The sequence below is a fragment of the Aplidium turbinatum genome, chromosome 11 (assembly GCF_918807975.1).
Source record: "Aplidium turbinatum chromosome 11, kaAplTurb1.1, whole genome shotgun sequence".
NCBI classification, from domain to species: Eukaryota; Metazoa; Chordata; class Ascidiacea; order Aplousobranchia; family Polyclinidae; genus Aplidium; species Aplidium turbinatum.
Window position 1 is genome coordinate 15,090,618 of NC_137482.1, and position 67,403 is coordinate 15,158,020.

General features: G+C 38.1%; 3 protein-coding genes across 4 annotated transcripts in view; 2 read left to right on the forward strand and 1 right to left on the reverse strand.

Moving 5' to 3' along the window:
- The first annotated feature begins 3,662 nt into the window (after window positions 1-3,662).
- Window positions 3,663-23,263, forward strand: LOC145779823 (ADP-ribosylation factor GTPase-activating protein 3-like). Its single transcript, XM_082591474.1, has 13 exons — window positions 3,663-3,898; window positions 9,183-9,301; window positions 10,271-10,481; window positions 10,965-11,154; window positions 11,458-11,580; window positions 12,054-12,473; window positions 12,793-12,919; window positions 13,033-13,183; window positions 13,510-13,715; window positions 14,093-14,204; window positions 18,770-18,846; window positions 18,969-19,107; window positions 20,416-23,263. The coding sequence occupies exons 1-13, from the start codon at window positions 3,830-3,832 to the stop codon at window positions 20,425-20,427; spliced, it is 1,956 nt and encodes a 651-aa protein (XP_082447600.1). The 5' UTR covers window positions 3,663-3,829; the 3' UTR covers window positions 20,428-23,263.
- A 268-nt stretch (window positions 23,264-23,531) lies between these two features.
- On the reverse strand, window positions 23,532-31,828 carry LOC145780243 (uncharacterized). The gene is made up of 6 exons (XM_082591946.1): window positions 31,759-31,828; window positions 31,199-31,380; window positions 30,533-30,665; window positions 24,884-25,029; window positions 24,297-24,464; window positions 23,532-23,646 (listed from the first exon to the last, which is right to left on the reverse strand). The coding sequence occupies exons 1-6, from the start codon at window positions 31,826-31,828 to the stop codon at window positions 23,575-23,577; spliced, it is 771 nt and encodes a 256-aa protein (XP_082448072.1). The 3' UTR covers window positions 23,532-23,574.
- Window positions 31,829-50,388: 18,560 nt separating this feature from the next.
- LOC145779296 (extracellular sulfatase Sulf-1-like) overlaps window positions 50,389-67,403 on the forward strand; it is a 26,175-nt gene continuing 9,160 nt past the window's right edge. Inside the window, exons 1-12 of one of the 2 annotated variants that reach the window (XM_082590839.1) lie at window positions 50,389-50,576; window positions 50,799-50,937; window positions 51,098-51,214; window positions 51,638-51,760; window positions 55,155-55,306; window positions 55,797-55,966; window positions 60,107-60,260; window positions 61,857-62,032; window positions 63,312-63,422; window positions 66,243-66,363; window positions 66,672-66,751; window positions 67,197-67,232. In XM_082590839.1, the coding sequence (XP_082446965.1) occupies window positions 50,553-50,576; window positions 50,799-50,937; window positions 51,098-51,214; window positions 51,638-51,760; window positions 55,155-55,306; window positions 55,797-55,966; window positions 60,107-60,260; window positions 61,857-62,032; window positions 63,312-63,422; window positions 66,243-66,363; window positions 66,672-66,751; window positions 67,197-67,232 (1,403 nt within the window). In that variant the 5' untranslated portion in view covers window positions 50,389-50,552. The remainder of the gene's footprint in view (window positions 50,577-50,798; window positions 50,938-51,097; window positions 51,215-51,637; window positions 51,761-55,154; window positions 55,307-55,796; window positions 55,967-60,106; window positions 60,261-61,856; window positions 62,033-63,311; window positions 63,423-66,242; window positions 66,364-66,671; window positions 66,752-67,196; window positions 67,233-67,403) is intronic. The other variant, XM_082590840.1, reaches the window with a different exon arrangement.

Here is a 67,403-nt window from a genome sequence, read left to right on the forward strand (position 1 = left end):
GGAAAGGTAATTTAAAACTGAATCCTATCCATGTAAAATTTAAGTGGCACGTATTGCGGATTATAGTTTTATTTTAAGATATTTGAAGAGTAGTGTCAATTATGCAAAAATCGTATTATTTTATTTTTTATTATAAATATATCCTCCATCTTTGAAGCGTTCTGCTGGGAGTTCCTTCTAAATGCGCACCTATTGGTGCACATCCCTGGAAAGGTAATTTAACACTGAATCCGATGCATGTAAACTTTAAGTGGCACGTATTGCGGATTATAGTTTTATTCCAAAATGTTTGAGTGGTGTCAATTATGCAAAAATCTTATTATTTTAATGTTTATCGTAAATATATCCTCCATCTTTGAAGCGTTCTGCTGGGAGTTCCTTTTAAATGCGCACCTATTGGTGCACATCCCTGGAAAGGTAATTTAATACTGAATCCGATTCATGTAAAATTTAAGTGGCACGTGTTGCGGATTATAGTTTTATTCCAAGACGTTTGAAGAAGTGTTAATTATGCAAAAATCGTATTATTTTAATTTTTATCGTAAATATATCCTCAAGCATCTTTGAAGCGTTCTGCTGGGAGTTCCTTCCAAATGCGCACCTATTGGTGCACATCCCTGGAAAGGTAATTTAATACTAAATCCGATGCATGTAAAATTTAAGTGGCACGTGTTGCGGATTATAGTTTTATTTTAAGATGTTTGAGTGGTGTCAATTATGCAAAAAACGTCTTATTTTAATGTTTATCATAAATATATCTTCCAGCATCTTTGAAGCGTTCTGCTGGGAGTTCCTTCCAAATGCGCACCTATTGGTGCACATTCCTGGAAAGGTAATTTAATAGTAATTCCGATGCATGTAAAATTTAAGTGGCACGTATTGCGGATTATAGTTTTATTCCAAGATGTTTGAGTGGTGTCAATTATGCAAAAAACGTCTTATTTTAATGTTTATCATAAATATATCTTCCAGCATCTTTGAAGCGTTCTGCTGGGAGTTCCTTCCAAATGCGCACCTATTGGCGCACATCCCTGGAAAGGTAATTTAATACTGAATCCGATGCATGTAAAATTTAAGTGGCACGTATTGCGAATTATAGTTTTATTCCAAGATGTTTGTGTGGTGTCTATTATGCAAAAATCTCATTATTTTAATGTTTATTGTAAATATATCCTCCAGCATCTTTGAAGCGTTCTGCTGGGAGTTCCTTCCAAATGCCCACCTATTGGTGCACATCCCTGGAAAGGTAATTTAATACTGAATCCGATGCATGTAAAATTTAAGTGGCACGTATTGCGGATTATAGTTTTATTCCAAGATGTTTGAGTGGTGTCTATTATGCAAAAATCTTATTATTTTAATGTTTATCGTAACAATATCCTCCAGCATCTTTGAAGCGTTCTGCTGGAAGTTCCTTCTAAATGCGCACCTATTGGTGCACATCCCTGGAAAGGTAATTTAAAACTGAATCCTATGTATGTAAAATTTAAGTGGCACGTATTGCGGATTATAGTTTTATTTTAAGATATTTGAAGAGTAGTGTCAATTATGCAAAAATCGTATTATTTTATTTTTTATTGTAAATATATCTTCCATCTTTGAAGCGTTCTGCTGGGAGTTCCTTCCAAATGCGCACCTATTGGTGCACATCCCTGGAAAGGTAATTTAACACTGAATCCGATGCATGTAAAATTTAAGTGGCACGTGTTGCGGATTATAGTTTTATTCCAAGATGTTTGAGTGGTGTCTATTATGCAAAAATCGTATTATTTTAATGTTTATCGTAAATATATCCTCCATCTTTGAAGCGTTCTGCTGGGAGTTCCTTCCAAATGCGCACCTATTGGTGCACATCCCTGGAAAGGTAATTTAATACTGAATCCGATGCATGTAAAATTTAAGTGGCACGTATTGCGGATTATAGTTTTATTTAAGATTTTTCGAATGTGTGTCTGGTCGCATTTTATGCCTCGCTTTTATTCACGGATAGTTTTTTTAGGCGGAAAGCGGAAAAATGATTCTGCCAGAATGATGGTGGTGTACTATCTTATTAATTCCATTGTACTGCATCTAAATAAACTTTACGCGTTACAAACTGCATGTGACAATTTACCCCAAGGTTTGTGACAACTAACCCGGAGGCGGGGGAAAAAATCTCACCTCAGTGCTCATCCAAAATGTCGAAAATTTTTGATAAAGAATATAGTTGTGTGGAATATTATATGTACTTCAAGTACTCGAAGTGTGACAGTAAACCTTAGTTTGTAAATGTTTATGAAATTCCCACCCAGGGCGTGTAGCGTGAGGGCGTGTAGTTCAATTAGTAAATTTTGTGACTTCTTGCCCCTCCTTCCCCTAGGCCTATAAAACTGTTTCTGAAATACCTGCACATTTCCCGAAATCATGTGAAAGATGTTTAACACAAAACATAATGTCATGTAAAAAAAATAGGCCTAGTTACTTCATTGAATAGAAATGCTCTTATGTAAAGGTAATAAACGGCAAAATGGTTTTAAAAAAAAATCCATCCAATTAAAATTTAGGCATAAGCTACTAAGTCTAAAAAACGAAACAGTCTTGCAGTAGTTTTTTGATTCAAAAGCAAATCTAATCTGCAATTTCCACCCATTGACACTCAGCATGGAAATGTTTTTGTTATATATACTGTATATATAATATGCAACATGTACCATGTTTTTAACTAACAAATTTTAATATTGAGAACATTTAACCGAAACTTATCAGAATTGCAAAATGCATTTCAACGCTGCAAATCAGATAGGTAAAACCCTACATATATTTTTGCTGTTTTTTTTGGTTTTGTAGCCGTGTTACTATTCAGGTACGGTATGGCTTAAACCTTTCAAGGTTTTTCCACCTTTTTCCGTTTATTGACGCGCTAGTAAGCCTACTTCGACGATTGTAGCTAGTATCTTTTTTGTTTTTGTTTCGGACGCGTTAATGCCGAGTAATAAAATGATTGATTGAAACTGATAAGCTTTTCGTCACAGCGGACCATGTGATTGTGTCTAACTATAGATGACTAACTAACTACATTTCATTTCAGTTTGTTTTTATTTCTGACTATCACAACAGCAAAAAACACCGATCTTTGCAACTGATGTAGCTTTTACGAAAGTTAAATCGGTTTATTTTGTTTCAATAGAACGTTACAAATGCATCGAAAGTTGTTGCATTAGAAATCTGGGAGTAAGAAAGCAGTTAGACGGTGCTAATGCATACCAAAAAATGTTTTTATTGCGCTTTAAAAATTGTGTAAGGTAAAATATTTGGACTTTTTTAGTTCACTTAACTGATTTTACCATAATTTTATCAACCTATATGATATTGAGTCAACAGGAAACTTTACTCCTCTTTAAAAAATAAAAACTTATTTGGAAGGTTACCAGATATGATTAACCAAGCGTACGTGGATTTATCGAATATTGATAAAAACTGAACTGAATTACTGAAAGGCGAAAGCTTTTGTTAGGTTTATGGCGAAGATACAGGCAGCAAGGTAGTAAGCCGAAACTTTGGAACGGGAATTCAGATGCTGATTTTATTAGTCTTAGATCTTATGTTTGGGTTTTCTGTCAGTTTATGAATTTCATGTTTGAAGTAATAACTATTTGTTTTTTTTCTCTCTAGCAAACGTTAGATACCGGTAGTACGGTACCATACAGTATTCAGCATCACCAAGATCTGTATTTAAACGACTGTAGTTGTGTCTTTTGTGCATTTCAATACTGGTGTTGTTAGCCTGTGTTTTGGTTGTCAAGGTATTGGTAATTTCATTCTATTGATTGAATTTACACTTCATGTTATTATGACTTGCGCCAATGTAGAAGATATTAAAACAATTTTCAAAAGACTGCGATCTGTCAAAACAAATAAGGTAAGGATTACGGTACCTGAAATGATAAGTATATGTTTAAATACATTCATTATTACTACAATTTTATTGCAGATAAAAAATTGTTGATATATGCCGGTATCGTAACACCTAAAAACAAGCAACCAAGCAATTCAATCAATTAATGATCAAGATAAAGAGCATCCGCTACAATAGCTCAGTTGGTTAGCATGTGACTTTGTGGACGAAGAAGAGTCTTCAAGATCAAACGGTGCTGGTTCGACTCTCGGGGTGTGCGCTTGAGCAACGCACGTTAAGGACTGCTCTCCATGTAGCGGCACCTAATGGATGGAATAATTCCCTGGCAACAAGACTTCAACGATCGGAAAATTCACTCTGTCAATCTTGGTAGCCTGATCTCCTACATCAAAAGCCTAGCTACAAGTACCGGTATGCAAAACTACCAGGAATAACCTATCAAGGCTTTGTCAGTCCAAGGATAAAGATTCAAAAACCAAACCAACCATACATCACTCTTTAATGTAGTTCATACAATCAGCAATTTCCATGAATTAGGCTAGTAGGCTAAATAACTACAGTACACTAAAAGAACTTGACAAAGTGATCCGGATCAAATAGCTATACTATGTGGTAAACATTGCTTACAGTCTCATTGGGCAATGATGGCCATATATCATTTTGAACATTAAAAGTCATCTAGGGAAATTCTCAGGTCAACTTGCTACAGTGGGTTCACCAACCTGCGGACACCGACAGTTTTTCATTAATAGGCTACGGTATATAACTGCTTTTATATTCTTCATGTTTCCATCTGATTTTTTGCAAGTACTCTCAGTGGTACTTCAGTTGCTCACAAAAAAAAGAATTTTGGTCAATAAGCAAGCATTCTAAGAGAATTTACCCAAATTTTTTGACAACGCATACATCTTTTTTTCTTGAAATCAGTTTTTACTCATTTTCGCATACACTAACATTATACAAAATCCTCTTGGCGATGCAACACGAATTTTCGACACGAAACTCTTCATTGCTTCTTATCACTGATTGCCTGAAAATGGAGTTTCTAACTCAGAATTGTTCATTAGAAAATTACCGTAGGTTTTTGTTACGGCTACCTGAAAAAAGGCTGCACACCAGGCTAGGGACACTTCAGTTTGGCTGCCAATATATAGGTTGCGTTTTTGTGTGCTTGGGCCAGGCACTTTATGACAAATGCATCTATCCAGTAATCTTTCGAGGTGATGATGGACCCATATTAGTAGGGGTAGGCTGTACATATGGTTAAAAAAGTTATCATTCTGGATCATTTTGGTGACACCCCTATTTTGAAGTATCTTGTCTCCTGAGCATTTTAAGCCATAATTCAATAAATTTGGAGAAAAACTGAGGCAGTGCCGGCAAAAACAGTGTCCGGAATGCATAAAATCGAAAATGACACTTTTAACGTTTAATAATGCATTTAATACAGTATCTAATGTCGCCATAAGCCAGCAATTGGCTTTACTGTTTACAGTGGTGACATTCAAGATGGTCATTGTTTACAGCAGTGGTTCTCAGAGGGGCGGAATCAGCCCCTGGAGGGGGGGGGGGGGGGCGTTTTGATTTTGCAAGGGGGGGTATGATTACCTCGGCTTAAGGGTAAACGATTTCGTCAAAGAGCTCGTATCTTCGTGGTAGCATTTCCTACCTCATACCTGGTGGAAAAGGGATTCAGCTGTGTTGTTCTGCTACATACCAAACAGGGAAACCCACTTGACATATCCATAAGAAGTGATCTTCGAATGTTTCTCACTGGCTTTACACCGGATGTGAAGAAATTGGCACTTTGTCACCGAGCCCAGGATTCATACTGACTACCAGTAGGCCTATAGGGCTCGCAAATATATATTTGCTTTTTATCAAATATAGTTACTACTTACTAGTCTCAAAAACCCTTTACTACTTACTAGTCTCAAAAACCCTTACAGCCTGTTTCACCCTAAAAGGGTGAAAACAGAAATATAATTATATTTGAATAAGGACCTTCTGATGATCCCCTTTTAGGGTAAAACAGGCTGTAAGGGTTTTAGAGACTGGTAACTAGCCTATATTTGATGTAATTATATCGTTCTGCTTGGCTTTTTGCTTTGCATTGAGCACTTTTTGTAGTATTAATAGTATATTGTTTTATATTCGCTTTCGTAATTAACCGTTTTTGTTGGGGGTAGTAAAATTTTGCCAGTTTATAAAGGGGGCGTTGGGCCAAAAAGGGTTGAGAAACACTGGTTTACAGTCTTGCAAACTCGAAGAGAGTATTAGAGCCGCACTTTCGCCGGCACTCACGTAGTTACTCCGCCAGATTCCAACTAGACTTACGCAAAAGTGATATTTTTTACTTAAATAAACAAATATAGACTCTCGCCAACATCTTTGTTCCTGGATCGTTGTAGATCAGCATCTCTCAGTTCTTGATTAATTATCGTTGTCATATGTAAAATGCAATCAATATGTCTTCTTCTAATGGAATTTCTAGAAGGTCACTCACGGAGTCACACTGTTTAGTTAGAATCAAGGTCAGGTTCAGTTTCGCCTTGTTCTTCCGTGATAATCGGAATTACTTTAAGCAAATTTGGCCCAGTCACTCATCCAGTCCATCCAGTCATCATCATCCAATCTTCCGCATGTGGAGTTTTTGCTCGTATTCCAACATTACATTTAAATTACCATGATCAAAAACTTTGCAAGTATGACTGACGCAAAGCGAATGCAAAGGTATATATATGGTTTGACCCTAGCGTAGCTGCAATGGATTCCTCGATGCCAAGAGTTTTGCTGACATAATCTGTCTTTATTGAAGTATATACCGTAACTTTTTCCCATAGATCAACTGGTGAAACATTTCTATTGCTTGCCAAACACAATCGATGTAACTGCTCCACAATTAATCTTGTGATATTTTCTCTGGTTTCCACTGCAAAAGATAGAGGTCTTAATCGAAATGGTTTACCACCACTGAACTTCATTATTATGGATGTCCGTTCTCCTGTAATTCTTCTTCCTGTGGTACTATCATAATGTATTGTTATTGTTTCTTCATCATGCGCATCCAACATTGCAAGGGCACAATTTTTCTTGCTTTGAATCGCTTGTAAATGTTTTATACCATCAATGACTCGTAGAGAAGGCAACACATGCTTGTAGGATTCATAGTCCGTTGATAGACAAGATGTTTTTGATATAGTTCCATCTGTTGGAGGCACATATCCTGGAACATCATCGACCTTGAGGTAATATGTGTGGTTGTAAAAAGTCATTGAGATGGTTTTGAAAGCTTGCCATGATTGCTTAAATGTGATGCCCGCTTTGCTACATGTGGTTGCAAGTACCGATTTAATATCTGCAGTGAAATTGCAAAATTTGCGTATGGGTGTGTACTTTTCTCAGGACTGCATTTGGCTTTTTGGCCTGAAATCTGGGATTTTTCATAGTGTGCAATCCGAAACACTGTTTTTGTCGGCACTGCCTGGAAAATAACTCAAATAACCCAGTTGAGGTCTTAAAACAATCAGCTGAGCATACTGAATAACTTGAAGGTGTCACCAATTGACTTTGAGATACCCCATATCCCCATATGTATAGCCTACCCCTAATATTAGTTTCAAATTCTTGTCAGTAGGCCTACAAGCCCTACATAACAATCCTCACAAAACCGATATAACAGGTAACGTACTCCATGATGGGAGAAGAAGCACAGCAATTTCTGCCAATATGTAACGCTTTAGTGACGTTTTTGAAAAGCTTTAATGACGTTCTAATTCTGGCAAGACCAATAGTAGAAAATATGTAACCATCTATTTAAAATATAATTTTTATGCGTGTTGATAACATCGGAGTTTGCTTTATTTGTTCGTTTTACGTATTTTTCAAATTTTCTTCTTTTTTTACATGTGCTAGCTGAAGATGCTATTACTATAGCGAAATCGATTCTTAACTTAATAAATTACAGTAAGAGGTTAGATTGTTGTGCAAATGCCAGCATTTGATGAATGCAAATTAGCAGTACCACCTAGCTTCTAACACAAAATCTACACATTGGTTTTCATACAAAAACTCAATCTTCTTCCTTTACAGAAAATATTCTTTTTCTATAGCAAAGTCCAAGACCAAGAGTCCTATCCCTTTACCACCTCTAGTTTTACTTTTTTACCAATAAAAGGATAAAAAGGAAATTCAATAAAATAAGAGAGTGGTCACAAAATTATTGATTTTCTTTCTGGAACTGCTGAAAGGTCTTGCGACCGTGCCACATTTTAAACTGATTGTCCTGCTTTAGTATCATACATGTTGTTATAACGTCCGCGTTTTGTCGTTTCCACCTTTTTCTAGATCTCTGTTATGTTTGGCATATATTGTTTTTTTGATTGTGATGGTCAGAAATAAAAACAAAACTGAACTATTTTTTACTTACCCTCAGACTTTTGCTTTTGCTCAGAGTAGGGTGAAGAAAATGAAAAATGGTGTTAAGTAAACCAAGGAAACCGAACATATCATAGACATAATTAGACTAGGAAATTTCTAATCTTGCAAAAAAATGGCTTTCTAGCATCACCCAGTCAAAAGTTATAGCAATTCTGCTGGTGATTGTACTCACAATCACCCACTGTACTCACAATTGAAAAAGCATCTAAAACATTCTACCATAAGGCGTATAATCAAAAACTGTAGAATGAAATAATAAGGAATTTAGTTGGTGCTCATTTTGACAACATGCAGTACAATTAAAACTGCAACACAAAAGACAACTCTGAAAGGAGAAAAAAAAGAACTATCCTTGAATTTGTATCAAGTTTTCCAAAACAAAGCCTTTTAGCTCTGTCAAACCGAGGTCCTGTAGAATACTGCACAGCAGTCCAGCATGGATGAGATGTCAGTTGACACAGAAAGCACTAAGTTACAAGGCTATCAAACACCGCTTCGTTGTTGGAGGGTCAAGGAAAGAAAATAACAACTTCTTGCTCAAGTGCCTAGTGGACCATAGCCCAAAGGCTGTGGCTACCATAGTACCATATGTGCTTAAATTAGTCTTGCATAAAATAAAGCATAATTATTGTATGTTATTGAGGACATCAGAGTGTTGCTTGAGTTAATACTTAATATATATATATTGGTGATAAATCATCAATTCATCATATATACAGTACCGTAGTCTCAATAACTCATTTTTCTTATATCATACAAAAGCATTAGGCTAAAATTTTATTAATTCTCTTTACATTTGCAATTTACTGGGATAATTGATGCATTTAAAAACAAAATTTGCTTTCAGACTTGTTTTGATTGTGGAGCTAAAAACCCAACCTGGGCGAGCATCACATATGGTGTGTTTGTGTGCATTGACTGCTCTGGGACCCACCGATCTCTTGGAGTCCATCTAACTTTTATAAGGTAAACCCATTTTAGACTATTTCATATTTTCAAAGCATTGTCAACTCATCACTGTAGTTTTTAGAAATTTTGTTGTTGCTGTGTTGTGAGAGTGAAGCTGGATCTTAGCAATCTTGCCATACACTGTGTTTACTTGACCAGTTGGTACAAGATATTGTTATGATCAATTTATAATATAAAATATATTGAGATTCCCCTCAATCAAGTGCACCACACATGTACCAAGAACTGTGTTTACAAGATCATATGCAAAAAATGCAGGGAAAGCTACATAGGCAGCACGCTGCCCACTCCACTCCCGCCTAAAGGAACACCTGAGCTCACATAAAAGTTCGGCCTGTGTTCATCAACAACATTGCCTTAGCCGACTTTGAATTTGCAATTATTGCCAGAGAAAACGATGCGGTAGCCTACAGTTATTCTTCAAACAGGCCATTTTCATAAGTCAACAAAACCCAAAAATCAACAACCGTGCCGAAAAGGAAGAACTACATCACTTAATCTATTAATCAACTGATTCAACAAAATTTCACAGCATTAACGCCTAACAACACAGAAAATCAACAGACAGCAGCCTCAAACAAAAGAACAGCATCAAAGAACGACTCACTGACTTCAACGCCATTTGTCATAGCACATGACTAGGGAAGTGTGTTTCGAAAGCTATTGCAATTCGCTATAGTGCAGCGAACTCGCAGCATCAGGCTAAAACAAGTCGTTCATATCTACATATTGTCAACTAAATTATATAATTACAGTAAAACTAGCATTTATGGACAAGTTATAAACTAACAAAGGTTAGTTTGCTGTAATTTTTTCATTTCTGCTTGCTGCTTTGAGCATTTTTTTGCAATTGCTCCAATTTATCCCTGGAATATATTATCTATAATAATCTGTAGCCTATATGGTCGATCCTTCTGATCCATTCAAAGTTGCATTTCTTTTTATTTGCACAAAATCTACTTCTAGGTCGGTAGAATTAGATCAAAAGTGGACATGGGATCAGTTAAGGTCAATGCAAGTTGGCGGGAATGCGGCCGCACGAGCCTTCTTTCGTTCGCATGGTTGCAACACTTCATCAGATGATCTACAAGCGAAATACAATAGCAGAGCAGCGGTTCTTTACCGTGGAAAAATCAGCAGTCTTACTGCTGAAGCGATGAAGAAATATGACCATTCTGTATGTCGTGTTTGGTTGCAGTTTATCGCTAAAATATTGTATAGTGAATTGCAAAAGCGAAATTACTCTGGTTGTTAACAAATTTTGCTTGCCAGTGTATGAAAACTTAATTTTGTTTTCTTAGTTATTCAATAGTGACAACAAATGAGTAGTGAAAAATAAACGAAGAAAACATCAGCGTTATGTCACTCAAGTAGTCGCATGTCACTCAAACATTTCAACAATCATGAGATATGGTTTACCACTGTGTACTGTAGCGTATTTCGAATCCTTTTTTGCATGAATCTAACTTTACTTTCTTCATACTACGTGTTTGGCTTCATCACATGATCAAGTGCCATGTAATCACATTTTGTGCGCTTGTCTTACAATAATTTGTGTTTATCTTCCATTGTCTATATACCTGACGTCTGCAGACGTTAAATCAATGTAAAGAGAACTGATTTGCTGGCTCGACAGTGACCAATTAATTTTATCACACAGGTCCTCCACATTCCTTCTAAACTTGATTCGAATACAAGCAACACTTCACACTTAACTGCCAAAGAAGAAGATTTCTTTACAAAATTTAGTGGCAGTTCACTTGCAGAGGCGGCCAAGACAACCAACGGTTCTTCATCTTTGAAAACTGTTGCTTCATCTCCAGCTATTCTTTCAATTAGTCAGGATGCAGGTGACACTAGTGGTTAATATGCTGATACAGTTTTCTAGCAAAGCTGATCTGTTTGATTTCTACATCAAAGTATTGTTATGTTTCTAGCTAGTATTTGGTATAATATTATTTCCACATTTCCAAGAGAATAAGCTTGTAATTTTCAGATGTTTGACCAATAGCTAATGGTTTCATTAGAAAACTATACATCTAATTGCTAATAGTAACTATTTGATAAGATAATTTATAACAAAACGCTCTAAAAACAAGACAGGCTTATTTAATGTGCTTGATTAATATTTTTAATAGATTTTATTTACTTAGATGAACCCACAAATGGTTTGTCAACAAGTGAAGACGCCTTCTTTAAATCTTTCACTGGACAAAAGAATAGAACACCAAAAGCATCTCCTAAACCTACTCACAAATCCTCTATGGAAAGTAAAGGTGTGTAGATGCTTTTCTTATAGCATATAACGTAATACTGTAAATATTCTATATGATTCTATTTGAATAAGACCTTCTGATGATCCGTTAGGTGAAACAATTTGTAAAGGCTTCAGATAGTAATAACTACATTTGATTTAATTTGCTCTGCTTTGCCTTTTTGCTTGGCATTGAGCACTTTTTGTAGTATTAATAGTTTTCATTGTTTTAATACTGTAAATATGTATTTCATCAATATATACGTATCTTGTCACTATTCAATTTTGATATGATCTTTTATACTATTTTCTTTTTGATAGTAGTGCAGGTACTAAGGTAGGTTTAATTGCTTCATATTTGTTTTGTTTTTCAATTGTGGACTACGTTTTCATCTACGTCGTAAATCTGAATGTTTTCATACTTTACTCTTACTGCAGTTACTTGCCCTTAGAAACTTTAATTTGTATTCTGTTCTGACGGTGCAATTGTTTTAGGTTTAACGAAAGGACCAAGCATTGAAAATGCATTGTCAAGCTGGGGAAGCGATCCGACCGTGGAACAAAAGTTATCTAAGAAAGAAACAACATCCCAGAAGTCCGGTTCAAAAGAGGATGAGTTTTTCAAACTTTTTTCTTCTGATGCAACGTCAGCAAAAACGAAAAGATCAGCAACGGTTCAAAATGTGAAAAGCGATTTAGTCGCAGAAACCTCCATTGGTTCTAAAGTGTCGGAGGAACCTGTGGAAGAATCGGAAGACTGGCCAGATATGGACGATGATGCTGATGTTGAAGAAACTGAGTCTTCAGTTAAGTCTCCTCCTGCCGAGCCAGCTGCTGTGTTACCATCCCTCACTCCAATGAGTTTGAGCAAATCATCCTCCACCGGCAATAGCATCATCACTAAGAAGAAAAAAGGTGAGAACACGAAACAACGAACATCGTCCGTAGTTTGACTGGTGCATAGCCGGGCGGTGAAAATGTCTGCGGGACGTTCGAAAGGGACGTCGGTTCGACGCCGCTCCAGAGCGCTTTTCTGTGTCTTGGCAAGACAATTAATGAAATACTAAAAATAATGCTACCATCCGACTCGAGGACTACATGTTCCTTCGCCGCTTCCAATTGTGCTGCTTGTGTGATCACAGTGGGGGGCAAAATAAAACTTAGTTAGTCTTTCTTTTTTCTTTCCATTTTTTGTTCGTTTAGTCAATCAACTTTTAAGAGTGTTTTTCCACAGCTTCGTCTGCAAAGAAAGGTGGTTTCGGGGCTCAAAAAGTAAAGACCAACTTTGATACTTTGGAGGCAAGCGCAAAGAAAGCTGAAAGCTTTGCAGTAGCTCAACCTGTAGCAAAGAAAAAAGAGCCGTAAGTCTTCAGTTTTCCTTGAAGAAACCAGTTAAACCAGTTTTTCTGTTCTTAAACAAAGCTGCTTGGTTCATTTCTGCCGTGAGTTAAAACTTTGCTTTTGTTTCTTGCAGACAGTCGTTTTCGCGACTGACCTATGGTGACAACAAACCTCCCAGCAACATGACTGAGAAACAAAAAGAAATTTCTGAGCGGTTAGGAATGGGCAACACCTCAAACCGGGTCAACGTTTCCCATCAAGCGTCCATGCAAACGATTGAACAGGTTTCTATCTTGCTTTGCACCTTGGTATTTCAGTCTTCAAATTTATGTGCAATTCATTCTGACGAATACAACAATGCTTTTGTGTTTCATTTCGCTCAATGTTATATCTTTTGAATAATTTATGGTTGTTCATTTGTGCATAATGTTCATTTGTACTCAGGTGCATTAAAAAAAACGACGCTTAAAATCTGTTTTATCATACATTAATCGTAAATTTTGACTGTACAAGTTTGCTGCTATGCGACTTTTCTGTTTGTCTCAGCACTTTGCAAGCTGCGGTTGTGTAGTACAAACCAGTGAACAACAGATTCCTGTTTGTATTCAAGGACAATCCAAACGACAGGAAGCATAGAAGGGGCGGTGGCCGTAGAAAAAATCGTTATCTTGATGACGATTACAGTGACAGTGATGACGAAGATGACGATTTTGTTATTGTCAACAAAACACCTTCTTACTTGCGTGACCTTGAAGATAACTCGAATAAATTTTCACGAGAAAAGAGTAGAAATCCTCCTTCATATGGTTCATCCAGGTACAGAAGCTTTTCATGATGGACATGTTTCTATTTTATCGTTATCTGAGCGAAGTATACCGAACGTATAAGAAAAGAAGCCGAAGTAAGGTTTGAAACTTATTTTTAAAGGTGTGCGATGACGAAAGCTTTAGGCCTAGGAATAAATTTGAGTAGTTGCCATATATATCTGTTTATTTTCTTGATACGAGGTTTGAAGTGTTGTAGAAATTGATGTTTGGTTAATGGTTAACAAATGGTTTCAAAAATCTATTTTTGATGGACGAAATTCTATCAACGATAACCGTCAAGTTGCTATATTTGGTGTAAGTACATTTTCCGGCAAATCCTTCTAGACGTTGAATCAATATAAAGAAGGAGAAATTGTTTACTTTCAGGCGAGAGCCAGAGACGGCACAACCGGAAACGAGTGACGTCTTCAAAGACAAGTTTAAGAACTCGAAAGCGATTTCATCTGACATGATGTTTGGCAACCAGGAGAATAGTGATGTAAGTTTTTTTTGCCATTTGATTTTGCTGCGATGCAGGCTGGTACATAAATTTTGGCAGGGCGACCTTCATAGCCATCTATGTTGCCGAAAACCATGCCATGAGTTGGAAATAAACTCCCAAATCCATAAACTTTTTAACTAGAAGTCTAGAAGTATATCCCGCTTTTTCAGTGGATTTGTTTGTTTTAGTTCACAGCACCGCACACTGTATCTACCTAAGATGCACTGCAACATAAAATTTATAAGCTTATTATAAACCAAGCATGCACAACGGCCCGCAAAACCTTTTCATGCGGCCCACGAGATATTCCGTGATTTCGCTCATTTTTGCTTTCTTATTAAATTTCATTTTTTGATATTAGTCTTGTATGTAGATTTCTTGTTAATGTTGGGAATTTATACTTCGATGGATTTGTTATTGTTTGTCACCGTCGAGGGGTTACTTTTGTTGTAAAACCGTCGAAACATAGTTACAAGCTCTTATGAGAGATAAATAGAACAAAACAGTAATAAACTTTTCTCCACGGTTACAGTTACATAATCAACGAATCCGATGCTTTACCGCCGATAAGCGTTAAAAACAACTAGATACTGTAGTGCGAGAGGCAACCGTCTCTTGACAGTAACCATCTTCTCAACGATATCTCTTATTCGACGGTTAATCAGTCACATTATATAAAATAGGCTACACGCTAGTTACAACAACGTTAGCACGCGGCCCGCGAAAAATATTTTTTTTCTAAAACGGCCCGTGTACTGTTTTGAGTTGTGCATGCCTGTTATAAACCATACGATGTGATTGAACCACTTTCTAAAATGCTGCTTTGAAACGAAAGGACAGCCACTCCCTTGTGTTATCACAACCGGGAAATCCCCACCATCGGCGACGGATGACAGTTGCCGGATTGGTTGTGCCACTGATAGAGGATCGGGCTGAAAGGGAAGAGGTATTCACCGACCGCTCATCGGCTTTATCATGCTTTGTTTATGTTCATTGAGCATAACACGTCGCCACATAGCCCATGTTTATGAAAAAGCATGAATAATTCACAGAGAAATCGGGTAAAAGAATAGGAACATTATTTCAATTAAAATCGCTTTTGATTGAAATTAATGTCGTAGTTTTAGACTACAGTTAAGAGACTTCACTTCCTTTCCATCTGCAACCAAAGAGCGTAGCTTCTTAGCTGTGATCACGTGACAAGCGTTTTCAGTTGAAAAACTAAAGAAAGGAGTCCACAAATTTGTGGTTAAGAAATTCAAATTTTTATGTTTCCTTACCCCAATAGTCAATGGAATGAACAGAAAATACCAGCCCGGTTTCTGGTGGAACGACTGAGGCTTTTCAAGGTGGTCACAGAAAAGGTAAAAATCGTAAACGATAGATTTTAACCAACGCAGTGCAAAAACTTGGTTAAGTAATAGAAGCCATAACATTTTACATTTTCAAGCAACGATATGTTTCACTGTGTTGATATTTTTACAACGCAAGTTAACGTCGTGGACAAGTGGACGCAGACAGGTAACTTGAACGTTGAAGGTTCTAGTTCCAAACGGTGCATCACCACTAAAATTTGCGTTGTATTGAAACTGATTGGGTTGGGTTTTAGCCATAGCGATGGTTGTGGCAATGTGGCATAGCACAACGCTTGCAAAGAAGCCAACGAGTTTGAAGCACTCCCCAGACAGCAAATCAACCATTTTTTTTACATTGATTCAACGTCTGCAGACGTTGAGTCAATGTAAAAAACGGTTGATTTACTGTCTGGGTTGGTGTTTGTAGTTTGGTGATGGTCGTAGGTGAATTGATTTGGAAGAAAATAAAATAAAGTGGGTTGTTTTTGTCACAAAGCCGCAAACAAAATGTGTGTGTCAACACTCTGCTGTATGTAAAAAACAACCATGGATAAGTTTTTATTGAAACCAAAGATAATTCTTAGGACCATTGAACTTACTCAACTTAACATACAAAGTTGTTGCTTGTGTTCCCGTAATTGCTCTTGTTTGGAGCAGACATGTTTTTTGTGTATTATATTTCAATGCGTGTGCTAGAATCGCACTTTGAATTGTAACTTTGCATTGTTCGCACATCACATCAATCAGATTTTTCTAGCTGGGAATTTGCATCACCATGTCTAGCTTGGAGTTGTTGTAGCAGAAGGTCAAATGCAGTTTAAAATTTGTAGTGGTTGCAACCAGGGCTGGAAAAAATGTTTAGCTTCCCGGGAATCTGTTTTTTAGCGAAAAAATTTCCCGCGGCTTACAATCACGATAATGACATCATAATTACACCATTTACAGTTTTCCGGTGAAAAGCCTCACGCAAAAAATGTAGACGGCTATCTGTAGCTTCATAGTTCCAATAAAGAATCTTGGTATCGTATTCGTAAGCAGGCATGGCGCACTGTTTGTGCGTGATGTGCCCGCTTTGATCGGAATACATTGGCCAACAACAATAGCTTAATAAATTAGATGCCGCATGCTTACAAATTAGATCCACTGACTCACCGACCACCGTGTGAATGTCATGAAACAATACGACATCACGAGCCGCTAGTTACGTACTTGACAAGTTGACAATATGCTTCATGCTCGAACGGGTTGATAGTATGTGCAATGTTCATGAATAGCATAACTAATTATTAAGCGATATAGGCATATAGCACAAAAAACGGCCAGACGGCTGATTGCACAACAAGTTTTGCTGAGTGAGAACACAAACAGGCCTCGAAATTTGTATTTTTTTCCGGCGGTCAAGCATGTCCTACCGGACTGGCCCTTTCAGCGGACATTTAATATCTCAACCGGACATATTTTTTGCATGTAGATTTTGCACAAAATCACACTACAGTATTGTGTAGTCGTGTTTGTAGAAGAAGATATTCTACAGCAGACAAATGTGTCTAACACCCTCCCTTCTGTGCAGAAATTCTATTTCTATCAGTATCAGCGTGAACAAAATCGCCACATTCGTCTTAGCACGTGCGAAACCCAGCTGAGACTTGCTTCTCTGTGACGTTTCTTTTTAACAAACGATCAATGTAACGCAATAATCCTCATTGTTAAAATTAGAATACATATCCTGCTGAAAAGTTCAGACAACTTTATTTCAAGGCAACATTGCAAGGCGTTGAAATGATGTAAAAATGGCTACTTTTGCCATCAGCTCGTTAACCACGCCACTCTAATGTGATCTTTAAAGCAATTGCCTGTAGCCTACTATTATTGTTTCAGCTCCGTATTTGTTCGGGTTAAACAAGCAATTGTAACAATTCAAATTTAAAATATATTTTTGCTGCATTAGCTTTATTTTTGTCAAGAATTTTGCGGCGGTCATTTATGACCGACCAATGAGTCGGCTTCGGCAGACATTCGAGGTCATTCCGGAGGTCATGTTCGCCATGACCGCTGGATATTTCGAGGCCTGCAAGACGTTGGGAAAATTACTTCTGTAATCTACAAAACAACCAGTCGGTTACACGAAGAATAACGAAACGCATTAATTAATTTAACAACAAAATCAAAATTACGACGCTAAAACAGCTGTTTTTGTAAATCAAAGAAACCGCAAGCAAGTTTTGCCCATGCGAAATTACTACAAATACATTACCGTACCAGAACATAGAAAATGGTGACGATTTCTTGTTGTTTGGTCTATCTACCACAGCAGGCACTTTGTACATTTTCGAGCGAACGTCATTAGTACTAAAATGCCATAGTTTTCCTTTGAAATGTAGATTAAGAGCTTGTTTCACGACGCCATTACACTTGCTTATGTGAGGCCCATTCCAGTGAATGAGCAGCTCGTTGCTAATGTCTTTATTTTTTATTTGTGGATGTTTTTGTACCTGCACAAACATTTCGCATTTTTTCAATTACACTTCCCGTGCTTTGTACGACGCTTTCGGGCGGACTACTGCAATATATTTGCGCAATTTTGCTAAGAACTTGTTCCGCTCTGAGGTACAAGTTGGAAATCGTAAATACGCACTACGCAGTGATACGAATCAGTGTCGGAACTTCAATGTGTCAGCAAATTACGATGACGGTTAACGGTGAAGGAAAGACATTAGTAACGTGATTCTTACAATAAAAATTTCCCGCAAACTGACAAATTTCCCGGGAATGTCATTCCCGGATTCCCCATTTTTTCCAGGCCTGGTTGCAACTAGCTGGATAAGTGGTTGTGGGTTAAATACTATAGCCAGTTTATTTTTCATCTTTTGTAACAACTGACAACATACATCGCAACGTATTGCAGCGCAGTAGTTGATATAGTGACTATGTACTGACTATGCGCAGTGGTTGATGTACATACTTTGCCTTGTTTGTGAAAAAAAGATTGCGAGTGAAGAGAAAAATGATTCTAATACCAACGGAACGGAGAAATGTTGGCTTGTTGAAGTCGGCGGCCTAACATGACCTACCAGCCAAGTAGTTTCGGAGGCCATTTAACGACTTTTCGACGGCCAGGAGCTTAGAGGCCTCGTTCAAATGAACTGCAATCCGATGCTTGGGCTATTTTATGTGAAGCAAGATGCTTTATCATCCTTTTCTTCACAGGCTCGAGCGAGATTGTCGAAATTTGAAGGCCGGTCCGCCATCAGCAGCGACGATTTCTTTGATAGAGACGACACTGGGTAGGCCAAAATATTTAATGTCTTTATTGAAACGTGGTTAACGATTGAAATGCTCTGCGTTTTCGCATGCAATCAATCTGTAACACCTCTTTCATTTCATTCAATTTTAAAATGCTTTTCAGCGACAGATCAGGCAGAGGGTCTGCCGGGAGCCTCACATCTCCTATGCTGTCAACCGACTTATCTCAGCTCAAAGAGGGAGTACGGAATGTGGCCGGTAGACTTTCCAACATGGCGAACGATGTGTACAAAGCTATTCCGGTACGCATGTTTCTAAATTCTCAGTTCTTAATCTCTCTACCCACAGCTTTGCATTGTATGTGCGCGTCTGGCCAAAGTTTCCTGTTCGCAAAGCTTTTCAGCTTTAAAAAGTATATTGTGTTTTATAATTGTTCCCAACTCACCTCGCTCAAACAGCACAATAACTAGTTGATACACCTGCGTTCTGTTCTCAATTAAACTCACTGTCAGCGTTTCAAGATAGTAAGAGGCAGTGGCGGCTCGTCATAAGGGACTGCGGGACTGCAGCCCCCCCAACATTTTTGTGCATATGTGAATTATATTACATATAGATAGTTTTGCCATGTTTTTTTAATTTATTTCGCTTGAAGAATTAAAAAAACTCTTAATATTAATTTTGTTTTGTAATAAAAAAAAAATTTGTGTTACAAAAATTAATTGGCAACTCTGGGTCTGCAAATTCTGCAGGTCCGGTGTTGGTTGTTCTTTTTTTTATGACGCAGGTTTTTCAGAAAAAAGTTTTCTAGCATCACTGAACAAGCGCTGTGGGGACTGCAAATAGAACAGACCCTGATCAGGGATTCCAACTTTGGTTCTCGTAAATCTTTAGTTTAAGCGTGTAGAAGCTATCGGTGATTAGGTAAAGGGACCGTAGGTTACTTTACTTGATCTGTGTTTTGAGAAGTGACTGAGACAGACTAGTTTTGATGTGAAGTAAAGCCAATTACTGTAATTATTGGTGCTCTTTGATGACGTCATTCACGTCACACAGGTTGGAATGGACTATTATAAAGGAAGAAGTACGGGGTGGAAATGCACTGAAAAACACCTGAAGGAAATTGTCTCCCATTTATTCATTTGTTGTTCAATTTTAACAAATTTGCTATCGTTGGAAAGCACAAGCATAGATCTAACCAACTAAGTTAATACCAAGTCCCAAAATAGTACTAGCTCCATCTGGTGACCACCTAAACTTGACCAAATTCAAGCCATTATCAAAAGTTTACTTTAAATGATGAAAACATTAAACGACAGCCAATTAAAAGAACATGTTACTGTGTTACTAACCCTAACTCAGTGCATTTATACCTCAGTCCGGTACAGGTTTATAATTATTTATATTAGGTTAGCCTACTGGTTGATGCAGCCCCTCCATGTTTTGAGACCACGAGCCGCCACTGGTAAGAGGTCAGGTTGAAATATTTAGCTCACTGACTTTGGAAGATAGAAGAAGTCAGTACAATGCAGACGAACTTCAGAGTTGAACAACAAAATTATCTGTAAATGTTTCTTTAAAAAAATAATATTGTTGAAAATACTTTGTTTCAGATCAACAGATAAAGCGTTGACGTGCTACAGCAACGCATTGCTCTTTCAACTTGTCTCCAACTCTGCTGAGGCTTGTGTCAGCGACCAAAGGAAATCAACCAGATTCTTTCAATTTAACAGTAGAATTTGTCAAAGAGTATTAGCATGAACCCAATGTTTTATTCACAAACTTTCACTCATTAAAATTACATTGTTTTTCCGTTGATTCAACGTCAATTGATGTTATCAGCAACTAACCAAAAAGGGAAATTTGTGAACCCAAAAAACACCGCATCATGATGCTGTGTTTGAAACTTAGGCCAGCTGTTTTATTATGTTGTTTCTGTTTTATAAGTTTCAAGCTTTTCGCTTTTTCCCATTTTAGGTAAATTATCACGGAAGGCACGATCGTGGTTGCCAAATATTGTGTTTTTTACTCTGTTTTTGCTGTACTATAGCGTTTGCATTCGTCATACCTGAAAGAATGTGTGTTTTTTTTTTCTAAAATAGGAACGCCTGAATCCGTTCTTCCAATGTCCCTCATAGCTCTGCATTTTGGCAGATTTGCCTTGTTCGAATGTTTGCCAAGCCCACTTTCAAAACTGCTGACCATGCCATGGCCTACTAGGCCTTGACCATGCTCTATAGTTGTTTTGCCATGTCATGAAAGCCAAAAGTGCTGTTTGAACGGATTGCATTCACATTTAATGGCAGAGAGGACACGATTTACGACTCATCGATGTAACGACAAAAAACATCGTTGTGAAACTGTTTCAAAACGCTGATACTTTACTTCTTTTTTTAAACCCGCTGTCAACATTTCGATCAGTTTTCTAAGCAAATACAAAAAATGAATCCCCAAACATCTTGAAAAAATTCAGATAATATGAAACTAAGGAACTTTCAGAATTAATTGATTAAAACTACCATTCAACGGTGATCTGATCATGAAATTTTTTAGGGTTCAAGAAAAAGTTTTCTCAGCCTATAAAACGTTGAATAGTAGTTTAATCAATTATCTTGAAAAAACGACAATGTTTGTAGTTTTGTAAACGCATGCCTTGGAATGTCACTTTTTACCATCATCTCGTGTACTCGAAGGAATAATCCTAACGATAGGTTTCAGTAGATTGCCTCCTTTATCTATGTGCCATGTCTGATCTTGGGTTTGAAAAACTGTCAAATAAGATGCGTTTTAGAACTTTTCTTTATCATGGAAGTTAACTATCAATTTATAAATGCAAGTAATAAGGGCAGATTTGCTGACCGGAAAGGAAGGAAGGGATTATTTCTTGTTCTAATTTCGTACGTTTTATCTTTTGCGTCAGACTGTGAATATCAATCTGACTGTGGCATCCACTAAGTAATTGATTGGAGTCTGTGGTTGAATACATTCATTGAACGTAAATGTGTACTATCTTAGGCGTTACTTCAACGCGTTTCACCGAGGTCACTCTCTCCGGCCACACATTCCTTCCAATAAAGCTGCGTTTTTGTTGTAAATATTTCTCTACTGTGTTTGTGTGGTAACGATTTTCTCGTAAGGCTTTTTACTAAATCCTTCGAGAAGTCTTAGCCTTGCAAATGGCCTGGTTATGGAGGTGCTCATAATATAGAAAGTGGGACATGTCGACCACGTAGGTATGCATCATGTTTATTGTCGGTTTGTATTTATTTCAGTATCCGAGTGTTATACTGAGTCGACTTATTGGTAAATTTCATTTTTGTTTAACTTTTTTGGCGCAGCAAGTAGCACGAATGACGAATTTCGCTGTTGGTGATAGGCATGTACATTTCTGCGTCATGGTTGCAATTAATTAGTTTAATTATCGATTACTTTCTTTTACATTGCTTGATTGTTATTGGACATTGAAATAATGTCAAATGAAAACCAAGCGCAGCGTTAAAAAAACCGGCACATGTATCATTGCCCAGCCACCGAAGACTGCCATTTTACACTGTTTTAACACAGCTGGACGTTAGTACGATGTAAAAGTGGCAGCTTTTGCTGGTTGGATGTGGGTTAAAAATCCAAGTATCATTTCCAATCTCATTCTACACATTTTGAGATTTCCAGTGTCCCAAAACCAAACATCTATTTTAACTTAATTTCGTCACCACATAACCCACCCCAGTTTCATTGTCTTATTTGTGCTTTGTGCTTATACATGAGAACCCAGTCAGCAAAATCCGTCATTTTTATCTTAATGTAACGTCTACAAACGTTGAATCAATACAAAAATAACGGATTTTGCTGACCGCGGTTGACTTGCTGCTCAAGCGTAAATTGCTTCAATGACCTGTGATGGAATTGGGTTTTATTTTTCAGCGAGGTTGTTGACTAATAATTATTTTGTAATTATTTGTGGACGTTGTAAATCGATTCTGATTGGAGGAATTGACCGCAGCAGTCACGTCCTTTTCAAAGGCGATACAATGATAACAATACGCAAAAATTTACGAGTGGCCATGAGGTGATTCTGTGAGCGTCATCTACTGTATATTGCGTGGCATCACCAGACAACAAATCAGTTTCTTTTTGCATGATTTGCTGTCTTGTTTCGATCATATTTGCTGCGCTCCTTCAACGTTCCTTGCTAAGCAGGCATGTGCTTTCACGTTACTTTCGCCGGTATAGAATGCACAAACATTCAACGGGCACGTATTGTCAGCCTTGTTTAATTTATCGTAAGTTACTATTCTGTTAGGAGACTTCTTTTCATAAGCAAGGAGCTGTGTTGGTTACGTGATAATGCGCTGTTTGTGAGAAAGCGTCATAATTCAACGTTAGAATTTATTCAGTTTTTCATTGTCATTGTATTCTTGCTTCTGGGTGGTAAATTATAACAAATCGGGAATAAAATTGTACAGAAAACTTTTGAGTATCCTCTGAAAGATGCAGACAATTTTTCTAAATTGAAGAATAGGTTTAAAAAGTCCTTAAATCACAAAATGCGACGACATAAAGTCTTGGAAAGCTGCAGCTAATCATGTGTTGAACAATATCGCATCTGAAGCTGTGGCAATCAACTGAACGTTCAAAAAAGACACAGTAACCTTTGTAATATCTTTTATACACAAATGCTTTTTTATTCACTGTATATCACAGTTTCAGCTCAAATTTCGAATCTAGAAGTGCGACTTCCATAATCCTTCAACTTCTTGGAACGAGATTCCCACTCATGCCGAAGCCCTTATGACGTTTTTTTCATCGGTCTCTCGCGCATTGAACATGTTCTTCAAGTAATATACCTTAAAATTAGAGCATCAAAATCTTTGAAACCAAACACAAAGTTCTTTTGTAACGACGGTGTTTATTTTTTAATTTGGAGTGTCATGCAAGTATGCTGAAATCAAATCTCACTGCGCAAGTGATAGCTTATGGCAGGGTTACTCAACTAATATTAACAAAGATCCAGTTTGACAAGTTGAACATTTTTAGTGGTCCAGTGAATAAGTTATTTCACGTACGCAACCACAAAAGTTAAACTATCTGTACCAAACCACTTTTTTAGGTAAAATGTAACTCGAATTGGATTTCTGAGAAAGTGTTGGGGAGTCTGCTGGGGGTCGAAGCCCCCACCCCCCAACAACATGGATCATCACAGTAAAAATTGCTTCCTCCTAGTAGAAATCTGTTTAAAGAAGCCCTGAAACGTGGCAATGAGGTTATTCTTCCAAAAGCTCAAGGTCCAGTATCAACACCCAGAAGGTCCGGATTCGGACCGTGTCCGCCAGTTGAGTAGCCCTGGCTTATGGTGTCACTTCGGGAGGTGTCACTGCACAGTAACGCATCTTGAGAACACTTGATTCCATCCCTCTCTTCACTATAATATGGTCATAGTTTTCAACGTTAAACAAATTACATTAATTAATAATCTGTAAATCATAATATTACTGACCTGTCCAAAGCTAACCAGCATGATTAGAAGTATAGAAAAAAACGAAATGTTTTGGACCATCCATGCGTTCGACTTGGACAATGTCCAATCTTTGCTTAGTGTCGATTTGAGGCCGTTGAACGCATCGTTCCACTTGGCCACACGAACGCTGACTTGGTAAAGATCATCCTAATTTCAAACGAAAAAATGTCTAACTGAAATTGAGTAATTGACACAAAAACAAATTTGTTAAAAAAAATTTACCGTTGTACAAGCAATTAAGCCGTGTAGCTCACCCATTAGTAAAGCAGCGGTCGAGAGCTCTGTGGTATGGTTTAGTGGTGCGCAGCTGATGAGCTCAGATATCGACCTTGAGCTCTGAGCGTTACGCAGAACGAAAAAAAAACAGCCGTATGGACGTACAAATGTTTATAATTTTTTGGCCTACTACACTGCGAAAAACAATCGCTCAATGATTCCATCCATTAGGTGCCCCTGAGACAACCGGGCTGACTAACTGAATGTAGTATAATCGATAAATTAAGAAAATGACAAATTGTCTAACATTCATCAAATAAAAAGCAAAATTATCACAGTAAGGTTCTTACAAATAGACTGTACATTGGGTCTGGAATAATCTGCTTTTCTAAATGATATCCCATCAACATAGATGATCGCAGAATAACGATTTGAAAATCAGCAACTTTATCCTTTCTCCTGTCGTCTTGATTGTTTAGACAAAGCTTTATCCACCCTGCAATAACAAATTGCTTCATAGGCTAACAAGACGTCTCATAAAGCTTGATCAATCGCGACTGTTCTGTTGGCAGTTCATTAAGTCTATCGTTAAATCTCGATAGCTAATGAGATTTTACTAGCATTGAGTTATAAATCCGAAAGTAGTAAAAAAGCCTCGGTCACCTACAACATTAAAATTTGATTGATTGTAGGAATCTTTATCCTCAAATTAAGAAAGCTTCTTCATCTTTCGAGCTACGTGTTTATCGATGGATCTGATGAGTGGTAATTTGCTATTTGTTACGATATAAACCAAACTAGAAACATAACTTGGCTTTAATCAACTTAAATTCGTGCTAAACAAACAAAACAAATATAAGGTTAACTAAATATATCTACGGTAGACATAGTTCTGCACAATTCTATTCTCCTCGTTCTGCCAGTACAACTGCAAGATGAATCAGTGGCAAGGCTAGAGTACAGAACTAGAAAGCGTACAATTACCTAGGGCACACATGATTATATAAGCGAGTAAACAAGGTGAACTACAGGCAAGCAATCATTACATTCCTCCCCGCTGATTTATGAACATGTTTAGAATTTCGATACTTGTTGTCTCTAGAATATAGATACATCAATGTTTCACATAAGCACCATATCGGTCAGGTTCTTTTCGTACCCGAGAGGATCTGCGAAGGGCAGGAACCTCAACATCGATCACGGCCGGTTTGTGCGAGTGTTCAACAACCGGATTTTCAGGTGTAGACTTTGGAGATTCAAGTCCGGACTTTGGTGATTCAGGTGCAGGTTGTGAATTTAAATCCAGTAGTTCGGGTGAGGCGGTAACGTTGTTGTCTTCTGCTGGTTTTTCTTTTTGCGGACAAGGAGCAAGGTCTGTAGTCGATACAGTTGATTCTCGGCCATTTGGATATCGAACATGTGCAAAGCTAGGGTTCGCATCGAGCAATTCAACTTCATCTACTAATGGCTCGTCCTTGTTCCTAACAAACCGACGAAGCAGGACAGATCCTGGTTGGAGCAACCAACCAGGTAAACTCTTCCCGAGCATTGAACGTCGTTCAAACCTAAGAAAACGTTCGTGCGGAGTAGCATTTGTGCTGGTGCATAATAATGATCGCGCTGCATGTAAAGCGTCAGGTAGGACTTCTTCCCACCTCTCCTGTGGAAGTTGACGATCATGTAACATTAACTGTGCGGTTTGCCAAATAGTTTGATTCGTTCTTTCTACTTGTGAATTACCAGTGGGATGATATGGTGTGCTCCTACTGGTAGCCACACCTTTACTTGTAAGGTAGGTTTTTACATCATTGGACATAAAGGCCGAACCCCTATCACTATGTACGTATCCAGGAACGCCAAATAATACAAAAAGTTCTGATAAACACTTTAACACTGTTGATGAGGATTGGTCTTTGCATGCGAAAGCAAATGGATAACGAGAGTACTCGTCAATAACCATTAAAATGTATGGTTTGACACCTTTTACTGGACCCTTGAAATCGATACTTATTCTTTCCCAGGGACTGGTGGCACGTATTAAATGTTGGTTTTTATCCAAGCTGTGATAGCGAGGCTTCACTTCACAACACGAACGACAGCTTTTGCAAACATTTTTCACATCATCTAGAGAAAACGGCAAGTTTTTTGAACGAGTGAATTGCCAAAGACGAGTAACTCCCGGGTGCCCAAGTTGGCGATGAATGTCTTTTAGATTGGGTTGTTGAGAGTAGCTAGCGATCACTTTGGAGCGAGATAGAGTGTCAGGAGCAACGTTATCGACTCCTGGCCGATGCTCTACACTGTAGTCGAAGCAACCCAATTCTGCTCTCCAAAGTTGAATTTTGGCATTTTTGACTTTACCTTTGCTAGTTGGGTCAAGCATAAATGAAAGAGCTCGTTGATCAGTAATTAATTTAAACTTTTTACCATGAAGATAGTGACACCAACGTCTAACTGCTTCGATTATAGCTAAAGCCTCTTTTTCTACAACAGGGTACGCTCTTTCGCATTTTGAAAGTGTTTTTGAGAAAAAGGCTACCGGTCTCCCCCCTTGGTTTAAAGTTGCAGCTATTGTATGTTCAGATGCATCACAATCAACCTGAAAGGGCAAGTCATCACGAATAAACGATAGACAAGTATTCATAAGTCCTTGTCTTAATGATTCAAAAACTTGTAACGCCAGTTGAGATAAGGGGAAGGTGTTTCCAGTAATTGCGAGGTTTAGTGGACGTACCTTTTGTGAGAATTGAAGTATCCAACGAGCGTAGTAAGCGAACATCCCAACGACTCTTTGAAGTTCAGTTTTACACTTTGGAACGGGTAAATCCAGTAGTGGTTGCAATCTTGTGGGATCGGGTTTTATTACTCCATGAGAAACCCTGTAGCCAAGTACGTCGATTTCGTATTTGCAAATAAGAGATTTTGAATCGTTAAACGTTAAACCTTCTTCACCAGCAGCTTTCAAGAGAGCTTCGAGCTTATGATCATGATCTTCTTTACTTGTTCCAGCAACTGTGATGTTGTCTAAATATGCATATGTCCCGCGGAGTTTATGCTTGCGGATAATATCGTCTATAATTCTTTGAAATGCTGATACTCCATTTGTAACTCCGAAAGGGAGTCTACAGTATTGAAACAGTCTACCAGCGGCTTCGAATGCAGTGTATTCTCGATCTTCCATGCACAGGGGAACTTGGTAATAAGCTGACTTTAGATCTAATGTGCTGAATATCTTTCCGTGGGCAATGGCATTCACTTGGTCATCAATTCTTGGTAAAGGAAAGGCGTCAAGAAGTGTAAACTTGTTAATGGTGCGAGAGTAATCTATTACCATCCGCTTTTTATGGCGTCCGTCATCTGCGATTAAAACTTGAGCTCTCCAAGGTGAAGTAGAAGGCTCTATAACCCCATCAGCAAGGAGTTTGTTGATTTCCTGGCGAATAAAATGCTGATCTTCTGGATTAAAACGTTTAGACTTCGTCACGATTGGTCGGACTCCTGGATCCAGATTCTTGAATAGACGAGGTGCTGTGACTTTAGCCGCTGCAACACTACAGTTTGAAGGTGTTATTATGATATCCTCTTTTTTACCATTGAATTCAAAAATCACCCGTCGATGCAGCGCCATGAAGTCTTGTCCGAGGATGATGTCTGCACAAAGTTCGCGTCCAACTCCCAGTTGTAAATCATATTCGCGATTAAATAAAGTCATTTTAGCAGCAGTCTTTCCGAGACACTCAAAATTTTGAGTTACGCGAGCTAGTGAAACTGAAGAAGTGGGTCCTGATGGAGGATCCAGCCCAAGCCATTTCGCAACCTTCCAGTCAATGTGGCTATGAGATGCCCCGGAGTCTAGAAGAGCAGTGATGTGTTTTCCGGCTATTTCCACGGAAACTGAAGAAGACGACAAACAGGATGGCACACCGGCTAAAACCGACAATAAATAAGAAGAAACCGTTGAAGCGACAATGCCATCTTCAGATCCAGACGATAAGTGCTGATCTCCCAGTATTGAAGCAGATGTACAGTAGATTGTGCTTTAATACGATTGTTTTGTCTTTTTTGTGATTTTAAACAGGCTCTTTCAAAATGACCCATTTTTCCACATGCTCGGCAAGAAGCGTCCCGAGCAGGACATTCCATCCTTCCGCCCGGGTGCAGTTTTCCGGAGCAAAAGTAGCATTTCCTTAGTGGGATATTGGCATTTCTTGACGATGCAGCGACGGAAGATTGAAGAGTAGTTGAAAGACATCCGGATTGATTGTGCGCTTGTTCGAGTAATTCAGCCTTAGCTATAGCATCCTCAAGGGTGAGTGATTTTTCTTCTAGTAGTTTCTGCTTGATAGCTGAAGAAGAGATTCCAGTAATAAATGCATCTCGAGTTAATTCCCTTTTGAAATCTCCTGCGCTGACAGCTCGCCACTGGCAATCTCGGGCAAGTGCCTTGAGTGCTCTTGCGTACGATGTGATAGTTTCATCATGCTTCTGTTCCCTGGTGAGTAAAAGGTGACGGGCAAAAGTTTCGTTTTTCTCCTTTAAGTAGGCTTTATCGAGTACTTCCTTTGCTGCGTCGAAAGTAGAACAGTCCTCAACAAGGTCGTACACTTCAGGTGACAAATAGCAGTGCAGTAATGCTATTTTATCTACTGCTGAGAAATTCTGAGAGCCTTGGTCGCCTTCAGAGGGTTCACGGCTTGGCACAGAACGCTGAACTGCTTCAAGAAAGGCGTTAAACGTTTTCAGCCAATGTCTGTAGTGCTTAGCAGCAAGTGCGTCACTCGGGTCGAGGTCTAGCACTTTCGGTTTCAACAAACGTTCCATCACCAGATAAATAAGTTGATTAAATTGTTACGATATAAACCAAACTAGAAACATAACTTGGCTTTAATCAACTTAAATTCGTGCTAAACAAACAAAACAAATATAAGGTTAACTAAATATATCTACGGTAGACATAGTTCTGCACAATTCTATTCTCCTCGTTCTGCCAGTACAATTGCAAGATGAATCAGTGGCAAGGCTAGAGTACAGAACTAGAAAGCGTACAATTACCTAGGGCACACATGATTATATAAGCGAGTAAACAAGGTGAACTACAGGCAAGCAATCATTACACTATTTGGAGCAAAATGTCTTCATTTTATGTTCATGTAGGCTTATCTTTTTTTTTTCTGCCAGCAATGACAACTGGGACCCATCTGGGTACCAAACGGGCAATATGTTGGGCCCCAATTGGGTTTTCCGACTGGGTCTCAGTTAATTTTGTTCGCAAGCTAAAGTTTCTACCCAACCGGGCAGCTCAGTTTGAAAAGAAACACTTCTGAGCGGTGTCCTTTGTAATCTGGGTCACAGACAGATGCGATGAGCCAATGCGCACCTCAAGCCAAAAAAATTCAGAATTCAGAGGTAATGAAAGCAGCTCTTCTTTGTGATTGAAGGGAATGGGAGAGAAGAAAATGCGTTAAAATACTTATGTTGCCATTATAACAAACAGTGCATTAATTTAAATTAGCCTACTAATATTCTGAACTAATGTGGAGAATTCAATAAAAGAAAATAATAAGAAGTTCAAACTAAGAGATGTGGCTCGTGCTGGGACAAGTGATTAAACAAACATGAAGAAGTGGACTTGTGTTAGCACATTTGTGGCCCATTAATACCTCACATGGTATGCCCACAAGCCCAGATGCCCACTTGAATTTTCAAAGGGCCCCAGTTGGGCTTACTGGCTGGGATTGTAATATGGCTTGTTTGGTGGCTGACTTGATGACCGCTTGTGGTCTTTTGCTAACATCTTGATTGAGCCAAAATCTAACCAACAGCTGTAACTTACAATACATTCTCTTTACTTTTCATTTACTCTGCTTATCTGTTTGTACGTGGCTCCTCTATTGAAACAAGGTAAATTAACTTGACTTAATAAAGAAGCACCAAACTTTATAAAAGCATTCGGTCTCAAAAGAAGGGGTTTATCCAGTGTGTAGGGGAATGCAGCCTACCTTTTTTCCCACAGGTTAGCTTGGAAGTTCCAGTTACAGCTGAACCATTTGTCAATGAATGTACTTTTCCACTAACTGTCGTTACATAGCCATTCAATTTTCCACTAGAAAAAAATGTAGGGGGCGATTGGACCTGCAAAATAAAGTAGTGGTGTAAACTAATCTAATTTCACCAATTTTAATTTATCCTTGCATTTCACTGGACATGGGATATTTAAAATACTCCTCTCAGATGTGCACAAGTAGATGTAATGCTCTCACTTGTCCGAAGTCTACATTACAGTATATACTGTAGATCGAGAAAAAAAATCACATTTCACGCCATATACAGTAGATTGAACGTGGTGCATAGCCTGCGTTGTTTGCTTGAAAAACTACACAATTAATAATACCAAACAACGGCTTGCTGCTAGCCCAAATGTTTAGTCTAATCATGAGTTCACGTTACCGCTAATATTGTAAAAGCCAGAACATTTTCACACTTGAACTGACAAACAAGAAAATAGGTTCAAATGACAAAATAATAACATTTACAAAATTTTTCACAAACTGTACGCAAACATTTCACATTTAAAGATAGGCTATAGGTCTAAAGAAGCAATCACACGGCTTGCCAAACTGCACATACAAAAGTAAATAAAAAATATTAATTAAAACAATTCTTACTTGAAACGACATATAAACTAATGTGGACTTTTCATCACATTCTTCGTAGAAGCATTCTTCGCTTCCTCGAGTTATGGTGATCCTCGCCTTAAATTCGTGAATGAGAGCTCCTTTTAAGAATGGTGTAAAGTGGGCAGCTGCGTGCAAGGTATTGTATTTTCTGAGGTCTTCCTTTCCATCATCTATTCAATAGAAAGAGTTTCAGCGGAAAACGACTGGGGTAAGTCTTACGTGTAAATGTTTTGTGGTGGAGTTCACGTAGACTTCACGTGAAGTTAGCTTTTATCAAACTAGCCTAATCAATTTCGACTATCGTTGAAAACATCATAAAAATACAAATACGGAAGTATATTTATGGACAGAGTACAGTACAAGAAAAGAAAGACTTCAACAGGATACATGTTGGGAGAATACAAAAGGAAAAATGCACATGAAATAGGCTACAATTCTCAAGCGTTTCAGACAATAGCCTATCTATCTTAAATCTACAGTCGACAATATTGTCGTAATAGACTAGTTTTTCTTCTTCTGGCTTTATTTCCCACTTCAAGTAGGGTCGCCGGTGCAGATCGCAGTCCTCCACATCATTCTGTCTGCAGCATCTTCTTCCTTCACTGCCACTATTTCCATATTTTCCGCCACACTATCTTCCCATTTCGTTTTCCCCCTTCCTCGTTTTCTTTTACCAACATTATATTGTCTCACTCTTTTTCCAACATAAATTTTGTCTCTCCTCACGACTTGACGCAGCCATTTAAGGGGCGTCTCTCTCAATAATGGTTAAATTATTCTGATAAAAGTTAAATTGTGTAATCAATGAAAATCATAGATCGGGGTCTAGACCTGGATAAAATAGCCTACGACCCAATATGAAGAACATTTGGTGGCATCTTGTCGTAAGCCTTACATCACCAGAGAGAAAATGACAAAAACGTTGCTATAGTTTTCGTGTTTTTTTTCCGAGTTTGAGCAATGAAAAACTCTTTTTTAGTAGAAACAAAAATTAAAGTGAAAAGAATATGCAACGTGTCACAACCACCGCTTGTCTTTTCGAAGGCTTACCCATTTAAATCATAGTCACTTGCCCACAGCAATGTAGCACGGCGATGCCAAACAATTCCGAATTCAGATATTCAGTATGGGAAGATAGAGCTGTCCTTGCTTGTAGCTGTGCACTGATCCTTGATGTTTAGGGTAGGCTGAGGTGAATTGCATGAATTGATCCACGGTGGACTTTTTGCGTGGAAATCCATTTTTCTCCTTTCGGAAGAAGCGGGTCGGTGACTGGGTTGACACTGGCGCTCGTTAGAATATTTTGAAAAAGACACAAAGATGGAGTATCGAACTATAGCTTGCTTGGGTCCTTTGATGACTTATGACTTTGCAATGCTTAGAAATCACGATCACTAAAACTTTTCTCCGATTCGTTTGGGAGATTATTAAAGTGGTTCAAGTATGAAAAATTAAATCTGCGTAACCAGAGTTATACGTTACCAAGACAAAGCCAGCACGGAGTAGGCTACTAGATAGCTTAAAGATCAATCTTAGTTGGTCCTGGAGGCGTGTCATTTCACCAGGCGTAAGGCGGTGGTAAATTCTTCTGGAGTGAAATCTCTATAGCCTACATTTGTTGATCTTGCTATATTTCCGCTCGATACAAATTAAATATTTTTTTTACCTTCAAGGCGAGATGCCTTGTGATTTTTCATCTTGTAGATCACACTCTGTACTACTTTAAAAGCGATGGCATTGGCAGAAACGGAACCCTAACAAAGAAAGTGGGCTGAACACCCAGTGAGGTTGTTGATGATGGTTTATGCTTAACGGCTTAAGTGTGAAAAAACGATGGTATGGAAAGCCTCGTTCCATCGCTCAAGCTTTTTTTCATCTAACTGCTCAAGCAATCTGTTGGCGGCAGAGCTTGAAGCAGCAGTCAGGACAGCTGAGAGAATAATTTGGAGCCGACACCAATGAGCTTTTAGAGTCACAAATTAAGATATTTCTAAGAAAAACGCACCATAAGCAAAGCATAAGCGATGGTTTCTTCAAGTTCCCAGCATCTTGGAAAGGTTACGGGCCCCTAAAATCATCCCCGGTCCAAATGTACCCCTGAACCCCTTGTCAATGCCACGTCATGCAGTGCTAGCTGTGGCATTTAGGTAGAAGCAGGAGAGCATCTCACACTCCAAATTCCGACACGTTCTGACAACCTCTTGGTATTGTAGCCTTGTTGGAGTAGCATAGCAAGCAAACTAACATCATATCAGTGATGATATCACTTTGTACAGTAATCTAAGCTTTTTTATTTCGTCGCTACTCGCTAATATGGTGAACTTCCCCAGGTCACTTACAGGCCCTTGGCCGAAATTTCCGATTTTGGTTTTCATTATGATTTTATGTTATCTATTGTTTGTTTTCAATGCAGCTTTGGATGAAGTGAGTGATTTGTTTTTGAGTGATTCCTTCAAGCTGCTTCAAGATCTGAAAAGCGTGTTTTTAGTTTTTTAAATATGATAAATCTCATTGAATGCTCTCCCCATCCATAAAATCCTGCACACACCCCTGTATGAACAAATAGCTAATGCTTTTTTTTTTCAAAAAAGTAAAAAATAGGAACCTAATATCAACACCAAAAGCTGTTATTAGTAGGCTAAACGGGATAAAGCCTACCGTAAATATCTTTGTTCTTTATGTAGTGATTTCTTTTTAGTTGTATTGTGTTTTCATTTGCAGCTACGTTGACGATGCAACATAAGCATACAGCTACCAGCTTCAAGTATTCCATATGCCTGTGCTTACAAAATATAATGAAACAAATTACTCCAACCTTAAACGGTGCAATTCTTTTGATTTTATTGCTGTCTTTTTGAACATGTGCCTTGTGCATTGTGGCCTGTCCTGATCCGCTTCGTTCAATGCAACTAAACTAAATGGTTTGTTTTAGCTACTTAACTGTTTCTCATTTGTAGATAAAAAAAAAAACTTCAATTACAGTATTATCAGAGACCCTGTATTGGAGTAATAAAGTCAGTTGTGCTTTGTACAGTAGGTCTATAGGCTACCTATTCTATAATAAAGCGCTGCTCGTATTTCGAACCATGGCATGTAAAATCATTTTAGTTTTGTATGTGGCATGGACCAGGAAATGGCTTGTATTTTTCCTGAAATAATCAAGGAGGCAAATCATAGTACGATTTTTTCTTTTTTTGTCGATTCAGTTTAGTTTATTGTTATTTTTGACCATCACAACAAAAACAATACCAGCCAAACACATCAAAGGTGAAGAAAAAGTTGGAGTGACGAAACGAGAACTGTGACGAAACGAGAACGAGAACTGTCCGCCCCGATAGCTCAGTGGTTACGCGCCGGGCTCAAGATCACACGGCGCTGGTTCGACTCTCGGGGTGTGCGTTTGAGCAACGCATTTCAGGACTGCTCTCCATTCAGCGGCACCTAGTGAATGGAATAATTTCTCGGCAACAAGACTTCAACAATCGGAAAACTTCACTCTGCCAATCTCGGTAACCGGCCCTGCGTCAAGTGCCTCTACAAGTATGCGAACAAGTACCAGGAATAACCTATCAAGGCTTTGTCAGTCCGAGGATAAAGATTCAAAACCAAACCAAACCAGGTTGATCAGTTTGTAACTAGGCTGGGTCGCACCACTTTAGGATGTTGGACGACCGTGCTATCGTTTTGCAAGTCGTGTAGGAACCGTAACATGATATATTGCCTCGTGCAGACTATCATTTTACCAGCGAAAAACGTTGTCCTTTTCACATTGATTCAACGTTTTCTTCTTCTGCAACAGATTAATCAAGTTCGATCGGTTGAGATCTCTTTTATTTTATGAAATCCCTCCATTTTGCATAGAAAGGATAATTCTTCCAGGCAGTCAGTACAAAGCTGAGTATTCATGCTTCGTATGTGCTATTCACGCATACTTTTCGGTTCCAAATTTGCTTCATATTTCAATTTTTATCGTCGTTGTTGTCAAGTCAAAATTAATTTAGAAATAACTGCAATCTATTGACAGTGAACCTCAAGCTTTCGACCATTTTCAAGGTTTGACCATTCATAGACCATGTAGGAGATGTTTAATAGTGAGCAATTTTATTAAATTTGTTAACTACTTGACAATTCTCAAACTCAGAAGATATATCAAAAACTAGATTACTGAGTTTACTTCCCCATTTAGGCCTATCTATGCGACTAGTCGTATGAATGAGGCCAAAGTTGCAAAAAGTACAGTAATTGTAAATGCTAAAAAATATTTAAAAACATCTTTGGTGTCATCATTTAGACATAAATTAATTTTACTCTTTTATTGTAACTAAATTGCATGTTGAAACAACAATGCTAACAGATCACTCACTTAACGAAGGACTTTTCTTTCAGACTGGATGTTGCCGACTCTTTCCATGGCACATCGGGTAGGATACACATTGGAATGCAAGGAATATATTGACCATAGCGTTCGTCGAGCAATCTACCATTTCGTAATTGTTTTGTAAATCTTATTTTTGTTTGCTTTTACATTCTTTTCTTTAGCGCATACAACTTTCACAGACCCAGTCAACTTATTCAATGTAATCCATCAATTTCATTTTTCAATGTTTGAACAACTGAGAAAAAGTGATTGAGTGAGAAGAATGCCTTTGTGTTTGATCGTATCTTAACTTCTTTATTTCGCCCACATTGTTGCGATGGTCATCATCATAAAGTTCAGACAGCAAAAATTCGTCGTTTTTACATTGAATCAATGTAAAATGACGGATTTTGCTGTCTGGGAGAACAGGCACCGGAATCGCTGCTTTCCAAGAAGTCAAATTAAATGTAGGGAACTTCCAGTTTCTTATCCTGAAAATAACTCACTGAAAATCATTAGATCTTTCCTAAACCAACAACAAAAGCAGGGATGATGAAACGCAAACAAAAGCCCAGCGGGATTGATGCCAAGTACCAGACAGCCATTAATAATTATGATTTGTCTGGCTGTCAATACTGTATGTCATCATCGGCAGAAGTTCAACCGTTGTTAAAAAACGGTGTTGCAACCTTGAGAAAAATCAAACGTTACAAATGTCGCTTCTTCACTTTTATCAGAGCACATCAGTCTCATCAGGAAAATAACTCCCTTTTAAGGTCAGAAATAAACCTTATGCAAAGAAAAATTCCTTTCTCGGAAGTCTCAAATAAGCTAGACAGGTTGTTATAAACATTTGCAAGCAGGGCTGTGTGAGCACCTTCTTGACTCCCTCCCCCTGTAATCCAGTAGTGGGTCCCTATGTTTAGTGATTGCTTTTAAAAGTAGGACCAGAAAACATTTAGGGCGGCAAACTCTTTCAATGTGGGGAAAAATTTAGTCATCATTTTAGAAAAGAGTAAACAACTTTCAAGATTTTATAAAAAAAAAAATAGTTAATAAGCTGTGCTGAAACTTAAAAAGGGATCTAGGAAAAACGTTTGGTAAGGACCAAAGTTTTAACCAAGTAAATGAACAATGCAATGCAAAATTTAATGTTCAAATAAATGGAACGGAAAGGAGGTGTGGGGAGCTTGTCCCCCAGAAAATTTGGACAAATATAATCTTGTTTTGGTTAAATTTTAGGCATTTTTAAGAGTAATATTTTTTTAATCAAGATGCACATTGCGCACCTGTAAACCAAATTCATCAAATGAAATGGGATTGGGGTAGAAATTCAGTTTAAAATTTAAGTTAGCCAAACATTTCAATTTTATTTTAACATTTTTAAACCACAGAAGGTTTCAATAATTTATTTCTTGAAGGTTTGTATATACTGTAGTGTGTTGTAGTCTTTCAGCGGGCTAGAACTTCGAAAATTTTACCTGAAATGCCCTGCCTTTACAGATAACATTATCACTCCATAACCTATCTCGATTCATATTCAAATTTATCAATTTAGTTATTATTAGCCTAATTAACTAGGCTATTTGAGTGAGCAGTGTTTACTTCGAAATTTTGCATCATTATGTTTTGTTTTTTTTGAGACACGAAAACTTTTTACTTCCTTAATTCCCAACTCTACTGTATGCTTGCCCAATATCGCCGAGATGAACGAAATGTGGTTGAACAAGAAACGCGAGCAAATTTTTTTTCTTCTTTTATTGTCTCACTTGATTCCAAGCATTGACTGCCTCTTGCATCAAAAGTTTCCAAGATTCTCTGTTGTTTGCTTTGTGTATTAGGTGTATGTTAGTGTTAGTTTTGTCGGTTTGTTTGTTTAAGTAGGTTAATCTTTGCCTGCCTTGGGCACGCTTCCCTTTAATTTTGCCTTCAATTTTCCCTTCAAACGTTTTTTACAAAAATGAAAAACAAACTTTAAAATTATAATCCGAAAAGTGTTGCACGAACTAAATATGAGTGAACCCCTAGTTTGAAGTAGGCCCCCTGTCGGGGGTTTGGAAAGCAATAGCCTACATACGGACTTGATTGATTTAATGAGCTATTGATTATTATCCAGCTTCTGTAGTAATTTTTTATTTTTTAAACAGTCATAAAACATTAGACAGACTAAAATAAGTGGACCCTTCATCAGACGTGAACCTTTCCGACCGGGGGGTACGGGCGGTTAACACGGCCCTGCACGGCCCTGTTTGCAAGCAATAATTTCCTTGTTCAAGCTCAACTGAAATCTATAAAGTTGTGTAACAGATAATGATGTTCTTTTCAGAAATATAGCCTATTCGTCTATAAAAATACTTTAATTTAAAGAAATCGTTTTTATTAGGTTTTGCGTTGGATTTTTTTTTCTACAATCTGTAGCTATACCTACAGTTTATAATTTAATCTTGAAAATATGAATAACCTTGAAAGAATTTTTAAAATGTGAATAATCTTGAAAAATTGTTTTAAAGAATTTTCTTCTATCCCTTGATTCGCCCTTAGATTCTTATTTATGCTTTATTTTGGTCTCCACCACGTCTTGAAGTACGAGTTTTGTCTCATACCGTTTTCTATACCTCACTTACGTCATGATATGACATGTTTTTTGTTCGCTGTGACAGACCGAAACAAAAACAAACATCGGTGAGCAATGTTTTCGATTTTCATAACTTACTGTGATGTGTGTGACTTATTCAAACTTTGTCATAATGCTGTAGCTCAAGTTATAATTCGTCACAGGTGGTTAAATGTACATGAGACAAATCATACTCAGTTTGTTGACTCAAACCTTCGTTTCGTCTGGGATCTATTGTAAATTCAACTGAAGAGAAACAGTACTTGACAATCGGAGCTGAACAATATTTCGGCTAGTAAATAGGTTCCTTTTACATCGTTCTAACGTCACCGGATGTTGAAAAGATGTACAAGCGAAAAATTTCGCTTGCGCTCGGAAAATGTTTCAGATTAGATGAAGGAAACTTGTTGTCGAATATTTGTGAAACGGCATTCAAGCGCAAGAGTACAGGATGTGACAAATACCACAGTTTGGTACGTTAAAAAAGAATTGACTTTAATATTTAAATGGACTTCATAACATAATACCAAGCCACCTACGACAACAGTTGTCTTTAAAAGGCACATCTGCCTGAAGCAGAATGTCGTCATAAACTATTCACACAGCCCAAACCTTTATTTAAAGATTGAAAAGACGTGATGAACCGTGACGATTTTTTTAGTTTTGTAGCCTACAACTATATCGAAAGTGCAGCAAACAACGAAATACAGAGATGGTGATTTTATTCATTTTACTTTCACTTAGTAGTAAATTGATTGCTTTTTTGTACTTTGTTTGTTATTTGCTTTTGAACAAATGAAAAGCATTTGGGTCTGGTCTAGGGGAAGGAGATTGCTCATTGCATTTTTCTTCGTGACACCACGAGTGAATCCCGAAATTGAAACAATAATAACATAGCCTACTACTGGACTAATGGCAAATTTGGAAAAGGTTAGATTTTAGAATTCTTACTCGCATGACGGGCAACATGCCGCCCACGTGCAGAGGTGGGCAGTAGCGCGCTACTTTTTGGGTAAAAGTAGCGGTAGCGGCGCTACTTTTTAGTTGGAGTAGCAGCTGCAGTAGCGGCGCTATTTTTTCCAAAGTAGCGGTAGCGGCAGAGGCGCTACTTTTTTTCAGTCGCACTCCCGCTACCCGCTACTTTAGCCTATAATTTAAAGTGAAAAAAATGCTCGTTTTTTTGACAACACTTGCGTGGTCAAGCAGCTATATAATCGGTTTGGTTGCAAAGTTTCGGTCTTTTCTAGCTGACGTCAACTTCTTCGGCGAATATCTCCGTGTGATGAAGCCCATCTGCCAGGTTTTAGACATTCTCCAGGGCGAATCCAAGGCGTATTACAGAGTCTTTCTTCCAACCATTACAATTTGCGCGAAGAAGTTGACCGAGATCAGTGATCTTGTGACATGTGAGGAGTTGAGAGTGAAAGTCCTTGAAGGGGTGAAGAAACGATTCAACAAGTGCTTCAACGACATGAAATGCGCTATGGCATCATGTCTTCATCCCTCCTTCAAGACGTCGGGGCTACAATTTCTGCACTACGTTTCCACGGATGATGCTGACGCACTGCGAGAAAACGTCAAGACAGATGTAATTCGACTGTTATTGGAGACATCAAGCCAGGTTGATACCTAGAAGAGTGACACCAACACCAGTCACGACTCCGAGGATGAATGTTTTGGTGTGTTGGCGCCATCCGTGAAACGTCGGTGCAGAAGGAAGCAGCAGTTGTGGACGCCTTTTTTTCGGACAGGAGCAAAACCTTGAACTTTTCAAAAACCGAGTTAAAACATGTGTTCATTATATACTACAGACATATACAACCAAGCAACCACACGGCATTTAACATAATCCATTAAAATTGAACATAATGGTTGAAGAAAGTGACCTCTTTACCAAAATTGCATTATATGCTAATACAACATCTCCATTCCTTCCGGTGCTGCGGTGGAGAGACTTTTCTCTGTTGGAAAAGATGTGCTTAAGCGAAAGCGGGCAGGACTTAGTGACTCTCATTTTGAAATGCTCGTGTTTTTAGAAGATGCGTAATAATAAATGTCCCTTAGAATGTGTTTTCTATAACGACGTTAAAATGACAGTGTAAACGAATGATAGCCTAACATTCGTTTTCAAGGCCATTTTTGCGTCACTACTGACTTGGTACCAACTAGCACATAATCATGTAAATTGGCATGAAAATTGGAAGGCTTACGCTCTGCAGTGGGCTCTCACAAGCTGAAAATGATGATGATGATGATGACTGACTAGAGTGTTTCCTAGTGTCATTTTAGACAAAAGTAGCGGAAGAAGTAGCGGTAGCGCGCGCTACTTTGGTCCGAGTAGCGGGTAGCGCGCTACTTTTGTAAATTGGTAGCGGGTAGCGGTAGCGCGCGCTATTTTGGCCCAAGTAGCAGTAGCGGGTAGCGCGCTACTTTAAAAGTAGCGGGTGCCCACCTCTGCCCACGTGTGCATTTGGAATACAAGCATGCAGCTTGCCATCAGCCGCAGTAAAATTAGCAAAACGTTTCACAGAGAGTGATTTGATGGCCATTATCTCTACTAGACTACTACAAACGTATAAAAATTAACAATGTGGGCCATAAAGATATCTATTGAAGTTGTAAGTCGTAGACCGCAGCTTACCATAATACAGAGACCCAGTGCGGCAACAAGAGGCCTGGGGGGGACAAGGAAAATTTAAATTTTTTTTGGCAAGTTTAAATATTTAGTCTCTCAACATATTTTTTTGGTCTCAGAAAAACACCTGTACCTAGATTCCTGATAGGCGTAAAACATTATTTGTGAGGCCGCTGACATTTTTGTTTGTTATCTATGCTTTGTTTGATTCCGATTTGAAACCATACCAGCAATGGCTTGTCTTATTTTTAGATGATCAATTTAAGCTTGGTTTAGCTTTTCTATTGAGTAGGTTACCTGAAGACATTACTTTCACATGATTGTTGGTTTAGTGAATGAACACTCTAACGGCGCAGAGAATTGGAGGTTTTTGATAACGTGCGGGCAACTATCTTGAATACCTTGCCCTAGCCCATTTAAAGTGGCACTTTGACGAATGACTTAACTGTAGCCCTTCACTGTATCTTTGCTTGTGGTACCTATTTATTCTTTGAATGACGTAATATCGAAGAGCAGAAAAAAGGAGACTCTTGAGTGAGAGAGCACTAATGAAAGGTAAATTTCGGCAGAAAAAGGCAAGTCTTGCGAAAGAGCTTTTTTGATTCAGATTGTTTTTCTATTCTGAACCTGAACTGATCTTATGCGAATTACGACAAGCTGAAAAGTAGTGGTCTGAGAATACGCAAGTACAGCTAAGATAGTGTGGAAGGTAGGGACAGTAGAATATCTTCTACAATCCCTAGTGGAAGGTTAAGTTGAAAGTTAATTTGCTTGTTTGACAGACATAAGCTACAGCGGCCACATCACCAGTGATAATTGTAAACAAGGCATTATATTTTTTATTTATGTTTACAAATGATCATGAACTGACATAGGAAAACGATTAATGAGAAACTTTAGCCTGTTATACTTCAAAAAACTTCTGCAAGGCAACAAGATATTAAAATTTTTTTTTGTTTAGAAAGCAACGATGTTATCTCCAAAGCGCAAAATACTTGTTGGTGTTGCAATCGCCAGACCGATTTATTTTCTAAGTACTGTATATCTGACAGCTATCTTTAGGCATAATGCAATGAAAATTTTAGAATCTTGCCTGTTAATTTCCTACCTAAATTCGTTTCTGTATGATTTTTCTACTTGGTAGAAAATGTTGTTTTTGGTTTTGAAAGAACTGTACGTTACATTGCGCTGCATAAATCTCAAACCAGGGGTGTGCAATAGATTAAACGCGGGTCAAATGAAGCGGGCCGTATTTGTCAATGGCACTTACGCTCTTGCTGAAATCGATATGTCCGCAGTGACCAAATTATCTTCTGCTGCTAAGAATTCATTAGAGAAAATCTAATCACACTCTCACTCAAATCCACTTTTTCATTTGTCAGGTCGAACGATGTGCTTTTATCATGGACTATTCGATGCTTTTCAAGGAATATAATTCATTTCAATGTTTCTATGATTCAACTAAGCTACGGATTTTTTTGTTTTTAACTTGTTGTTTAGTGTATTACTTACCATTATCATTTTAAGTTTTTAAATGTTTATAGTAGCCCAGTAACTTGATAAAACACTGTAGAACAGTCTGAATTCTATCTGTGATGAATTTTAGTTGTGGAGTGTGGAGGATTTGTCTGGGGGATTACCTTAGCAAGCACATCAGCATAGTTTGCTTACTAAGTAAATTTGTACTGTCATAAACATTAGTAGGAACCGGAATAGGAAATTAACCTTTGGGGTGTTGGAGTTTTTTCTAAAGTTAAAATTTGAAACCCTTCTTTTAAATTTAAAGGATAAAATTATTTCTTCCGGCTGGGTACGAACATCCATTCATAAACATAAAAAAACAAAACATAGCTACTGGAGAGAGACGCGCAAGTTAGTGACTTCAGTCATTTAAATTTTGTCATAACACTGATATTTTTTAGTGGGAAAAGATTGAGATTGATAAAATTGGTGTTGCATGTATGCACCAATGTTGCCATAGCAAATATTAAAAAATTTAGCAAACGATATTGTTTTCCTGTGCAATCATATTTTGTCTCCTAGAGATAGCCTCCCTTAACGGGCATTACCTTGTTTGGTTCTTCACCGCTCCCTATACATAAATATGTGAAACGATTGGGATTTAGTGAAAAGTGCAGCACCTTGTTTGAAATCTTATCTTCGCTGATTTAACTTACTTAAGAGTATCTGACAATTGCTTGATTGTTGAAGAGAAATCGAATGACTGTGACTGGGGTTCCAGGTGTAGCCACTTGATAGTTTTCCTGTTCACAATAAGTAACAGCCGCGTGGTTACAAAGTGATCGAGATTAGCTTTAACCCACTTTTGAAAATAACCGCACTAGCAATGATACGATCAGGTTTCTTGGTTGATTGACAAGGGTGCAAGTGTCGGATCGATGAAAGGTCAATTTGTAACTAACGTGGCCTATGTTAAAAAAAAAGTAAAAAGTTTAAGTTTTAAAAAGTTTAAAGTTTTTTTTACTTCGTTGCGCAAAGTAAAAAAAAAATAGCCTATGTTTCTTTCTATAAGGTAATAGCGATACGTCTATTGCTGCTTTAAGTATTTTCTCCTGAATGAAGTATAATCTTGAAGACGGAGGCCAATTCTGATTGTTATTTAAAGTAAAATGGTCACTAGCGTTGGTAATTCCAAACTGCCTTTGTTGTTTCACGGGCATCTAATTTTTACATTTTTAAATTTGTACGTATTCTGTGCATGGCTTACTCCTTTTTCTAGGGTGTTGCAGCATGGAGTGGCAACTTTGGGTTGATATCACTTGCACAATTAACGTCAAATGATATTCTGGGGCAAAAGGTAGAATTAAGTTAGCAAGACAAGTCAATTTTAATACGTTTGAGTTTATTCAAACTTATGCAAAAGTATAGTGCCCAACAAAACTTTGACGCAGAAAATCGTCATGGTATGTAATTATCACAACTAGGCCTAGCCGATGCGACCTTTGATAAAACAAATGTTAAGCTCGTAAATCTTGTCAGTGTTTTCGTTGTCGTGTAGTGTTCCAAAACGCTTTTGGTTGTGCAGTTGTTTTATTGCTTTAAACTTTATAAAAGTGTTTTTGCTGCGTACCCGCTACTGGCAAACCTCTCAAAGAAGCAGTCACATCGACACAACTACTCACATCTTGGTTTTCGTAGTAGGCCTAGTCCTAGATATTTAAACTGTTTTTTAAGCATTTTTATGAGTATCATTATATTTCACACTTTGCAAAATTTGTACATTTATATTATGGACTGTGCACCGAATCTGGAGCATGTTTCAGAAGTCTCAACCACTTTTTTTGCTCCTTTTATGTACTCCATCTCGTTCTTACAGCGCATGTTAACTCACACGCGTAGGCCTACCGTACTGGAGAACAGACATGGAAAAGAAAGATCGAAAATTTATGTATTCATGCGCAGATTTTACAATTTTGTGTAGACAATGCATTAGTTGTATTGGCTCAGTTTCTTAGACTAGACTCATGCAGAAAAGGAACAGGTTTTTTGGTTTTGGAATGAACAAGTTAAGAACAACAATGTGTCTTTAATTTTTTTTTCTTGGCAATCATGACAAACCAGGGGCAGTAGAGTTGACAGGGCGAGCCAGTGGGTTCTTTTGGACCCGAGCCCGAATCTCTTCAAGGGGATCAGGAAGCACAAAAACCACCGCATGCTCTTTGGAGTCCTATTGTAGGTGTCTTGTATGAAAGCTTCGGGCATCTCATCGGCACGGGGCACAAATTATCCTTTCAACTACACTGGTAAAAGTTAATTAGAAGTCGGCTGTTACTTTTTCAATGCATTTATCAGTTCAACTACTAAACGAAGATACTTGTACAAACATATTTTAAAAGGCTGCATTTTGCACGCTACACACCACACTCAAGCACTGGCTAAGTCAGAAATGTGCATATTGCCTTGCTGTCTCACAACATCAAAGTGATATGGACTGGACACTACAGTACATTCATCAAAGAAGCGAAAAAAGATGTAAATTTCAGCCAGAAAATTAGCTCTTGTTTGGTTGTTTATACCAATTCTACACTGCAGACCCATTGCATTGGTTGAAGGTATCCTTGCTCTCCCTATTCATCTTCACGCTGCCTTTGCGGTACATTGCATATACGTCAAACTACGCAGACTACCGTTTGTTTGAGACAGTTTTCACTTCTCCATGAAGTTGAAAGGATTAGAAGCCTTCACATAAGGAAACGCTTTTTTAAGATAAAGGAAATACATCATAAAGTTTAAATAGTCATCTTATTGATATGACGTCCAATATGCGGACCATATTTCGATTGATGACAAGCTATTTTCACACCGTGTAGGAGTATTCAAATCAAAAATTTTGATCGATCGACTGAAATATGGTCATGTCTTCAATTTCTCGAATGGAAGGTTTCCAATGGTACTTGTAATGCCCTTATTATGTTTTTTAACACACTCATGGTTAATTTTAGTTTACTTCAATTTTCATGGTCACTGGCCAGTGGTGACGCTAAAACTACTGAACCGATTTGCGATTCTCAAGAGAGTTAGAGTTTGGAAACGGTCATTTGACGCAGATTCGCAGAAGTCGAAATATTCGACTGTGTATAAGAAAAGAACTGTTACCAACAGAAATATTTTAAATTTTAATTGTTTCAAATAGCCCAAGTGCTTTGATACGCTATTGCTCATAGGGTACACATAAAACTCAGTGAAATGCAAAAGTGGACTATTGATGCAATTCACTTGGCCATGTTGCAACCTTGGCGTCTAAACAATTTGTTTTTAGGCCATTTACAGTGTAGAATTAGTGACAGACGGTAGAAATAAAATGACTTGACCCAAGAACAAGAACCTTAAAAGGGCACTATTGCCCCCCATCCACAGAAATTTTGAGGGCAGGGGGAGGGGCATCCGCCCCCCCTGCCCCCCACTTCCGGCGCCCCTGCTGGTATTTCACTTGCTAAGGGTGCTATTGTTTTGCTTTTTAGAGATGTGTTGGTTGTCATTGCAACTATGTCTAACACTGTGGCACCAGTTTGGTGCTGCTGCGGACTGCGGAAACCCCTCTTCTTGGTGCTCGAAGCCCTGGTTTATGCGGCTTAACAGTTAATCCAGCCTTGTATGAGACGCCTATATAGTAACAAAGCGACTCTTAACAAAGCATTTTCTTGAAAAGTTTGTCCATCACAAATATTCTTGTACACCACTTCTACAGCAAACATGAAAAAAAATACGGTCTGTTTACGTATTCTACTGTGCTACCAGGCCACCATTTCGTCATTAAATGCAACAAAAACACATGGAATTGAAGAAATTACACACCAGCAAGCTGCAAGCGACTCCACGAAAAATATTGCTGTTTCTACAACGTGAGCTAGGTGACAAAAACGACAGGTGATATAAATGAATTACCAGCTCAGTGGCCGAGTGGTTTCGCCTTCGGCTCTGGTGCTGGTAGATCTGAGATCGATTCCAGGTCGGGTCAAACCGAAGACTTTAAAAACGGTACCGATTGTGTTCTATCCTGCATAGCGCAGTGAGAATGAGTCGGGTGATAATGTGATAACATCGTAAACCAGATATAAATTAAAAATGAGCCCTGTCGCTAAAAGACCTTAGCTGTTGTAGAGCGACAATAAATAAAAAAAAAAACCATAACCATATAAAAGAATTGCTGTGTGAAGGACAGAGATTGAGGGTACATCGATCCATTGCCGAGGCATCTTGATTTGTGTTTTGTCACAATGACAAGATTTACTATCAAGCACTATTTGACAACTATCCGTGCACTCTCAGTCATTTTCCCTTTTGCGGTAACTTGGTTAGCGTTCTCGTAATCACTAATACTTGATTGGTACTTTGTCTTATCTCAGCATTTGTCTGATTTCAACGCTTTTACATGAAAACGTCAATGCATGTTCACATAAGATTAAATTTCTTAAGTTATTTTTCCATTAACTTCACTAAGGGTGTTCTGAAGTAATTTTACAACTTGTAAAACACGACGTTGCTGCACTTAAAGAGATGTAGCATAGAGATGCCATCTTTAAAATTACACTTTGCCTGCAGTAGGTTTGCTTGTCGATTTCGTGATAACACTTACTTACAAAAGTTGAAGCAAGTCAACAAAATCACCAATCCTCTGTAATCATTATGTGATGAGTTTTGAAAGCTGTAAGTATTTTCTTATTTTTCGACACCATTTGCAATGTGTACCATTGTAGAGTTCTTTTTTTCAAGAATGACAAACTAAAAACGGTATAGGCGTCCAGCCATGGGGCATCAGAGAAAATGATTTTTTTTGCTGCGATATTCTCAACAGCGTACCAATGAGAATATAACGTCGATTTGAAGAATATGCAAAGGCCAATTGAGAGCGATAGACACGTGTTTCACTCATGAGACTGGGCTCATCAGTATCGCACCACTAATTCATGCCACATTACATAGTTCTCAATTGCCGCTTTTGTCAGTCAATTGAATTCTTACCTTTTGTGGAAGGAAAACAAAAAACCCTGATCTACATTGCAAATGTTACGTAAAACGTTTATGAATTTACAAAGTGTTAAGCAGCAGGCTAAGAGGTTTATTTAAAATTTCAAGACTTTTAACATTCCTCACTTCTACGTCAAGTCTTTTGTCAATATTACTTCACATTGTGTTACGCTGACCAAGTGACAGAAGGTTAACAACCACTTATGCAAAGCAGAAGACTCAGCGTCTGAAACTCCATCTGCAAATGTCTAATTTGTAGCATTTAGTCAAGCGTATCCACTTGCAAATGAAGGTTATTATTACCCAACGAAGGCTCAGTAATTTGCCAAAGGTTGATTTGTGCCAGGTTTATATCATTTGCCGTTTTTCAGCAGATCAAATTAAATGAGCAGGTTGATAAATTATGCACGTGATGTGAAGAATATGAAGTTCATTTTCGCTGTTCAAAGCAGACTACGCTGCTTAGCAACTCAAAGCAGACGAGCTGTGAAATTTTGACACCAATGAGATTTTCAATGTTTAAGGTTCGACGCTCAAGCTTCAAACAACATTAAAAATGTGAAAATAATTAGATTTGTATTACGATTTAAAAGCGATTTTTGTTTTGATGTGATATTGATCTAATTCTAAGAAAATCAGTTTAACTAACGTCATGAGGTATTTGATTGTGATTTAGTGGTGGGGCCACTTCGATGTTTCGTTACCTACCTACCTGCGTACTTGGCACTTATTGTTTCAAAAACTACTGCCACTATCGCGCTAGTATTCGTATTGGTTTAACGTTTGCAGACGTTGAATCAAAATAAAAAAAAATGTGACTTAATTGCAGTATGTATCGGAGAGAGTTGCATACATGCGGTCTAAAAATTTAGGAAAGTAATTTTCAACCCAATAGTTTTGTAACGTAAACGGCACATTTAAGCTAGTGTGGGTACGTAACGTAAGTACCGCGTTCATTGATGTAAATTAATAATAACTTCATGGTTTTATTATAAACACCTAAGATCTTTCAGCGACAGGGCTCATTTTTCATTTTATATCAGGTACTCGACTTATTCTCACTGCGTTATGCAAGAAAGAATATAATAGGTATCGCTTTTAAAGTGTTTGGTTTGACTCGACCTGGAACTGGAATCGATCTCAGATCTACCAGAACCAGAGCTGAAAGCGAAACCACTCGGCCACTGAGCTCGTCGTTCATTGATGTAGCTTGTAGCCTAACGCATACACGTAAGGACACCTTAACCCCAACACGCTGGCAACATTCGGCAAGGTTGTATCTTTGTGGTTTCAAAGTGATTTTGTTAGCTAGGTCATAGCATCTTTCTTGCAGTAATGCGTCGTGCTGCATCTGCAAGTTTATCAATTTACTGGTCAAGAAAAAACTCCAAGAATACTCTCGTTTAAATTTTCCAAGCTAATTTTTTTTTACTTTTATTTAACAAGACTGAAAGGATTTGAAAAGATATTAACAGGCCAATATTAAAATGCAATACCTATTCAAAAATGTTTATCTTGAATTAATATTTCCTACTTTAAAGAGTAGCATATCTGTACAAGATTAAGTTTGAATCAATAAAGTGACGAAATGACTTGCAGCGAATGAATCCATAAAGCTTTGAAACGCACGTACACTTGTCGGTGTTGGTCATTATGTTGAAATAGGGCGCAAAAAGTGTTTTATAATATACCGTGAAGAAAATTCTAACATTAAAAATCCTTAAATTTACGAACAGCGTTGCAATGGTATTCTTTGTACAATAAGGTAGCTCTTACTAGCTTAGTTAGCACTGTCACTTTGAGGCTTTCTTTCCAGAACTGAAGTTAATGTTATAGTTACAAGCTGTAGAAATCGGTTTAAACATGGTTTAAAGGGCTTTAGAATAGCACTTACTGTGAACTACTTTGCAAGCGTAAAATCAAATAGCTGGTTTCTAAATTATTTCGGTTTGAAAATTCTTTTGAAAACTCAACTAAACCTTTGATCGGGATAAAGCAGTAGCTTATGCCCCCTTATAAAGAAGCTATACTATAACCAAAGCTAAAGCTATACTATGAAGAAGAATTGGGCAGCGTGAAAAGTAGGCTACGCTGAGACATTGCCAGCCATTCAAGACGTTTTTGTGAAAAAACGACATTAGTCACTTTCAACATAAAGGCCAACATTAAATCCAGCTCTAAAACCAAGATTTGAAATACTGTATTGATTTTGTTAAGATTAAAGGATTTTGTTCATTTCATGTGAGGAAAAGCGGATTAAAGCAGCTTTGCAAACAAACAACAAATGCTTCCACGAGAGCAAAAGGCTCGTGATTCAAACGACTTGTTCCCAGCAGTGGCTGTTTTCAAATGTCACTCGCGCTCTCCTTTTTCTCTTTGTAATAATATACGGCAAGTGAACTCTTGGTCAATTTTAAGGCAAACGCGGGCAAGGCGGAATAGTTTGATCCAGTCTACAATAACTCCTTCCTGTGAATGCTGGGTTGGAGACAATTAACTGTGGCTCGGGTACTGGCTTGGTCATATGCTTTTTCTGCGTTCTTCCTATATTTGATGCTTTCCTTTGTTGGAAGCTTTGTTTTTAATGTTTAAAATGAAACTCATCGTGATTTATTGGTATTGTTTTGCAAGATCTCATTGACAGCAGCCTTTTATTGTTTTTATCTGTTTCTTATTCAGCAGTAAGTTTCGATCAACAAAGCTACAGTCATATGCTGCAAATACCCAAGCAATATTTTCCACGTTAAGAAAGCGTTTTCGAGTTTACGTTTGGCGAGCAAACAAAAAGACGTGCTTGTGTTCAGAGGTCTTATGTCTCAAACGTTTGTCAGTGACATTCAAATTAATTTTGTTTGAACATGCCTGTCTGGTCTGCCTGGTATTGATCAGAAGTATGGTAACTAAGTGAAATGTACAAACAAAGTATTTTTCAGCAATTTCTGAAGGATCTATAAGATACTGCTGACTCTACCCACAAGAATTGAATTTACGACTATGGGTAGTTAAACAACGCACAAACACAAAACAATTTTCTTAAAACCTACGTTATTGTTTTAATGAATTTCTTTTTTTTTCAGCTACAGTGTTTTGGCTAGCTTTAGGCTTTCTGATACGGTTAAATCTTTTTTCACATTGTTCATGTGCCAGTTCAGTTAAAAGAAACTGTCCAAACTCAACGCGTGAAGATTTCTAATCGTAGAATTCTCTTCAAGTGCTGTTGTATTAGAAGTTGAATTAATATTCGATCATGGCATTAAATCTCATAAGAAATGTAAGTTTCTTTCATTTCTACATTTTTTATATTTGCATAAGCTGCTAATACTTCAATTTTTTGCGTTATCCAGCATCATATGAAGATGCATAGAACAGACTTTGAATCAATGTAAAAAAAACGGATTTTGTTTTGTCGGAGTTGTCTGTTGATGGACCAAAGTTTGCGTTAAATTTTCGTAAAAAAATTTCCTAAAATCGTTTTTTTTCCTTCCTGTTTTAGAAGCCTGTTTACACAGTTACATGCATCTTCTTTACATGGACACTTTGCCTTGCTGCCGGAAGACAAAACGAAGCAGGCGATAAAGTAAAAAAACCGAACATTATTATTATGATGACGGATGATCAAGATCTTATGCTTGGTAAGAGTTTATTTAAAAAAACATATGTATGACGCAGTTGTCAGTGTATTATTGCTTGCTTTCGTTTTTGTGATACCGTACCCTACTGATGTTGCAGGTGTTGTTATAGCACTTACAAAAAACAAACGTTTCATTTACATACTCTCCATCTTCTCACAAGGTTCAATGGATGTAATGCATTATACTAAGAATCAAGTCGTGTCGAAGGGAGCAACGTTTTACAATGCATTCACAACATCCCCAATTTGCTGTCCTTCTAGAAGTTCGTTTCTCACAGGTAGCTGGTACAGTGTGCTTTATAATATTTACTTTGGGATAGGTACTTGGATATTTTTATTAAAGAACAAATTTATAACCTAGCCTGCTGTACTTGATTGTGTTTCTACTTGCCCAGCGCTTGCGGCTGATTGAAGGTGGCGGCACATAGCCACGTTTCTGAAATTCAAATACAAACATGTGTTGCAAATCTTATCACACTTCGCCCATCGGATGTTTGACCTAAACTGAAAACTAGAATTCTTCACTTTGACTTGCATCATCAGCCTGCCTCCAGGATGTCAGCCTAAAGGCCGTATGGAAAACAACAATATCATTGTGTTTGTGTTTTCATTTATCTGCAAGATGGATAAAACTTTGCAGAAATTGTAGTGAAGTATCGCTTTACGGCATGTTCTGCATCTTTCTGCCGTTTCTGTTGCAGGTATCTACGCGCACAATCACAATGTGCTAACCAACCACGACAACTGTTCATCACCGCTTTGGCAGAAAACTCACGAAACCAGAACATTTGCGACTTACTTAAACCGATCCGGTTATTCTACAGGTACAGTAGGCTTACGCATACATTCTACTTGACATTATCCACATCCAGCCATGGTCATGAGCCAACAAAATTTATCATTTTTACGTCTCAAAAAGTAAAACTACGGATTTGGTTGGTTGGGACATGTTGCTCAAATTGTATTTACAGACCAGTTTACTGATACACGACTGCAAAGGTCTTGTCGTCAACACCCAAATTTTGTTCATTTGTCATAATCATCGTTGACATTTTTTGTCAAATATTTGAACGCCACATAGTGTTTATTTATTATGTGTATGATAGCATCTATGAGCTGTCATTTCGAAAGACTCTTTCTCCTTTTTTCTAAATATAGATTCGTATCATAATTATCTTTAAACTGCGAGGAGTTCACTCTGTGCCATTTCTTTTTTGAGATTTCTAGCCAAGGCAAATTACATCTTGACATCGTTTTCCAAATTCACAAACTTTCACGTCCAGCAAATAAATGGTTTTTCTACATTTAAATAGAGTATTCAGTTTAAATAGAGTACTGTATTTGTACGAATCTTTGTCCAATATTTTCTTCACGATATTAGTTAAACTTCAGATACTGTTTTAATATCTTCTGTTTGTCCATACTTGCTGTATCCGATCAGCTCCTTGTTTTCCAATCTGGTTGACATAATAGGCGTAATTGCTACAGCTTTATGCACTTATCTCACCCAAACAACTTCCCACGCTTTTGAGCGGCTTGTTTTCGTCACTTTTCTCAAAAGCTGCTCTTTTTTACGTCGCTCCAACGTCTAACCAAAGTAAGACGCAAATGCAATGAGAAGAACACATATTCTGCTTCCGTTTAAGCTTTTGTTCCAAATGCAAGGGTTTAAAGTTTGGCTTTGCAAGTCACAACTTTACTTTCTTTAAACATTATTATCGATTTCATATCCAGTGAATCAGTTGCACACGCTTTTAGAAGAAGCCATAAAATGTTGCTTTTAACGAACTCAATTACGTATCGGCTATCAAACGCTTATTTGTTTTTATCGGAAAAGCGGTGGGGTACTGTGGATTGTTTTAATGTGGATAGAACCATTTGATCTTGTTGTGTAAACAAAATGCTTTCAAAATCAATTTACGTAGACCTGTTTTTAGAAATGTATTATCTCATCCTTATCTTTTACTGTGTTTGTATGTGTGCTGACATTGATCAGCTTTTATAGATCTTATTGCCACGTTGTTTAGTATGCCATTTAGCATTTTTTAACTGTTAGTGAGGGTGAGTTACAGACAAATGTTCAAGAATTTTTTGAAAAGTTTAATTCACTGAGGTGGCCGGTCTGGTAACTGTTCGTGTGAGATAATGCAATGCCACCTTAGGTGAATGACTCAGCCAAACTCCCGGTGGTGTTGGGTAACACCTAATCAAGTGGGGTCAATTGACCTTCGAATTAGACCTGGAATGATAATATGAGGTTTGTTTTATGGAAAGCAACTATTTTGCACAAATAAAAAGTGTTGCTTATATACCCAGTAACAAGTCAATAGCACGTATGGCAATTGGCAACTGACATTGCGCGTCGATGATAGTTTCATTCTTTGTTTACAAAACGTTAGAGGTTACGTGTAATAGTTGATAGAATGAAATGGTGGTTATATCTGCCCAGTCTATCAGTTTTTTACTTTGAGTTTGGATTTTAGAGCTTTACTTTTGGTCAGGGACGTTGACAGGGGGGTCTAGGTGGTACTTTTGGACCCGGGCCCGGAATATTTAAGGGGCCCGGATTTAAAAGATTCCCCGCGACTTCAAACATTATCAAGATCTTAATATAATCAGATCTAAAGGAATTGCCAACAGAAGATAAAACAGCCACTTCAGCCGTCAGATGGTAAAGTACCGGGCCCCCTTCTGGGTGCAGGGCCCACTTTAGCCACCAAACAGTAAAATAAAAATTTATTTTAGTCTAGTATAGTTATTTCCCTAACCACGAATATTTAGTAAAATATAACCCGAAATAGGAATTTCAAAATAAACAAGCTAGCCTAATGTTTGTTTAAACTCAAAAACAGAAACGGCACAGGTAAGAAGATTGCCATCCCTATTTCTGGACTAAAAATTAGACGAAAACAGCTTTTCAGATTGCAGCAATCATCAAATGTTTGACCTAGGCCAAAAACCTTTCCCAAATTTTTCCCTAGTCTGCACTAACTTTGCTGAAAATTCTCTTCTGGAGAGCCTAAAATGACCAGTGAAACATCAATGGAATCAGGAGGCAATACTCTAGCGCCATGTGACAAATAAAAGTTAAAAAAAGCAACTGCTAGATAGAGATAGTAAGTTTTGCTGTTCGGGAAATTTTAAGATTGCGCAAGATTTGTTAAACAACCACGCTTTTGGCATAGGCCTATCTGGTTTGCTCTATTCCTCTTAATTTTTTACTTTGAACGGCATGTGTCATCCTCATTTTAACATCAACCTTTATATTCATAACATTGTGGATGAAAAAGGCCCCGAAAATAAACTGGTACCGGGCCCGAGAAATCCTGTCAACGGCTCTGCTTTTGGTATGGATATGACAATATTTTGTCATAAATATATGCGGTAGCTCTTGAGTACCAAAGCGCGGTGGGATGGCATATAAAGGGTAAGGCGTTCGATTTCCAACATTACGATTCTGGTTCTACCCCTTGAGCCGGTTGTTGAAAAAAATCTGCTCACCTTTACCCTGGGTGTAATAAATTCTATAAACGTAGTTGCTCAAGGAAAGGCGACAGCAATGAAGAAACTCGCCATCCTATGTGTGGCCGAGTAGAATGAGTTCTCCCGCCACGGTTCTCCCGACGCTTGGAATCAAGAATGGGACTATGTTGAGTACCAAAAACACTGTATAATCTCTTTGAGTTGTAGGGGTAGGCCTACAGTAGTCTAACCGCTAGACTCTAGCGAACAACACAAGTCTACGGCATAGCGATCTATCACACAATTTACCTACACATGAACCCGATCTTGGGTAAGTTTATTGTCAAGTGGCTACGGATGTTGTCAGTTGAAATACGGATCATGTCTATGCAGTTTGTATAGTAAACCGGTGTGCTTTGGACCTTGTAGTTTTACTATAAGCTTGTTGATATAAAGGTCGCCATCCCGCGATTTTTCTGCTGCTTCAAACCGAACGTACAGATCTTTAACTCACTTATTTTCTGCGTTGTCTCTAGTGGGTGGCATTTCAGCGTGGTGATCTAGTCTTGCAAATTTAGAATACTATCAATACTATTGTCATTGAGTTCTGTGCAGACTATGACTTATCTAGATTTGTTTTCAAAATGCTTTCGCAACAATGAATTGGCATGCAGTTGTCGCTTGTATGAGTTAAAGCCACCAAGCTGAGTATAGTCTCGGTACAGTTCATTGAAACTTTTTCTCGTGTTTTTTCAGGTTATTTCGGCAAATACTTGAACGAATACAATGGGACTTACATACCACCGGGTTGGGAGTACTGGATGGGGCTGCGCAAAAATAGTAGATACTACAACTACACTCTCCGACACAACGATCGTATGGAAATGCACCGAGACGATTATGCCAAAGTGAGTAGCATTAATTTTTTCAACAAGCTCTCTTATTTTGCTTGAGTTGCAACAGACTACAGCAGCAATAGATCAAGTTTTCGTAACGTTCTACCCTACCCCACTCACACAACACAAGTTTCTTTGACATCACTTCAACTTTTGCGGAATGGAAGTGACCTGTGATAGTGCTCAAGCAAAATTCAAGCCTTTTAACTGCAATCTTCTGCTAGGTGTTGAAAAGCTTGACGTTTTATAAACTCGTCAAAGGTTTCAAAACTGTCTAACTGCTGCCATTCGAAACGTTGTTATTTTTAATGCAAATTTTGTCGTCAATTGTGTAAAACAGCTCACGAGTCAATAATGGTGATTTGTTCAAAGTATTAACCCAACAGCAGTGGCGCCAGTTCAGTCTAGTTGCTTTTTCCATTCATAGCATTTCAATGTAATGAAGCGGCAAATCAACGATAGAGATTGATAAAATACCAAGCCTGACATTGTTTACCCACAGGATTACTTCACGGATTTGATTGTCAATAGAAGCATGTCTTATTTCCAACAACGCAAGGCTGAAGATCCAGACAAGCCAGTTCTTGCAATGCTTAGTTTTCCTGCTCCACACGGATCGGAGGACGCTGCTCCCCCGTATCAGAACCTGTATGCAAATGTCTCTTCCCACATGTGAGTTGCTTGTGCTTGATATCTAATCAGCAAAAGTTAATCGTTTTACATTCGTTCAACATTTATAGACGTTGATAGGATTTAAACACGAAAGCTTTTACGAGCTTAGTATTTGCTGTCGTGCAGCGTTTCTAAACCGTTTATAGTTGTCGCGCATTAAAACTCTTGAAAAACTTTCGTGGTATGTGAAAAAAGTAGAGTTTCAAAATATTTGCAGCAAAAATATGTGTTTGGCAAAGAACACCTGCTTAGTGTGCTGTTTTGCTGTGATTGTATCAGTTGAGTGTGGTTTACTGTTAAGAAAAATCAAAAAGGCCAGACCCTCCAAGGGGGACGAGTTCAATCAATCATCAATTATTTTATTTTTTGTCGTTAACGCGTCCGGGACGAAAAAGATACTAACTACAAAAATCGATATACGAGGTGTGGCTAAAAAGAAACGAGACTGACGCCACAGATTGCGTAATACAAAAGTCTCACTCGAATCAATGCTTTCACAGAGTTTCATAACATCTGTTGAGTGTTCGACAGATGTGTTGTCACAATGACATTGTTGCGTTTGTTTTTAGGGAGAGTTAAGTGAAGGTGGTAACAATTTCTGTTAACAATTTCTTTAAACTTTTTTATTGAATAAAGTGATTTTGTCTTCAATTTTGCAAAATGACAACTGAACAAAGAATCAACATCAAGTTTTGTGTTAAACTTGGAAAAACAGCAACAGGGACTTTGAAGATGCTGCATGAGGGTTATGGTGATTCTTGCATGTCGAGAGCAAGAGTCTTTGAATGGCACAAGCGATTTGTGGAGGGCAGAGAGGATGTGGATGATGATCCCAAATCAGGAAAGCCTTAAGGCTTAGTCCACTATGAGTTTGTACCACAAGGACAAACGGTTAATCAGCACTTTTATAAAGAAATTCTAACTCGCCTTATTAATAAAATTCGTCTGAAGCGAAGAGCCTTGTGGGCAAGCAAAACCTGGATTTTGCACCATGGCAATGCACCTGCTCACACATCCCTCATGGTGAAGCAATTTTTGGTCAAGCAAATCATTACATTGCACCATCCACCTTACTCTCCAGACCTTACTCCTTGTGATTTTTTTCTGTTTCCAAAATTGAAGGGGATAATCAAGGGAACACGCTTTTGAAGGGGTTGATGGTATCAAAACTAACGTGATGGAACACATCAAATCCACAGAAAAAAGAGAATTTGAAGAATGCTTCAGGGCATGGTCAAGAAGAATGACAAAGTGCGTGGAAGCCGATGGCGAATATTTTGAATGTGACCATTAGAGGTCACATTAGAGTTGTACTTCGTATTCAAAGTGAACTTCACTTGCTATGGGTTTTAATAAACTTTAAAATTCACCAGTCTCGTTTCTTTTTAGCCGGACCTCGTAGACCTACCAGCACGTTAATGAACGGGAAAAGGTGGCAAAACCTTGAAAGGTTTAAAACGTGCCTGAATGGAAAATCATGTAGTATGCTATATATCAGTAGTTAGCACGGCCACAAAACAACAAGCTTACGTTGTTGTTGTGGATTAGCACTGGGCAACTATTTTTTTAAGGGCTATGAAATTTTTTGAATGATATGGGGTGCGAAATGAATGCAGATTATCCTTAGCATAGAGTCTCGGATGGAAACATTTGCATGCATATTGCATACTGATATTGGTGCTAGGTTTATAGTGCATGAAAATGCAAGCACTAATTCATCATATTCAAAAATAAAACCGCACCACTTACAAAGACTTTCGTAAAGATGAGTAACGTCGTACCTTTTCTTGTATCTGTTTTTGCCTACACTCCAGATTTGTCTTAAAGACCCATGTGGTAGCCTATTCTCTATAGTCTATTTCTTCTACACAGAATATTTTTATTTTCGGTGCGCTTTTGCGCATGGGCGTAGTCATGCGCACAAATCGAAATGACCACTTTACCGTGTTTTGCGATGAACCAAAACGAGAAAAACTGTTCGAGGCTTTCGCGCAGCATATTTGAACCTTAAATGGCATAAACAAAAAGTGACGTCAATGCAATACAAGTGCGAAAAATACAAAGGAATCAGATCAAATCGTTTATATCAAGCATTGTTGTGGGTTTGACACCTGTCAGAAGATATTTCATTTTCTTGACAAGTGCGAAAAATAATTTTTTGGATTATGGACGGAAATGTCAATTTCAGAAATCTTAGAATGTCCTGTTGTATTCTAAAACCAGTGCTAAAGTTGAAATTAAAATTCCCCCTCTACTAAAAAAACATATTTTCTCCGTCACACCAAGAACTGTTTCACATTTTCCCACAGTATTTGCTTGAACCCGTCTGAAGTTGATAATTTGTTTGCGATAAATGAAAATCTTTGAACAAATGTAAGTCTTTCTTTGCGGTCATTAGTTTTGATTTGCTTCAGACTTTCTTTACAGAAGTTATCGATTGTTGTTTCCTTCAGTCGCTTAGTCGTCTTGGTCAATCTTCGTGGTTATTTTGATTGATCTGTGTTCATGGTGAGCGTGGGGAGTCACAAAGGAAGGTGTTAATCGGGTGGTCGCAGTAAAAAAACTTGGTTTGCTTTGAATCATTGAAAGTTGAAAGATTTCAATTGATTGGTTTCCTAAATTTGTTAAAGGCGCTGTTTCAGGTGTAATTTTGCGAGCAAGACATGAATTCATCATTTTAGTGATAATTGAACGTCCTGTTTAGGTCAGTGTTCCTCAGGGCGATAGTTAAAACGTTTTTTAACTATTGTTGGTCTAGTGACTGTAACCACAAGAAAAGCGACGTTCATTGCTTTAACATTGTATAAAACTTCAATTCCCGTATGATTAACTTACAAAACGAATTTCATTTTCTCGTGGTTTCTTTAATTGTTTAAGACCGTGGCACCAATTGTAACTAGTCATGTGAAGCTGTGGCATGGACTTTCAACTAATAATTTAGCCAAGTTAACGAGCCAACCCAGCAAAAATTGCTGGCTGGGAAGTAGTTTGTCATAAATCACACTTCCTTTTTTCTTGCGGTTTTCCTTTCATCTAGACTTTTTATGTCAGAAAGGCGGTGTTGTCATCAGAGAGTTGGGTTTGCTTTTACCAATATCCCAGCTGAAAAAACTTGCCGTTTTATGTGGACACATTATATCTGTTTGCATTTTTTATGTAACGCATGGAAAGGTTTTATATGGCAATTCACTTGCTGCTCTTCATTACCACGCTGCAAACGAACACTTAGCAGCGTCGTATCTTTTTTGATCTTTTGCTATCAACACACTTTGCTGCTGGAATAGGAATTGTTGAAATTTATTTCTTGTGTGACTTTTATTTTTTATAAACGTGTGAGTGTATGTGTAGCGTCATACATAGGATTTTTTTAGGAGGAAGGAGCATTTTAATTCAGATCCCTAACAATCCTTATCTAATTTTGCGCCGCACTGGCGCATTGCTGAAAGTCCAATCCGCATATCATCGGTACATCAATGCAAGTTTTAAGTAAACTATTGTTTGTTGATAGCGCATCACAACACAAAGCCTAGTGAGTGAGTTTACCAATCGAATTTCAGCTGGCACAAATAGGTTTTTGACTTTATTTGCGAAAAGCCTATTTGGATAGTAATTGGAGTGGATGACAAGTGTCAGACCAGTGTGATGCCAGTAAAATGGACAAGTGGATGGTGATGATGATTTGTGTGACTGATTTATCAAAATGTGTCAAATCTAGCTTAGTGGGCACTTGGGAGCACGACAAAAGCTTCTCGTTTGCTCTGTAATTTCCTTTCTACGACTTGCAATCCAGTTGATAGGTAGAGTCCATGTTCCGAGCTACAAGATCATGCTTCACGAGTTCTTTCTAAGACAGCTTTGGTGTGCCTTTTGACCCCGCTGTGCTGCAAACTGCGATGTTCATGCGTCTGGTGTGCGAGGTCCAGCTTGTGATGCGCTCAACGTGTCCACGCAAGTTCCAAGCCATCTGAGTCTCCCCAATTGAAGGATTTTAGAGCTTTTTTATATTTTGAATCTAAATGTTTGTATAAGCTATTTGTCTTCGCCTGTTGTTTCAACACTGTAGCATGGCTCATCAAGAACTGTCCGAACATAATGGCTCACCGTGTTTACCGTATTTTAAAACGTTTTGTTTTTTTCTAGAACACCTAGTTTCGATTTCGGTCCGAATCCCGATAAGCATTGGATCATATCTCGCACAAAAGTTCCCATGCAAGACGGTCAGCATCGTTTTTCTGCTGTCCTACAACAGAAAAGACTTCAGACTTTAAGATCAGTCGACGATGGAGTGAAAAGGGTGAGAAGAATTTAAGACAGAAATATAATTGACACATAGGGGTGGGCTACCTGGACAGCAAATCAGCCGTTTTTTGCAATGATTCAACGTCTGCAGACGTTGCCGTCTGGGAATGGCTACATCTAAGCAGAGAATGTTTGTACATAATACAATCCAAGTTATGGCTATGTTAAGCTAAAAAAAATCAAGTTGAAAAATTATTATAGGCTCTTTGTATAACTCAGCGCATAACTCACCACATGCATGTGTTTGAAAATGGGAGGTGAGAGTGCGGAACACTCTGAGATTCACACGCGCGACGCGTCGCTTATTTCAGCCAACACATACTAAGCTATTGGCTGAAGGATCATGTGTGCATGCTTTAAATTAGGCAATTTTTGTTTCGTCCTTCTAAAACGTTTTGGTCCCGTACACGGTACAGTTATGGGAGCTTTCGTGGGTCCACGCATATTTTTTAGATCCGCTTCTAGTGCTGGGTGAAGCGTTTTAGCTTATTGAGTCCCAGACAGCAAATCAACCATTTTTTGCATTGATTCTACGCCTGCAGACGTTGAGCCAATGTAAAAAACAGTTGATTTGTTGCCTGAGATGGTCTTACTACTTATTAGCCTAGTTGCTTTTATACTCAGGTCACACATTTGTCTGTCTTCAATCATTTTGTTACTTCTTGTTTTACAAAAACGCATCAGTTTTTACCTTGACACTAACAGGGCTTTAATTCAACATCAAAGCCCAAAAAACGAATAAATTTGAACTAAATTGATGCTTGATGGTAATGTTGATCCAATCTGCAACCGCTACAGTTTTTATCACCGTGCAACCTTGGCCACACACGTTGGCGTTCAAAGCAAGCGGCCTTTTAAAGGAAATATCTAGACACTTTTATCATGCTTGTATTTGCTACCTTGGTCGTGTTATGGTTTTTTTTTACAGTTAGCCATCGTTTCACGAGCGTGATGGTTTGCATGAATTTCTTGTGATAACTTTGAGGAAGAAGTTGTTTGCTGCACCGAGCACTGCATGTTACGGATGATCAATAACAAAATATTTCGTTTTATAACGTTATTTAAACTACGCAGAAACCAAAACAAATTTCAACGCTTTCTGTGCAGCACTTGGCCTCATCAGACACACAGCCAACCACACCTTTCCAACCAAGTCAATGATGGTTAACACTAAAAATGGCAATCACGAGCAGTTTTAAATGCATCTAATACAAAATAGATGTTTTACAACAAATAATGCAAATATGATCCTTGATAGTAGTACATAATTGCAGTAGCCTACTCCTACTTGTATTTTCAGTTTCACATTGAATTCGTTTGGAATCATTTGTAATTGCAGATGAAAGTTTGAAATCAAAATACATGAAATGATGCAGAAACAAACGCGTAACCCCAGTCTCATAAAGGAGTTGTATGCCGCCGGATGGACATGTTTTGCGCTGAATTATTTCCTTTCGTTTATTGTGTTGTCACGTCGTTTTTATGGATTTCGTACCCTTGTCATCACTCGTTTTATCTGTCATGTTGCTACCTTTATTTTGACACCATAGTCTTGTACATAACAGTTTTGACCTACATCATGTTGTTTCAGTTTGTGCAAATGTTAGAAGATACCGACGAGCTGGATAACACGTATGTTCTATACACGTCCGATCATGGATATCATATTGGACAATTTGGACTTGCCAAAGGCAAGAGCATGCCGTATGACTTTGACATACGAGTGCCATTCTATCTGCGAGGTCCAGGGATTCCTGCAGGATTGCAGTAAGTTGTTTTAGGGAGAGAAATTCGCCTTTTGACGATTAGCGTTGATTATTACCAAAGCATATAAAATACGAAATACCTGAATAAAACGCCTTCAAAACATTAAGTGTCTTTTCAAAACATAGTCACAGCCAGTGGCGTAGCCAGAAAAAAAATTTGGGGGGGCCAAATATTTGATGAATTGAAGAGAACGACAAAGTGTTTGATTTAAGATATCTCCGCCTGAAGTGCAGTGGCGTATCTTGGTAGGTTAAGCAGGGGAAGCAATAAAACTGGTGGGGTGTTAGAGCGTGCCGAAGGCACGCGTACTCTAGGGGGGTCCGGGGGCATGCTCCCCCGGAAAAATTTTGCAAAATTACACTCAAATAATGGATTATAGCGCTTTCTGGAAACACTTTCAGGGTAATATTTGTATGAAATTTATTAGCAGATAAACAGCTATTAACTTATTAAGGGTAGCTGTTACACACGAACGGGCAAAAACTGCGGCTAAAATTAGAGAACACAAAGAACTCAGCTACACAAAAACCCAACAGAGTAAGCGATTCTGAAATTGCTTCCACAGATTAGTTAAAAGAAGCGTAAATCGAGTAAATTTTGCGCGATTTACGATTTGCAAAATTCATTGGTGTCTTTCTGTGTGTCTAAAACAAGTCCTGGGGGGTGTTAATAGCCAGATATCTTGAAAAACGATATAAATTTATACAAATTATATTACATTTTCAACAAAAGGTTCAACTTTAGAATCCAAACTTTAAAAATTTGGGGGGGGCCATGGCCCCTTTCGCCCCCCCCTGGCTACGCCTATGGTCACAGCGACGTATTTTTGGGTACGTCGAACCGACAGTTTTTCAAGCGTAGGTCACACGGTCTTACCATAGATAACTTACTTTATTAAGTCATCTATGGTCTTACCAAGCAGCCAACGCAAACGGCTGGCCACGCAGCTGAAAAAATTTCACATGCAAGGAAAACATTTTATACGTTCACAACGGTCAGAGCAACAGCAAGATAATCACTTTTTTAAATTTCTTTTGCTGTGCATGACTGCATAAGGTATGTGGGAATACACAATGCAGTCGATTTTCTCATGGTGATTTGCGCCGTTCGTCTGATTGGCTTTAACCTTTTTCCAGCTCGATTAGTTGACAATCTTCCAGTGCTCTAACATGCTGTTGTATTGCATGAGTGGTGCTCAGCTACACATGATAAAAGATTGTCACATACTCACAATATACCACGTTTTAGACATATAATTCAATTTATACTGTTTGTTTAGCATCAAGGATATAGTCTTGAATATCGACATAGCTCCCACTATTCTTGGAATAGCTGGCGTTGAAATACCCGAATGGATGGATGGGCGTAATTTTATGCCTCTCATTAAAAGGTTTGGATGAAAAAGATTTTATTTTTTGTATAGGCTTACACAACTTTAACTGTTTCAGCAGAAAAAACCCGTTGCCGTATTGTTTATGTAAACCGAAGAAGCTTTGCAGTTTATGAAGTTTATCAATCAAACATGTCAGAATGATGCCTGATCAGGCTGAATCATCATCGCCATTTGCCTTTTCTCCGCTTCAAAATTGTCAAACAAACAGAAATTGAAATGGCCGCCAGATCGCATTACTAATCACCGAAATCTTGTCTGTGCCCCAAGGCTTACTCAGAAACATCCTGAATATGTTAAATATTTTGTGAACTACGATAGAAACGCATATTACGATTTTCTTCAGCAAAGTGTTTCTGCATCAGCGTTTGTACTCCAAGAAGGTTGATTGTAGGTTAGAACAAACTTACTGGCCTCGACGTTTTAAAAACGTTTTAATATAATAGGAACATTTGGTCTAATTATTCATCTGAGGCCGTCGATGCCTGGTTCAGGCAAGGCAATTGAAGACGAAGAAGGTTTTGTGTATACGCAAGCCAAAAGTAATTCCAGGAAAGTTGGTTTGTTTGTGTGTGGACTTAATTGTGGTTTGGGCTAGTAGCCTACACTTTCCCTGCATAAGACATCACCACCTAGCTTGGACCTGACTGCATATTTTCTAGCCAACAAACTTTGCGTTTCTTTCCTGGTTTTGATGTGTAGCGACAACTTGAAACTATGTGAAAAAGACTTTCATAGCCTGGGTTTCTATTGTTCCCTCTTCTGTTGTATTTTCTGTTTTTTTATTGATGTTGCAATAACTACTCTGAGTGTGGGTTATTTTCGGATTTGCAAGTCTGCTGGTGTAGTTAAGGCGGAATTAATAATAACAACCTTTCTATTTTCATTGTTGCTTGCAACCAAGCACATCCTTGGCAGTGAGACTTTTTTCTCCAATTGTGGTGTCCCAGTAGGCTATGCATGACTTGCGATTTTACACAGTTGTTTTAAAAACTTTATATTTACCCACCTGGAAGTCACTATAGCCTTATCGAACGTGGTATCGGCTCTTCAGTCATACTCACTTGATCAGTATGAGCCCTTTTTTGATTTGTAGGCATTTGTGAATCGGTTTCAACTTGATACTCTAGCTTGGCTTACTTTTTATTAGCTTGGAATCATGATGCTATTTTTTTGCGTTGGTAAAGCGTTTCCAAATGCGAATTTTCAAAAATCGCTTTGCACTAACTAAAACAACACAGCTGTTGCAAGATTGGCGACAAAAGACGTGACATGTGTAGCAAGTCAGTAGTCCGGATTGTTTTTTCGCTGCTTTTATTTTTGTTAAACGCGGTTTCTGAATAGACTTCGCAATCGAATTCATCTGTGGGAAAATGCGATTTGCAGCTCTATCTATTGCTTGCTGCAAACCGCATTGCTGTCTGTTACAAACTTCGACCTGATTAGGATTGATCAGGATTGATCAAACATGAGTTGACAAAGACCGTAACAATCAACGTTTCCAATTGGGTGAGACAGACCAGCGGTAACACTTTGTATTCTACAAACAACGTTGCCGGATGAGGCGGGTTTGTACTATTCCTACTTGAACTGACTCACCTAGAAGATGAAGGGCGCTTTCTTTTGCTAATCATTAATTACAGCGTAAACCCACATCTACATGTTAGACTTAGAGTACAAAGTTTTACATTAGTTTCACTGTTTGTTTACGACGGCAGTTGGCAATTCTCCTAATGTGTTTCGACTCACCTAGAATCAATAACATCTTAAAACTCTGCCCAATGTTAGGTAAAGGCGTGTACGTCTGCTATGGTAGCCTATACACGATGCAACAATCAGCAACTTCACAAAACTGAAAATCCTTTCATCAATTCAATGCTTGACATTAATTTCTGTTTTGCATCCTTTTTGTCGTTTTTCCATTGTCTACTTTTCGGAATTACCAGGGGATTTTGAAACCTAAAGTCATTATCGTATGCCTTTAGCAATCATCAGCTTCACAAAACCGAAGAACTTTTTCATCAATTCAATGCTTAACATTGGGTTTTGTTTCACATCCTTTTTCGTAGTTCCATTGTCTACTTTTAGTAATCGCTAGGGATTTTGAGACTTGGGCTACTGCAAAATCATTACCGTATGCCTTTTCTCTCAATAATGTTGTTCAGAGTCAAATCAGTTCGCTTACATTATTTTTTTTTTCAAAGCTGCGCAAACGTTTGATTCATCACGGAATTTGATATACCGGCGTGACTGCTTAATCTTTTTCAAGTTCCACAGTGTATAAACAACATCAGCTGTGATCGACAAGCAAAACTGCTTTTATTTCATAAATCCAACAATCGTAAACTTTAAAGCTGTAAACATGAGTCTATTTGTAATCCCACGACGTATTTAGCAGTTTAGTTAACCTGTTTACGACATCGCAAGCAGTTTTGTAATGTTCTTTAACATCAGACTGCGTTTAATCAGACGGTCTATACTCTAGTCGTTTTACCGATATGTCAATTCCTGCGTTTTACACCGCTCGATAAGGATTGCTTGGCCGCTGATGCAAGCAGCGATTACTCATGATCCTCAATCGTGTATCGTATTTCCTAGCCGCACTCATTGAATTACTGAATATTACCAGACAAGCACAACGACAAAATGCCTGGATTAATTTGTATTTCACCTTGACGACAAATTTGAGTTTAGTTTAGAGCAGCTGTTAACATACCCCTCGTCGTTAATTAACTATTATTTACGCAGAAGAAAACTAGAATTAAGAATGGAGAGAATGCTATGTATTGACTACATTTCTTATAAATTCTTGTTTTGCAGTCGATCTTCTATATCTCCACCGTGGCGAGATACGTTTTTGATAGAACGAGGAAAAATTCCACACACGAAACTCCATCTGGCTAAGCCTAAGATTCCTTCAAAACAGAAAATAGTGGAAGAGGTTTGTAATTTTTACTGCAATTACATGCATGATCTTAGCAGAAAATTTGTGATTCGATTCTACAACTTTAATTCTGAACAAATTTATTGACATATTAAATGCGTAATCGTAGCTGCAAGCAGTATCTGCGTTGTTGCTTAGTTGAACCTCTGCGACATAGTTAATCGGTTTGGTCGAGGAGCCGAATTCAACAATAGACTACCAGCTGCGTGGTTGGCTGAGCTACGGCCACGTGATACACGATGAAAACGACCGATTTGACATCAACTTGTAATATTGAACTAGCTGACTTTGTTTCTATGTTACAGACTTGTAAAAATGCGAATTTCAAATATCCATGTGAACCCAAGCAAGAATGGACCTGTTATCCTGAAGATGGGATTTTGAAGTAAGTAACACAGACATTTAGTAACAGTTTTTGAAGAACTAGCCATTTGACTTCTGTTTGTATCTTGTAAACGTTTGCTTGTTGGCTGACCTTGGCAGGAACTTAAGTATTACTTCAATAGTTAAGCAGCTTTCAGGTTGGGCTCTACCACAGTCTGACAAACAGCAAGATACCATAAAGGTTTAAAAACAACAGTTTACCTACTGAAAAGCGTTTTGTGTGGCGAACCTTTTCAGCATCATAGCCTACTGCAATGATAGCCTTGATAGGTGATAACGTCTTCATACCCAGTAACATCTACGTCAGCAAATGTTAATTCAATGCAGTCCCGGATTCAATGGTAGAAGAAAAAGTTGTATACCGAGCCCTTTCGTGGTAGCTATAGCCAGCTGTGCACAAATTGAATTACAACATTCAAATACAAAAACTCTTTTTATTTCTCCAGAATGCGAAAGTGTAGCAAGTTCAAGAAAACGACAAGGTAAGAAAACGAATTTTTCACTTACAGTGGCTGTGGTCATTGCCGTGTAAGCACCATCTCTCCTCCCCCTCTCCATTGCCGAAATCCACTGGTTGGCCCCTATCTTTCAGTGACTCTAGAAAGGGTGCAAAATCACTGTTTTAAAATAATAAGTTTGCTCCGAACAAAGCA

What these genes read in the sequence shown, in the direction of transcription:
- LOC145779823 (XM_082591474.1), top strand. Translation starts at nt 3,830, where the DNA reads ATGACTTGCGCCAATGTAGAAGATATTAAAACAATTTTCAAAAGACTG. An exon ending in GTCCATCTAACTTTTATAAG is followed by an intron (nt 9,302 to 10,270) that starts GTAAACCCATTT and finishes ATCTACTTCTAG; the next exon opens with GTCGGTAGAATTAGATCAAA. An exon ending in GTAGCAAAGAAAAAAGAGCC is followed by an intron (nt 12,920 to 13,032) that starts GTAAGTCTTCAG and finishes TGTTTCTTGCAG; the next exon opens with ACAGTCGTTTTCGCGACTGA.
- LOC145780243 (XM_082591946.1), bottom strand. Translation starts at nt 31,828, where the DNA reads ATGGAAATAGTGGCAGTGAAGGAAGAAGATGCTGCAGACAGAATGATG. An exon ending in TAGTTTATATGTCGTTTCAA is followed by an intron (nt 30,666 to 31,198) that starts GTAAGAATTGTT and finishes TTTATTTTGCAG; the next exon opens with GTCCAATCGCCCCCTACATT. An exon ending in ACCCAATGTACAGTCTATTT is followed by an intron (nt 24,465 to 24,883) that starts GTAAGAACCTTA and finishes GTTTGAAATTAG; the next exon opens with GATGATCTTTACCAAGTCAG.